Source organism: Phaseolus vulgaris, chromosome 8, assembly GCF_000499845.2.
Source record: "Phaseolus vulgaris cultivar G19833 chromosome 8, P. vulgaris v2.0, whole genome shotgun sequence".
Lineage (NCBI taxonomy): Eukaryota > Viridiplantae > Streptophyta > Magnoliopsida > Fabales > Fabaceae > Phaseolus > Phaseolus vulgaris.
Window position 1 is genome coordinate 57,381,136 of NC_023752.2, and position 70,254 is coordinate 57,451,389.

General features: G+C 31.9%; 9 protein-coding genes across 12 annotated transcripts; 3 read left to right on the forward strand and 6 right to left on the reverse strand.

Annotated features, from left to right (window-relative positions):
• Window positions 1–290: 290 nt before the first annotated feature.
• On the forward strand, window positions 291–4,734 carry LOC137827257 (uncharacterized). The gene is made up of 6 exons (XM_068633530.1): window positions 291–1,048; window positions 2,342–2,470; window positions 2,554–2,674; window positions 2,763–2,844; window positions 4,040–4,193; window positions 4,308–4,734. The coding sequence occupies exons 1-6, from the start codon at window positions 758–760 to the stop codon at window positions 4,440–4,442; spliced, it is 912 nt and encodes a 303-aa protein (XP_068489631.1). The 5' UTR covers window positions 291–757; the 3' UTR covers window positions 4,443–4,734.
• A 10,288-nt stretch (window positions 4,735–15,022) lies between these two features.
• LOC137826254 (putative serine/threonine-protein kinase-like protein CCR3) lies at window positions 15,023–17,890 on the forward strand. The gene has a single exon (XM_068632149.1). The coding sequence runs from the start codon at window positions 15,217–15,219 to the stop codon at window positions 17,605–17,607; it is 2,391 nt and encodes a 796-aa protein (XP_068488250.1). The 5' UTR covers window positions 15,023–15,216; the 3' UTR covers window positions 17,608–17,890.
• Window positions 17,891–19,827: 1,937 nt separating this feature from the next.
• LOC137827200 (phosphoinositide phospholipase C 2-like) lies at window positions 19,828–25,229 on the reverse strand. The gene is made up of 9 exons (XM_068633430.1): window positions 24,639–25,229; window positions 23,595–23,791; window positions 22,686–22,821; window positions 22,335–22,607; window positions 22,008–22,240; window positions 21,342–21,459; window positions 20,737–20,889; window positions 20,563–20,649; window positions 19,828–20,398 (listed from the first exon to the last, which is right to left on the reverse strand). The coding sequence occupies exons 1-9, from the start codon at window positions 24,942–24,944 to the stop codon at window positions 20,102–20,104; spliced, it is 1,800 nt and encodes a 599-aa protein (XP_068489531.1). The 5' UTR covers window positions 24,945–25,229; the 3' UTR covers window positions 19,828–20,101.
• Window positions 25,230–29,685: 4,456 nt separating this feature from the next.
• LOC137826601 (phosphoinositide phospholipase C 6-like) lies at window positions 29,686–35,142 on the reverse strand. 2 transcript variants are annotated; one of them, XM_068632624.1, is made up of 9 exons: window positions 34,632–35,142; window positions 32,327–32,474; window positions 32,109–32,244; window positions 31,781–32,008; window positions 31,471–31,691; window positions 31,255–31,372; window positions 30,713–30,865; window positions 30,553–30,639; window positions 29,686–30,161 (listed from the first exon to the last, which is right to left on the reverse strand). In XM_068632624.1, exons 1-9 carry the CDS (start codon window positions 35,032–35,034, stop codon window positions 29,868–29,870), a joined length of 1,788 nt encoding a protein of 595 aa, XP_068488725.1. In that variant the 5' UTR covers window positions 35,035–35,142; the 3' UTR covers window positions 29,686–29,867. The 2 variants fall into 2 exon arrangements, with proteins under 2 accessions (XP_068488725.1, XP_068488724.1); XM_068632623.1 differs by having other exon boundaries at window positions 32,327–32,523.
• A 4,768-nt stretch (window positions 35,143–39,910) lies between these two features.
• On the reverse strand, window positions 39,911–44,553 carry LOC137826198 (phosphoinositide phospholipase C 6-like). 2 transcript variants are annotated; one of them, XM_068632084.1, is made up of 9 exons: window positions 43,441–44,553; window positions 42,971–43,167; window positions 42,724–42,859; window positions 42,389–42,640; window positions 42,015–42,241; window positions 41,635–41,752; window positions 41,080–41,235; window positions 40,910–40,996; window positions 39,911–40,384 (listed from the first exon to the last, which is right to left on the reverse strand). In XM_068632084.1, exons 1-9 carry the CDS (start codon window positions 43,792–43,794, stop codon window positions 40,094–40,096), a joined length of 1,818 nt encoding a protein of 605 aa, XP_068488185.1. In that variant the 5' UTR covers window positions 43,795–44,553; the 3' UTR covers window positions 39,911–40,093. The 2 variants fall into 2 exon arrangements, with proteins under 2 accessions (XP_068488185.1, XP_068488186.1); XM_068632085.1 differs by having other exon boundaries at window positions 42,015–42,238; window positions 43,441–44,208.
• Window positions 44,554–47,614: 3,061 nt separating this feature from the next.
• On the reverse strand, window positions 47,615–47,941 carry LOC137825396 (protein EARLY FLOWERING 4-like). The gene has a single exon (XM_068631069.1). The coding sequence runs from the start codon at window positions 47,939–47,941 to the stop codon at window positions 47,615–47,617; it is 327 nt and encodes a 108-aa protein (XP_068487170.1).
• A 2,788-nt stretch (window positions 47,942–50,729) lies between these two features.
• LOC137824310 (uncharacterized) lies at window positions 50,730–51,896 on the forward strand. Its single transcript, XM_068629889.1, has 2 exons — window positions 50,730–51,216; window positions 51,474–51,896. The coding sequence occupies exons 1-2, from the start codon at window positions 50,955–50,957 to the stop codon at window positions 51,824–51,826; spliced, it is 615 nt and encodes a 204-aa protein (XP_068485990.1). The 5' UTR covers window positions 50,730–50,954; the 3' UTR covers window positions 51,827–51,896.
• A 1,017-nt stretch (window positions 51,897–52,913) lies between these two features.
• Window positions 52,914–56,666, reverse strand: LOC137824311 (large ribosomal subunit protein uL10-like). 2 transcript variants are annotated; one of them, XM_068629890.1, is made up of 4 exons: window positions 56,416–56,666; window positions 54,654–54,917; window positions 54,462–54,530; window positions 52,914–53,398 (listed from the first exon to the last, which is right to left on the reverse strand). In XM_068629890.1, exons 2-4 carry the CDS (start codon window positions 54,897–54,899, stop codon window positions 53,147–53,149), a joined length of 567 nt encoding a protein of 188 aa, XP_068485991.1. In that variant the 5' UTR covers window positions 54,900–54,917; window positions 56,416–56,666; the 3' UTR covers window positions 52,914–53,146. The 2 variants fall into 2 exon arrangements, with proteins under 2 accessions (XP_068485991.1, XP_068485992.1); XM_068629891.1 differs by having other exon boundaries at window positions 54,654–54,911; window positions 56,416–56,637.
• A 2,802-nt stretch (window positions 56,667–59,468) lies between these two features.
• LOC137825901 (3beta,22alpha-dihydroxysteroid 3-dehydrogenase) lies at window positions 59,469–64,328 on the reverse strand. The gene is made up of 8 exons (XM_068631705.1): window positions 63,496–64,328; window positions 62,500–62,649; window positions 62,160–62,405; window positions 60,774–60,863; window positions 60,577–60,655; window positions 60,386–60,492; window positions 60,160–60,290; window positions 59,469–59,919 (listed from the first exon to the last, which is right to left on the reverse strand). Exons 1-8 carry the CDS (start codon window positions 64,072–64,074, stop codon window positions 59,805–59,807), a joined length of 1,497 nt encoding a protein of 498 aa, XP_068487806.1. The 5' UTR covers window positions 64,075–64,328; the 3' UTR covers window positions 59,469–59,804.
• Between the last annotated feature and the right edge of the window lie 5,926 nt (window positions 64,329–70,254).

Consider the following 70,254-nt stretch of genomic DNA (forward strand, 5'->3'; position numbering starts at 1 on the left):
ATTACTACTCTTAATCGTTTATATATATGCACATTCTTTTATATCTATTGTATATTAGTTAAGTATTTATATATATTTAATATGTACTCGCGCATAATCTTATATCTACTTTTTTTAAATATATGAATGTCGCACAAATAATAGAAAACTATTTCAATTAAATAATGATGTTTTACTTAATTTTTTCTTATTATACTAAAATTAAAATATAAGAAAAAATAAAAAGTATAAAAAAAGGAATATATGCGATAATTTTAGATTGAAGAGATTAGAAAGACGCGGTTGAGAAAATGATAAAGACTAAAATGATTTTAAGTGGACTTAATATAAAGAAAGCGATTTTGGTTTTTGAGTGAGTCGTATTAACGTGAGCCAGTCAATTTCCAACGAGCGGAAAAAATGCAAAATATCCGAAAATCCAAAATTCTTAAATAATAGAGAAACCTAGAAGCCATTCGTGAGTAACGCGCCACCAGGGCTTCACGCGCAACCGCAGCGCGTGAGGTATTCTGCGTTGGCTTTTCCCCTCCTTTCTCTTTTGTATCGTTCCCCCTTCTCTCTCTCTCTCTAGACCTCGTCGAAGCACCACCGTGACCACATCTCTCTGAAAATCAGACGCATGAGAGAGAGAGAGAGAATCTGAATAAAACCCCGTACGAAGCACGGCACAAACGCAATTTAAAGCAGAAGAAGCGATTTATAAATTGTTTGGGTTGGGTTGGTTGGGTTAGGGTATTATCTGTCTATTGGATTGGATATGGGCGAGTTGACTCAGGCGGAGGTGTACTCGCCGAGGACTCAGCAAGTGTGGAGGGCACTGTTGAGTTGGTTGGCCTTCTTCTTTCAGATCTTCTTTCAGATTATAAGAGCCTTAGGTCACTATCCTCTACTCTCTTTCTCTTCTTCCTCTTCCTCCTCTCCATCTTCCTCTTCCTTCAAGCCTCTTCCCTCTGTTGAGCTTGCCGAACACGATTCACCTCCTCCGTCTGCTCTTGAAATCACAGCCCTTGATTATTCCCCCGCCGATCGTCCCATCCAGAAACTCACGGTATTTTACTATTCCGTTTTTTGTTTGTTTTATTACTCTTTTCGCTCTTTTTCTGTTTTATGATATTTAACGGAAGTGAAAACAAAGATGCTGGAGGACTAAGTGTTAATTCCTCTCGTGTTTAATATATATAATATCTGGAGTTGTTGTTTCTTGTTATGGATTTTTGAAAAACCTTGTTTCTGACTTTGGCTATGATCTGAGTAGGGTTTGAGGAGGATGCTAAAAGATGTGTATATGTAAGGAGGTGAATAGGAATACTTGTGGTATAGAAAGATAACTGAGCGTGTGAATCTGTGTTTTGCGGATGAAGATGTTTTGCTTTGTCTTTTGTTTATACTTGAAACTTCGTTTGTTCCTGCAGCTTCGTTTGCTTGTTGTCTTCTTGTTTTTGTACTTCTTTTTTGTTTTTTGTTTTAATTTTTTTAGAGTCCTGGTATCTAGTTTTTGTGTTTGGATTTTGTTCAAACATGGATAGATAGGTGTTCTGGTTTTAGTTTTACAAAGGCATGCATGCATATTGTGATGGTCTTGTTGACTTTCTCAAAGTGGAAAATGGTTGGCTTCTCTGCTCTTAAAGGGTTTTGGAAGCATCCAAAACAGAGGATAGAACATTAGAAGTGGCTTTCTTATATTTGGGGACATTTGGTACATGATTGTAGCAGCTAGTGCTCTGGGGTTTGGTTGTGTACTGATTTCTGTTGCTTGCTTCACAGAGTTGAGTCACCCTTGTTTGTCACAACATATGCAGTTCATCTTGATGTTTTTTTTTTAAATTTTGGTCTTATGTTGCTGTGTGCTGCATGTTCCTGAGTTTGCTTGTAAGAAATGGTGGTGTTTTTAAAATTCCTCATCGATGTTTAATGTGTAGCTTCTCTCACTGTGTTGTTTATAGTTTTAATTTCCTGGTCTTTTCATGCACGCTTTGCTAAAACTTGCAAATGCCAAATTTGGCATGCAACTCGTGCTACTATGTACTTCCTCAGTTTGTGGTTGAAGTCAGAGAGTGCCATGTCAAATATAAGGTGCATGATATTTTTTATTTTAAACATGTGAAGGAATCAAATTTCTGAACAGAAAGGAATAACATGCAGGATTGTAACATCTTTTACTAGTCAGAAAGAAGAAAAGGAAAAGTGGTATATGGGTGCATTCTTTTGATGAAGAATACTGATGATGTCATTTTCTATGTTGTTTTCTTCTGTTACTTCCTCTTCTCCTTGAATATTGTTACTATTTTTTTCTTAATTTCCTGTTTCTAATGTAGACTTGATCTTACATGCGTACTTGTAGGTGGTGCTGGACTTGGATGAAACACTGGTATGTGCATACGAGACATCAAGTTTGCCAGCTGCTCTACGGACTCAAGCAATCGAAGGTGGTTTGAACTGGTTTGAGCTGGAATGTGTATCGATAGACAAGGTAAGTTACTTTGTAATTTGCATCTGATTAGTTGGCAATACGTAGAATATTGTACACTCACTTGGGCATGTTGGGTTTTCAAGGAAGGAGAGGGAAAACCAAAAATCAATTATGTTACAGTATTTGAACGCCCTGGGTTGAAGGAATTCTTAAAGAAACTGAGTGAATTTGCCAACTTGGTGCTGTTTACTGCTGGTCTTGAAGGTTTGTCTCAAAATACTAAGCTGCTACATTTGTCCATATTCATCTTCTGGGAATTATGTTTAATGTATATGCCTATCAATTCTCACAGGCTATGCTAGACCCCTTGTTGACAGAATAGATGCGGAAAATCGATTCAGTCTACGGCTTTATCGGCCCTCAACAATTAGCACGTGAGTGCATCTGTCTTGTTTCCGATCCAGTATTCTGTTTTTTATGTAATTAATCTTTCTATTTTGATTGTTGGTAGGCAGCCAACTACATGTGAGTTAATATTATAATCTATTTAATCTTTAATTTGAGGGTCAGTCATTGAATCTTAACAAAACTGATTAAACAAACACAGGCACTGATATTTGATGCAATTTGTTGCCTTCATATTTTATTAATGCTCGACTCTATTGGACCAAATGTGCCTTTGCTAAATTTAACTGCAGTTTACTTTATAACAGTATGAAGGTTTTGTGCTGTTATAAAAGAACCGTGCTGCAATTATCTATTTACTTATTTTTAAATTTTTGTTTTTAACTAAATGTTTATGTTATTTTTCTATCATCTATATATGTGCTACAGACACACATATATGGATGTTTGGGATCTTCAAATTCAAAAATCATAGTGCTTACAGGTCTAGAAGAATTGGTTTATTCAGTAAGAGCCTTTTCCCCCCAAAAAAAATCTGGATGGCTTTTATATTATCTTCTAAGTTTTTAGGTATTATGTGCTTTGGACTTTCTTGCTAAATGTCTTGATTCTTTTGTCAGTTTTACAAAACTCATTAGAGATAAATATGGGTGAGATGCACAAAAGTGTCTAGAGCCAGTGTGGATTTTTTTTTGAATAAGCACGTAGTGAGAGTAGAATCAAATAAATCAAGCAGGTTAAATGATCAAGCTTCTCATATGTTAAAAATCAATTATGCACCTTGACATTTTTTTCATAAGCCATTTAATCAAATTTCTTCATAAATTGAAGTGCATACTTGATTTTTATGCAAAGACATGAAAATTGATTTTTTATTTTTTTTTCCAGCGAGTATGTGTTGGGATGTTTATCCAAATTGGCCTAGCTGGTTTGTATATGTTTTCATTTTTGGTATAGCGAGAGCTGTCACCCCAAGTTGAACTCTCTCCTCCTATCGTAATGCATGGGCTTAGTTTTCTCTGTTCTTCCATTTCTTAGTTCTAGACTCTGTCCTGCATACTCAAGGTCACAGTTGAATATTGGATTTGCATTTTTTATAATCAGAATCATTTCTGTAGTTTAAAACTTATTTGAGTTATTTTGGGGCTATGTCTTCAAGTCTTAAGTTCAGAGTCCACTGGATAAATTTGTATAAGCTTTCTTATAAATGCTGGTTGCTTGCAGGGAATATCGGGAACATGTCAAAGATCTCACCTGCATTTCAAAGGATCTTTGCCGCATTGTAATTGTAGACAATAATCCCTTCAGCTTTGTATTGCAACCAGTGAATGGAATTCCATGCATTCCTTTTTCCGCTGGGCAACCTCATGACACCCAGGTGAAAGATATTTTCTATTGAAAATTAAAGCCATCAGTACCAAAATAAATAAAAAAATCAGTCATAATTTTTTGATGAATTGCTGACCATTTACTGTTTTTTGACGTGTAACAGCTTCTAGATGTCATTCTCCCCCTTCTCAAGCAACTTTCTGAGCTGAATGATGTAAGACCTTTGCTCTATGAAAAGTTCCACATGCCTGATTGGTTCCAGAAACAAGGGATTCCGGCTTCTAGTTGGACTTTGTAGGATTAAACTAGTTTGCCATTAAGTTCTCTGTTTTTTTTGCTGAAAATTCTAGTTATTTTGCTGGAAGGGCAGTTGCTGATTGGTTGAAATAGAATTTTTGTATAGCATCAATTTGTTTTGGGATCACTCAAAAGGTTTCAAATGCTGCTTCTTGAAGTCAAATCAGTCACCACTTGTGAATGTAGATTGCCAGAATTCTGATTCTTGTTTATAGGCTTGCAGTCTGTTGGAAAGTATCTTGTTAGTCCGTTGTATAATTATTATCAATAATTATCAGCTTAAACATTCGTTACGTTGCAAGTTTGTTATGACCACTGTTGGTGAAGCATGTAAAATAAATCAAAGCTAACTAACTTCTTAAATGACGTGCTTTCTTATTTTCCTTATTTAGGGTCAATTGCTATAACGAGGGCAATAAGGCTTCAGGGAGGGGACAGTTGTTACTATTACTGTTAAACTTTTAGCACTGATGATACGGTGTTGGTCGTTAGCATAATTTATGTTATTTGAGAAATTCAACGGCTGGAGCTAGTAGTATGCTTGATAACTCAGCTTACATTTTTAGGTCGCTCTCAGTCATAATGTAATGGCACATTAACAAGCGTGGGATTTTTTCTCGGGTTGAATTGGGACAAACTTTTTGGTGTGAGGTAGGTATTATTGGCCTCTGAATGAAGAGAACAATTTTAATTCTGCCTCCACATTGCGTGCCAACTTGGAGTTGTTGTCTGTTTTTTCTTAACTGGTATGAAAAATTATAGTATTTTAACTTACGACTAGGTCGTTGGGAGCAATATAGTTTGAAGTTGCGTATAAGGATAACTATGAATGTTTTCTACAGTGAACTCACTATTCAGATAATTAGAACTTAGGATGGATTCAACCAGATGACTATGTTGGAAACTTTGAATATTTGACCGTTAGTGAAATTGATATATTGAATATTTAGCCATGATTGGAATAGATGTAATAAAATAAAATATATTGGAACAAAGTAAAATTTGTCATTTTACTTTTTAAATATACTACGGAACGAAAAATCTTTACCCGTATTTTCAAGAAGTAAAAAGAAAATGGCCTTTGGGACGGAACAAGGAAAGGTATTAAAATTAATTTTTAGTTCACATAATATTATTAATTCAAATTTATAAAAAACCTATAAAATGACAGGTGAAGTTTATTAAATAAAAATTGGAGTTTACAAACTAATAAATACGAGTTTTTCCAATAATGTGTTATGTTAAACTAATTTAAACCAAATAAATGTGTCATTTGATTTCATTTTCACTTTATTATCAATTTAAACATGACACGGATACCTTTTTTACTGATTAAAAAAAAAGTGTACTTGATGAAAAATAATCTAATAATTATTTTTTAAAGATATAGAATAACTATATTTCTAACCATGAATTGCATGAACCGATCAAGACAATATCTTCTTTGAAGTTAAATTTTACTTTTGTTTCGCTACTTCCTGAATTTTGAGCTTAATATGTCAGGTATATATATATATATATATATATATATATATATATATATATATATATATATATATATATATATATATATATATATATATATATGGTACATGTGTGTGTGAGAGTAGACAAGGCAGCCCAAGTGACTTGGAGTATGGCCACATGGCTTATGTTGTTTAAGAAATAGGAATTATGTGTGATTGATTAGAACCCCAACATGATCTTATGTATTTATGTTGTAAAAAATGAGATAAAATATAAAGCAATTATTTGCAATATGCCAGCTTTGCCTGTCCTTAAAAGCTCCATCTAGTATTCCTCAAAACCTTCACAAACAGGAATATCTTTTCATTCTCAACTTCACACTTTGTTTCTGCTTCTCTTCTCTTATCTTCTATTCTCTTCTATTCTCTTCTGCTTCTCTACTTCTGTACTCTTTATTTATTCTCTAACACTGTTCAGTTGAGTTGTCTAAATGTCTCCTTTTCATTTAATAAAAAAAACCTTCCACTTTATTACCCTATTCTTGTGGTTGGTATTTGTATATCATAGTTAGAAATTGGTGATATCAATGGGGCATGTTACATTTTTGCTGTATTTGTTTGATGCATAGAATTCAAACTGATATAAAAATATTGGCTTTTGATCAGAAGGATGAGTCACTACACGTGTAATAAAATATTTTATTTTTTCTTGTTGAATAATAAAATATCGTCTGGAACTTAAACAAACTGCTTTTTGTCTTAAGAAAATTATTAGTTTGCACTTTTACTTAAAGGGAATTTGTTTTACTTTTGGATTTATCGCAAGTATTTTTTAAATGAAATTTTATAACTAAGATGCTAAAAGTACTGGTTAAAAAAGGTTGATTGAAAATCGTGCAAAAAAAGCATTGAAAAAACCATAAAAAAACGTTTTTTTTATGCATTTCAATAAAAAAACTCAATTTCTTAATTGATATTTTTCGAGCACTAGTTAGTATTTTACCTTTGTAGATAATGCAAAAGTTTCATCAAAATAGCAGAGTCAGAGCTGAAAGGAGAAGACATGGTGTTATAAAATTGATTGAACCCCGTGGTTTGTGCATATGGATTGTAGAATGGAGACATGATTTACTAAAAAGAATAGACAAAGGTAAAATTTTATATTAATTTTATGATTTACAAATTAATAATATATTTGATTACTATGAGAATGTGATTGTAAAGTAATTAACTATGTTTTATTGGTGCAAAACATATGATTTATATTTAGTTAGCATTCCCCTTGTACGAAGCTTTTGCAGCAGCCATGATTATAGTTACAACACATAATGTCGTTTTTTCAGTGACTGCTTTTTTTCTGACCATAATCTTTGGTTTCCCAAGAATTGAGTATGATTCGTGCTATCATATTTTAGTTGTCGTAATAGTTGGCACTTTCTCTTTCTTTTATTGTTTTGTGCTGCAAAATAATGGTCAAAAGAAACCTACTTGGTTGTTTGCTATTGCCTTTTATATGTTATAAAGTTTGAAATCAAGGCCCCAACATTTTGTTCGTACATCTTCGAAGCTGGATACAATATTTCTAAAAAGGGATTAGGTGAGTTAATTATATTGATAAACTTCATTTGCTTAGAGTTTTGTACATACTCTCCATCTCTAATTTCATCAATGAATGACTTTATTTATTTATTTTCTAATGACGGTTTTAGTTGTCATTAAAATATTTCCATTAACTAATGATAGTGACAAAGTATGGTTATCTAGCCACGACTTTTAAAATAATAATTTAAAAAATGTTCATAATAAAATTTAAGCCAATTTACATTGAGAGAGAAAATTGAATCAGAAATAAATTAGTAATGTTGTTAGATTGAACTCAATCATTACTTCCAGATTTAGGTTAAAACAAATCAATAATCCAACTACTAAATTTAAATATAAAATAAAATAAAAAATAAACTTTAGTTAGAGAAAGTTAACTTAGATAGTACTTGAGACTAATTATACAATTGTTTATCTTATATGAGAGTCACTCATTGTAATTGTCACTGCTGTCATTGATTGAGTATCTATTACGAAGTGGACTTTAAACCTAACTCAACTTCATAAAACCGGCTTATAAGGTAAAGTTTGCACCAACTTATATATAATGAAATATTTTCATCTCTAGTTGATGTGTAATCTCTAACACACCCCATTCACGCTGAGAGTGAGAGCTTGTGTGTGGGACAACATATTATGGATGGTCCAATAATAGTCTGATAGCGGGTGACACGAGAAACCCAACAAACTCTCGTTAGGATAGACTTGAAAGTGACTATGATACCATATTAAAAAGTGAACTTTAAATCTAAATCAATCTCATAAAACTAACTTATAAGGTGAAGTTTACACCCTTTCATAAAAAAATGAAATGTCTCAATCTTTAATCGATATGAAATCTCCAACAATATCTTAAATGTATTTTGATACAATCGATCGATTATTGAAACCGAGTAACTCACTCAGCCGGTACGAACCAATACAAAAACCTTCATTTCAAAGATTACAACATGCATGTCGTTAATAACTTGAGATACGGAACAAAATCTTGAATTTCTTGTTATTACTTTTCAATAAACTTCTTAAAATTTCTTTTTCAACATTATTCGGAATATGTTTGATGCAACTTAATATATATAGTTGATATTTAAAATTTTTGTTTGTGTAACAGCTAAGAGTATGTCCAAATCACTGAAAGTTTGTTAAACACGAATAATTTTAAGAGAGTGTGTATAAATTAAATTATGATCTGAGATTTTAGATATATAAAATATATAAGTTGTTCGTTGAAGATAAGAAAATGAAGTGGTTTGGATCCTTACCTAATATATCCATATTTTGACCACCCCAAATTTATTGAATATCATTAAAATTATTACATTTAAGATATTTTTTGTTTTGAAATTCCAAATCAACTCATCACACCTATAATTATTTCTTGAAAAGACATGTCAATAGGTTTTGGCAGGAGACTTTTAGTTTTTTTTAGTTTCTTTAATACATCAGGTACGAGACAACAAGAATAAATGAAAATTTTCTTAAAGAATGTTTTTATCCATTTTAAACCTACGAATTTTAGTTTTTTTTTTTTAATTACAGTCACAAAACATTGGATTTGTTCAATATCGATCCAACTAAATTTTAGGTAAAGTGACAAAATTTGATCTCCTAAATTCAAAGTTAGATATTCAAAATAATTTTTTGGTTTCAACAATAATGTTTTGGTGTGTGTCTATATATATATATATATATATAATATTAGTTAATCAAGTAATTTAGAGTTTTATTTGTGGAAACATCAAATTGTTTAGTTTTATAATTTTTTTAGACATCAAATTGTTTTTAAGATAAATTATTAATCTAATTTGATTCTTAAATTATAAAATTTTGATGTAAGCTCATTAAAGAAGTATTTATTTGTATTTTGCTTTTACAAAAAAAGTTTTATTTATTTTTCTCTCATAACAATTAATACAATGTATGTTGTCAATTCTTGTGGCGAAAAAATTTAATGTATATCTGTTATCAACACTTCAAATTATTTTATACATAGTTTAGAATAGCAGAACTGACGCAGCTAAGAAAACTTAAAATAAATTATTTAATTTATTAGATACGTAAACTGAACAAATGTTTATTAAAAACTTAAAACAAATAATTTATCTTGAAAATATTAAACTTAATTAAATATTTCTTATATGATAGTTGTAGATTATATTTTTAAGGTAAAAACATTAAAATTAGTTTTGACACTGTTACTTAAAACTTTTATAGGTATATAACTATTTAAGAATCAAAACTTAATTAATATATTTAATAAAATGGTCTATTTATGAGAATTTTATTTACCAATATACTTAATCAATTTATAAGTTATGGATAAAGGCTAAATTTCTAGGAGCTCGATGCACTTTAAAAAATATTCCGAATGCATAGTGCCAACATTTTAAATACACACTTTTGTATATGTATCATAATATAGTTTTATTATAAATTAAAAATATTTATTTATTGTATAATACTTTTTTGTTTGTTTTATACAAAATTTGCTTGAAAATGAGTTATCATTCACACAATAATAAATTATTATTTATACTGAACATTGTTGTCTTAGTATCATATTAGTAGATTAACTATCACCATCGTAATTAATAATATCTTTATATTCTTTCATCTAATATTATAATATAGGTAAATTTTCAACATAAATATTTATATATATACATATATTATATGTATAGTAGTTCAAATTAAATATTTTTTCATAGGAAAAATAATATTTATAAACATTAATAAATTAATAAAACAAATATATATATATATATATATATATATATATATATATATATATATATATTATCTGTTCACAGTGGATCTCTCTCACTTGTAGCCTCATTTGTTTGCATGTAAAATACATGATCATCACATATAAAGAAAACAAACACAAAACAAAGTACAAGATAAGCTAACTATAACAAAAAAATTTATATACAATTTCAATTTCAATTAACAAATATAAAGTCATCAACTCTTATACATTTTCTCAAAATCCATCAGTGTCTATCATAAATCTTCCTTCACATCTCTCATGCAAGACTTCTACTCACAAACATACTCAGATACTTGATGGATTTTGAGACTCATAGATTTGCATTTGTCACTTGTCATACTATCTCAATGTGAGATCCACACAGTTATACACATAAATAATCTCAATATCATCTCTCTCATAGTATGACAAGATTAACTCATATAACAAGTCAAGTTAGTTATCTTTCAAACAATTTACTCATTCATATGAACCTCATTCGACTCTCACACTTGAATAACTTCATCTATATGTTTCTATTATCTCAGGAGAGTCAGGATATCTCTTTCTAAACAAATCCCTAGTTAATGGACATCCTAAACAATCTTAACACGGTATTTTCTTTCTTGAGAATACTATGTCTTGATTAAAAATTCATATTCCAAATCTCACAATATCCAAAATCACACAATTAAATCATACCAAAGTTTAGAATTTCAAAACACACAATAATTCATCCAATAATAACGTAAATATCTAATCAAAGAAATTTTCAATTAAATATGCATAAAATAAAAGTTTACATATTATAATTAAAACTATAAAATAGAAATAACCCAACCCTTTAAAAGCAAAGATAAAATTCCAGTTTAAAGTTTTTATTTTTACGATAGTCTAGCTTAAACGAAAATTCTCTTACTTAAGAGAGAATGAGTCTCGCCCAAGCGAAAATTTTCTTGTTTGAGCGAGATTGAATTCGAGAGCACCCAAAATTTCATCATATACCTCATCTAAGCAAGATTTATTCTCGCTTGGGCGAAAATGGACTCGAGAGCATCCATCTTTTTATTTTATTCTCGCTTGAGCAATAATTATCTCACCTAAGTGAGATATGCAGAAAAACATGCATAAACCTGTGATGTTTTTGAACTAAAATTTCATTCAACTTATAATTCTATAAATCTACATATTCAATTGACCGTTCTCACTCATATATACTCTCTAAATCAATCATCATATAAAATAAAACAACCAATTCTCATCAAACATCACATTTTATGTAATTCAACAATTCAAATACAATTAAACTCATTTATATTACCATTCTAACACTTTCAATAACTTATTCACTTTAAAACAATATATAATATTCAAAATTAACCATTTCAGAGAATATATTACTCTACTCTTAGAAAAGAAAATCTTGCAAGCAAAATTAGAATTGGTAACCATGTCACCCCTACATCCAAATCTTGTAACCTAGGATTCTATTGAAAAGAATAAGACTATCTTCCCTTACCTAAACTTGAGCATGTGCTCACTAAGAACTCCAAATCTACCAAAAACTTAAAGTTAGCTTAACCTGCACCATATAGTGATGATAAAAAATCTAACTATCACTAGGAACCTGAGCTAACATAGATTAACCTTGAAGCTAAAAGAGTCACATGCAAAGCCTAGACAGAGACAAACCTAACAAGTTCAAAATTTTAGTCAAGGAGAAGAACAAAAATGAACTTACTCTATCAGAGATTCTGATCGGACAGTCTTGTAGTATTCACTACTAGGAGTCTAATGGCGGACTCTAATCGTCAAACTGATGAGCGAGGGGGTTAGAATCATAGAGAGAAGACAAAGGAAAGGAAAAATGAGTTTTTAGAGGGATGACGATTCTTTTAAAATAGGACCTGAATAACTAAATTTCTATTTATATACTCTTATAATAAAATATTCAGGTGTCATTTTAATTGTACCACTTATACTCTAAGACTTTTTTTCTCGATCTTTACACTTAACACTCAGGTAAAAAAGTTGACCAAACAATTTTCTTTTATATAAGACTTGTTTGTTTATTGTAGACTAAGTTCCTTACAGAAAAAAAATCAATAATATAATTAGTTGCTCAAGTGACAAAATAAATACTTGAGAAAGTGAACCCGAACCAATTCTTTTTCTCGTGGAGCTAATACTGCTAAAATAATGGAGCTAATATTGCTAAAATAATATTAACTATATAACTTGTCTAAGCAATATGGAAGATCATTCAAATGATAATCTCAAGACTTTACAAGTGAGTTCTCTTATATTAAGAGAGATACTTCCGATCCAAACATATTACATATTGGTGAAATGAGTAGTGACATATTTATGATGTTATAATATAATATATTATTTATGTATGTGTTTCTATACATGTGAAATTACTTTGTTATACAATATAATTGAATTTATGTAAAAATAGACTATAAATAGATCACTATTATATACTATAAATTATGTATAAATAGAAAATTATGATCTTTAGTTGACTTAACATGTGATTACACTGCTAGAAGACCATTGAATATAAATCCATTTTAGAGATAAAAAATAATTAATTACTATAATAATTAAATTAGATAAATTAAAAAAATAATAAAATTTTAAATTAGTTTTTATTATTGATAAATAGTTTCTAAATTGATATTTAAAATGGATTATTTGGTAGTTAAAACCTTGGTAGCTAATTAAATACAAATTTAGAAACTATTTATCAATAATAGAAACTAATTTAAAAATTAATTATTTTTTTAATATCTAAAATAGTATCTAATTTAATCATTATAACAACTAATTATTTTTTGTTTCTAAAATTAATTTTTATTCAATGATTTTCTTGTAGTGTTATTTTTTTTATGATTATATATTTAAATAATTCATTAGTGCATCATTTGATTTTTAAAAGTGACAATGAGAACGTATTATGAAAACGTATTATGAAGTTTTGGAATTGGATGAAATATGCAGTTTTGTTGATTATTTTTGTATTTTATGTTATTTTATTTTGTTTTGACGATATAAACGTAATATGCACATAGATTGAATATAATCTCAGAGTATATAAATAATTAATATGTCAAACAGATTTTAAACCTGTATATAGTTTCACACTATCTATTAAAACTGCTTTCTAGTTTTTCCAATTTTTTATTTTATTTTTTAGTTTCCAAACATTAAATATAAGGTAAAATCGAATTTATATATGAGAAAAATAAGAGAAATCGAATTTAATTGTATGTTTTATATTTAATTCATTTTAAATTGTACATTTTCTAAATGGAATTTTATATATGATAAAACTAAGAGAAAAAAAATATTGCTTTCAATTTATACATGAAAATAAAATAAAATTTGTAAAGTCTCCGTAGCCAGCAAATTGACAGAGAACTCCTTTCAATTTTCTCATCTTCTGTCACTTTCGCGCTTTTTCTTCTTTTATAAATTCCATCTTATTTTATTTTAATATATCATTCTGAGTTTGCATTTCAGATTTTAAATTTAAACTTAAAAGTTGGCAAAAACTATCACATTTTTTAAATATTTAAAAAACGTTTAGTGTTATAAACAATTACTTACCAGAAGGGATAACATTAACGGAGTAAATTCTAATCTGTAACAGTACGAAACGGGAAACTCTTTTTTTTTTTTAACATAAAACGGAAAAACTCATCAATGTAGTAATTTATTATACCCACGGATTTAGCTATAAACTATGGTTTCAAATATAAGAAAAATTGCTTAACAATTATACTTTTGAAGTAAATGTAAGTGAATTGGTTAAAGGTAATGTAATGTTATTATGAAATTCAATAAATATATAATAAAATATTGGTTTTTAATCAAATAAAAATATAAAATTACCAAAACATATAAAATGTTGTATTTGTTTCTTAATAAATATATTATTTTTTCGTAAAAATATAAGAAATGTTACACAAACAGTATATAATTTTTACATATCCAATAAAAAATTACTATAAATAATATGCTTGTTTAGCTTCAAAATAAATATCTTTAAAATTTATATGATATATAAAAAAAAAAGCTTATATTCAATCATTAAGTAATAACAATATATATTATAATTTAGTATTAAATATTTTAAAATTTACATGATATTTTTAAAAAATATATTCAATAAGTAACTAATAACAACTATATTTATGATTTAGTATAAAGATTTAAGTTATCTTTAATTAAATTGCAATTATTTTGTTATGTTTTTATTCATTTTGGAGTTCTAAAAGTTTATAAATATATATTAAGCTTATAGTGAGAATTTATTTAGTTATTTCACTCAATAGTTATATATATTTGATATTTTTAATATTTCTTATTGTTATAAGTATCTCTTCTGTCTTCATCTATAATTGAGTATCAAATTCACATATACCTCATTCTTTCCAAACTCAAATCATTAAATTATTTATTTATTTTTATCTTAGAAGAATAACCATCCTCCTTTGGATTAAAAATAAAAAATTTGAGATAAATGATTTTTTACTAATTATCACACTAATATTTAAAATTTATATTTACGAGTTGAAAAAACAAGAAAAATGAAAAAAATATCCTTTTTCAAATATTCTACTTTGCAATATAAACTAAATAAAAAAAAAACCACTCCACGTGTGCGTGTTGTAACACATTTAGTTATCTAAATTAAAAAAAAATAATGTGAAAGAAAAATTTACGAACCAAACACGGCCTAAAGAAAAAGAAAGGCGATCTTCAAAACAGGTTCAAAATCCACGTTATGTGATGTCAACAACAAAGTCTGCAACAAACACCCTGAAAAGTTTCACCGTACCCTTCGAATTTTGAGAGTTGAGACCCTTCAACTCTCTCTCTCTCTTTCTCTTTGCCAACGATGCAGAAACAACCGCAACACCCAACCCCAAAACCCATTCTTTCCCTCAATGAAGAAGAATAATTCACTCTTCTCTGCCGTTACTTTCACCCTCTTCACTGTCACCCTCTTAATCCTCTCTTCACTGTCACCCTCCCATGCCCTCGGTTCCGCCTCCACCCTCGCCGTCACCTCCGCCGCCGTCTGCGGCGTGGTAGCATCGGAGCCGACGCGGCGCATTGCGTGTTACAGCAATGGCCACGTCGTCGCCGTCGCCCCCAACATCTCGTTCTCCGCGATCTCCGGCGGTCTGAGCTACTTCTGCGGCCTCCGGTCCGGCAACTACACTCTTCTCTGCTGGGACACCCTTTCCTACTTCCAAAGCAAGAGACTTTACAACAATGACACTGTTCTATTCGAGAATCTCGCCCTCGGGGACTTCCAGGTTTGCGCCACTGCGGTCGGCGACGGAACGGCGTCGTGTTGGAGAACCGATGTCGACTTCGAATTGCCTTCTGGGTCGGACCGGTTTTCTTCTATTTCATCTGGGTCGGGTTTTTCTTGCGGAATTTTGAAGGGTAGTAATTGGGTTCGGTGTTGGGGGGTTGAGGCTATGGCGAGAAAAATGGAGAATGAGTTTGGGAACGTGTCTATGGCGAGTCTTGTGGCTGGGGAGTCACATGTTTGTGGGTTGAATTCAAGTGGGTATTTGGTTTGTAGAGGAAGTAACGATTTTGGTCAGATTGATGCTCCTGAAGGAGGGGCTTTAGAGTTTTCTGGTATGGCGCTCGGAGCTGAGCATAGTTGTGCTATTCGGAGATCCAATGGTTCTGTCGTCTGTTGGGGTGGGAGGGGGTTGTTTGAGGTGAATGTTACAAAAGGTGTTTCTTTTGAGGTTCTTGTTTCTGGGTCCAATTTTACTTGTGGATTGACGACTAACAATTTTTCAGTTATTTGTTGGGGTCCTGGTTGGGCTAACGGTTCAGGTTATGAGATTCCTTTGCCTCCAATACTTCCAGGGCCTTGTGTTCAATCTTCCTGCAGTGAATGTGGGATATATCCTCAATCCGAGTCTCTGTGTTCTGGCTATGGTAACATCTGTAAGCCAATACCTTGTTGGCCTCCAATGCCAGGGTCAGAGCCACCACAAATGGCACCGCCGCCTGTGGTGGTGGTGCCACCTGCTTCTCAGCCAAGAGCCTTCACCAAAGGTTTATTGGCATTTGCCATTGTTGGTTCCGTGGGAGGTGTTGCTGGGATATGCAGTGTGATTTACTGCTTATGGACTGGGGTTTGTTTAGGGAAGAAGAAGATTCACAATTCTGTGCAGCCAACAATCACTAGAGGTGGCAGTGTAAATGGTGGGGGTGGTTTTAACAACAGTATTAGTCCTCCTTCGAGATCATCCACCATTAGGCGTCAAGGGTCGCGGATAATGAGACGCCAAAGGAGTGGAACCTCATCAACAAAGCATCCTGAAAGAGCTGAGGAATTCACCTTGGCCGAGCTTGTTGCAGCTACGGATAATTTCTCCCTTGAGAACAAGATTGGTGCTGGAAGCTATGGCGTTGTTTATAGAGGCAAACTTGCGGATGGCCGTGAGGTGGCAATCAAAAGGGGCGAAACGGGTAACAAGATGAAGAAGTTTCAAGAGAAAGAGAGTGCATTTGAGTCAGAATTGGCCTTCTTGTCCCGTTTACACCACAAGCACTTGGTAAGGCTGGTGGGGTTCTGCGAAGAGAAAGATGAGAGGCTTTTGGTGTATGAGTACATGAAGAATGGAGCATTGTATGATCATTTGCTTGACAAAAATAACGTGGACAAGAGTAGCAGTGTCTTGAATTCTTGGCGAATGAGGATCAAAATCGCTCTGGATGCTTCGCGAGGAATTGAGTATCTCCATAACTATGCAGTTCCATCTATAATTCACCGAGATATAAAGTCTTCCAACATTCTCATTGACGCGACTTGGACAGCGAGAGTATCTGATTTTGGACTGTCATTGATGAGTCCAGAATCTGACCTTGATTACCGGCCAACGAAGGCAGCAGGAACTGTTGGATATATTGATCCGGAATATTATGGTCTAAATGTATTGACAGCAAAGAGTGATGTCTACGGGCTTGGAGTGGTACTTCTAGAGCTATTAACAGGAAAGAGAGCAATATTCAAGAATGATGAAAATGGAGGCACCCCAGTGAGTTTGGTGGACTTTGCAGTGCCAGTTATTATGGCAGAAGAATTGGCAAAAATTTTGGACCCAAGAGTTGAACCACCAGAGTTAAATGAGACAGAAGCAGTGGAGCTAGTGGCATATACAGCTATGCATTGTGTAAATTTGGAGGGGAAGGACAGACCAACAATGGCTGATATTGTGGCAAATTTGGAGCGTGCTTTGGCTCTTTGTGATACTAGTCATGGCAGCATTTCCAGTGGTACAGTCTCCATTGTATCAGACTGACACTCAAATCCTGATAAAGGGAATCAAAGTAGAACAATGTTTCCTCATTCCTATTGATTTTTTTTTTTTGAAAATTGTATGGGTATACTCTTGAGGGTGTAAAGACTAGGAATGTCACCTAACATCAAGCTGTAGCGTAGAATTTTGTGAAACACTAACGGCCAGTAAAATTCATCACTCTTAAATTTTCTTCTGCTATTCTCTTTATCAGACTAGATTTTGCAAACTGTAATCCTTGTATCCCTCGCACAAGGCATAATTTCAAACGATTCATTTGTGCTAATGCGTGTGACATTGTGTGCAAGTACTCTCAATTTTTTGTAACCACTCTTTTTGTCCTTTAAGCTACACGTTAAAGCAATGTACTGGATGCAACCTCTATGTTAAGGTTTAGGCTATAAGTTTAAGGCATTGTACTTGATGTAACGTGGAATTTCATAGCACTAATATTTGGTCGGAGGAGAAGGCACCGTCATGAACTACTTATTTGGCCACGCGTTGACAGGGAAGCTACTTGTAGTTTACCAGGTCTAATTGCAAATTTGACAAGCGTGTGAGAGAATAGGTGGGAAAGAGTGTGAACAACAAAGATTGGCTTCAGAAACATAATGTTAGTGTACTCTGATTCTACAGGTTACTATTTGTGAGAGTGAGTGGTTGAGCCATTGGGCCCTGAAGTGCTATAATTAACCCTTTTTCTTCTTTATCACCTTTCCAAACATGGACCCCATGAAAAATAGATTAGTCTACACATTTTTTAATTACTTAGAAGAAAGATATTGCTGACTTCTATGATGGGTGCAAGGGTCTGACTAGAGAAAAGGAACCAAATTCAGAAGTGGATTGGTTGATGACTTAATGGCTATTGGAGAATTGCTACTTTCTAATCACACGTCAGATAGGTGATGGAGTCATAACACAGGCTTTAGAGTAGACACATTGAGTCTGAAACAATTTGCCCTTCCTCTTGAAAATAAGTACTCAAGTCAAATTTTCTATAGGCTGGTCAAATATGGAAGAGTGGCTCAATGGCTGAAAGTTGATGACACATGATGCAAATTCTGCACATGCTGCTGGGCTAAGGATTCTGGGCCATAGGCCTAATGGGTTACTGAAGTGGGAATGAGTCGGGGCCCTGATGTTGATGATGAGTATGTCCTTTGTAATTAATGTGTGGTACTGATCCAACTCCCTTTTGTCCATTTATGTTTGCTATGAATGCTTATAGGTCAAGGCAAAATATCCCCCCAACACTGTGTATGGGTTCTTTGGTGCAATGTCAGCAGGGATAACTTTACAGGCATGCATCTAAACTGTGAACCCCAACTCAGAAAGGCTACATCTATATTTGGGATGACTGCTAAAACCGCTTGTTTTTGGCGTCTAGAAACTCAAAAGTAGATATTAAGATAAAATATTTTTGTTTTGAATGGTTCATTAACATGATTTTCGAATGCTATCTTATTAATGTTTACCACATGGCAACCAAAATTTGAAATTGTTCATACTTATTTATGTGGTTACTTCCAAGACTTACATGTCAATATAAAAAGCAAATAAGTTATGACAGCAATTATACTTAGAAACAAATAAACAACTAAGAGGTTCATTTCCTATCTGTGTAAGTCAATTAATAAAAAACTATCTTAAGTATGACCTTAATAGGGATAGTTATATACAGAGAGATAGATCATCCATATATTTCAGTTTTAATTAAAAAATTTATGACTAAACTGAATGGGAAACAAAAAGAAGGGTCATCACGTTTAGGTCTTTTCTGTTAGCCTCTCATGAACATCAATAATTTGTTAAACCTATTTCTTCCAAGACTATTGTCTACTTAGAAGCGATTACGTATTTCTTTTGCCCTTAACCAAGATACCTTAACACGTATTGCTGTTATAGTATTAAACAAACATGCTCATTATGTATTCATGCTCGTTGTCAAACTTAATAATTGTTGTTTTAAACAATTTAAAATCAAACTAAACGCTTCTATGCTTTAAAAATAAGGCTTGTGGTGTCAGTGGAAAAAGAAAACTTAGATCCAACTACAAACAAAATTTCATATTCTATTCTTATAAATAAAAAATATATAATTATTATTATTTTCATTAGAATAGAACTAACTAACCAAATTCTTAAGTATAATCATCAACAAAACGGATAGAGACTTCGTATTCACAACATAATTAAAAAACTGTGAAATGATAGAGCATCAAAGACCAAAGCCAACATTTGATAACAGATGACTTAGAAGTATCCTCATACAAAACACGAATAATTTCCATGTTCATATTATGTAGTTTTATATTGACAAGCCTTACAAGATAAATAAGTCTCCTCAAGAAAACGAAACACACCACATTTTATTTCTTACATCATTAAATGGGGGCATTGTTGAAGATATCATCCAGCTACTACATACAAACTCATACTACTAACACGTCTTAATGACTGTACACAATGATGTAGAGTAGAAGGATGCACATAATCAATCAATGAACTCAAAGCGCATGAGAAGCTTTACAGAGGCGTATTTCTCTCCCTTTTGGCTATACAGTGGAATTGCTCGAATGCCACTTCGTAGCTCCCGGATAGGTATGCATGTTTGTCCACCAAAGTCATCTTTCTCAGACATGTCATACTCGTGAACTTCTATGCGAAGCAAGGCCAACTCTGGAACAGTAAGAGGGAACTCAAATGTCTCATTCCATGTAGGTAACCAATTATCCTCTATTGCCCTAGTTTTCTTCATTACAGTGTCACTAGAGACTCCAGCAATCCCCACCTGCATTAAAAGTTTATCAAATCACACAGTTGAGCCATCAAACAAGGTGAAAACAAAAGGGAAGGTATCATATGCAATGCATAGCAATGAACAACAATCCTTATGAATAAAAAACGCACTGCTGTGACAAGGTTCATATGCATTAAGAGATAATCAAAACTTACTCTTGTATAGAAGTCTGGAGGTGAGTATTGATCAAAGTGCGTATGCTTGAAATCATAATACCATCCTTCCCCCATATATACAGTCACCTAAGGATAGGAAGAGTATGGACTTTGTTAGTATTAAACTATACATGGATACTTGAATAAGGCAGCTGATTAATGTGAAACCCTGACCTTCAAAATAGTCTTCACAGGTAACTTGGCTTTAGGGTCGAAGACCTCATTGTCTGGACCAGTCTCTAACAGAAACTCTGGTTTTTTAACATAACCACACCCTCCATTGGCTCTGAACATTCCTTGCATCAACCAAAGAGATCTACCATGCCCCTGGTCATGAAACCAACCACAATGAAAACTGAATCCTAAAAAACAATATGGTAATCAATGATATAGTTCTTGACATAATGAGCGTGATAGTAAGCTATAGGTGGAAGAAATGTAAATTGGATCTCACACCCTAACTTTTGGAATCTTGCAGGCAATAAATTATAAAAAGGACCGCCCTATATTTTACTAATCACATTGATAGACATCAAATATTCATTGTACACTTTATATCACTAGATGTCAAATGTTTATTGAATTTTGTTGGCTACTTTAAGGTTAACAATTTCATCTCCCCCTGCCACCTCAGAAGAAATGAAACAACAAAAATGAAGATACAAAAACAATAGTAAAAATTTCCACACAAGAAAATATTAAATAAGGAAAACACAAAAAAGGAGGAGCGGAGACCAGGAAGAATGAAGAAGAAATATACACAAGACAGAGGAAGATACCTGCATGTTAAATGCAACCATCTGAGCTCCATGCATCCACCCAATTAATGGGTTATAATTTGACGAGTCAATGCGAGTACCCTTGGGATACACCCTCAAAATATTGCGCTGAGTAAATCTAGAGAAGGCCAACAGGAAATAAAAATTAATTCAAATTCGCATACACATCACACACCTCTTATAATTTGTGCACACACCCCCTCCCCCAAGCACATGATCCTATGTAGGGTCACAGCCTTGTCAACATTGATCAAAACACCACAAAAATTGCTACAATGGGCAAATATTCAACAAAAGTAGTAGAAATTCATCAAGCCAAACAGCATATAAAAAGTTTGAGTTTGTTTCAAAGCATAAGTTAACCATTGGACATGCTGCCAAGATCGTATTTTTGTTAATGTACTCAGAAAGTTCTAATATGAGCACAAACTGTCAGACAAGATCATAAGTCAACCAGCTATTAACATTAGTAAGTTTTAATGTCAGATACTTATTCAATGCACCGGAACAGGAGTACAATATTATGTGACAGTTGATTTTTACAACATTTTCCATGACAATAGAGCTAGAGGATGTTTATTCAATCATTCATTCAGACAAGGGGGTTTCAACCACATACAAATTAATTCTGCCTTGAAAAGACTTGCTCGTATCAATTTACAATACCTTACAATTTGTTTTCCATGATTTATAGCAGCCTTTTCAAGCTGTTGCTCACTTAAACTTAGACGTCTCACTTTATCAGGGTCCACTTTGAGGCATTCCTCTAATCCACCTTTAGGCTTCCCAGCATGAATGGCAATTAGGCGTCTATATTCTGGAGCTTCATTATTATTAGGTAACTTATCTGATTCATCAAATTCTTCCTCGTCATTAAGATCTTCATCCTCGTTGTTGTCCTAAAGATGTCAAAGCATAAAGTCATTTAACAAATTTACCTTAAAATATTAAATGCAGTGGCAATTAATATACAGGATCGATTTAGTCTCCAACCTTGTAATCCTCTATCGTACCACCTTTCAAGCTAGGGACTTCCTTTCCCCAAGCTTCATCCTCACTTGAACCCTTTCGGCGTAGTGAAACATCCCCCTTTTCCTTTAACTGCTGTGAATCATCCCCTTTATCCTTTTCTTTTGCTTCAAGATACTCCTTAGGTGGTTTTGTTGATATAATAATCCTCCTCTTAAGTGATTCAGGAGAAGGGAACTCCTTCACACTTTCGGTGTTAGGAGTAAATAGTATGTCTCCAAAAGTGTTTGTAACCATCTAATAATTTGGATAGGGTTGTCAACTATAGAGTGTAAGTACTATGAATCCCAATAAAATGCCAAGTATGTAACTAACCTCAGCCACTTTAGCCTGAAGATCCGGTGTAAGGTGGTCTTCTAGGGTTATTACAACTGGATATTCTGATGCCACAAAGGCATGTTCCTTAATAGATCTCAAACATCTGATGAGCTCTACAGGAGCAGTCAACGTCCTGTGTTAAAAAAAATAGACATGTAAACAAGTATATATCAAATTTTCAATTAAATAATTTCTGGATTCTGTTGGAAATGACAAACAATATATTTGATATAATATTATTTGCATATAATCTGTTCAACTACCATGATTTCAAGTTTAATTTTAAAAGGAAAAAGTTTCAAACTTATTCTTGAATTATGCCAGATTGCAGATGTCAAACTGCAATTGACCACCCTTTTACTTGATGGACTCTAGCAACATCAAAACTAATGCACCCCAATGCCAAAGGCTCTTAGCTTTGCAAAGGTATGAGAGAGGTTAATTGTATGCAACCTTCCCCTTGCATATGCAAAGAAACTCCCTTTCATATATGCAAATAAGCTGTCGTGATTCAAACTCATGACCAATTGGTCACCAAGGGGCAGTCTTACTATTGTGCCATGGCTCACCCTCACTCTGGCATCATCATTCTCAAAAAGATAAAAAAAAATAAAAATAGAAGGATAAGCCTTTATCGAGTTGTTGGAGGACCATCATTGTTTGCATAAGTTTATTCATCCTTTAAAACATTTTGTCTTGGAGGCTACTCATTCTTACACTCGGCATAAGACAGATAAATAATATTTTTCAAAACTGTTAAGAGAGTTAAATTACATTTTGAACTAAAATTTATTTATTTCAATTCTGCCTGATCACTACAGAAAAATGAGGGGAATGTATATAGGAGCTGGAATGAGTTCATGTATGAGAGTAAGTACCATTCTACCTGTAAACTACTAAACTTACCTTCCATGAAGAACATCTATATTATCCTTTGTTGCATTAGGCCATATGTCCAATTCAATCACCCTCACCCCTCTCTTTAGTGCATTTATAATGGGCACGTCACTGCAGTCGCTGCTCAACTGATTCCCAGTTAAATAGGAATTATGGCCAGTATATATGAAATAATGTGACAAGGGTAAAGTCATATCATGGTGCACCTGGAATGAAAACAATATTTGCACAGCACACAATGATCAGGATAAGAGAATGCATGCAAATAAGCATGATATAATATCAACATTTATCTAACAATTAGTTGTGGAAAATTTAGATCGAAATCAATATGTTAATCAAAGGTTTGACCCTAAACCCCTTGTGTAATGCCTCGGAGCCAGATTTTACCAAATTAAGGTACTAGAGGCACTAGAAACGAAGATCCTGAACTAAAATGACTGATTTCGAAAAACACAATTAAAACCAGCGCAAGAACTAAAAGGTAATGCATATCCGGAAGACAGTGTGGCACCACATAGCATATCCAACAACAAAGGGTATTCCCAAATGGACATAAAGCGAAAGCCTTCATATTCCCTGCAATGCCCGTCTTTCCATGAGAAGGAACCCTTAAGAGAAAGGCTCAATTGCATAAAAGATAAATTCATTCTGGAACCTGATCCTCAATCCTTTTATCATTTTCTACCACGTAACTTAACTTACAAATCTCACGGTCAACGAGTCAACCAAAGTTCAATAAAACACCAAAGTTCAGATATTTTTTGGGATAAGACCAAAAGTACAAGTTTAGCACTAGTAGACCAAGATTTTCCAAGGATGATGGCAAAAAAATAACACAATTGGAAAAGTACACCAAAAAACATGGTAGAAAGTAAAACCAAAGGGATAAATCAAGGTAACGAATCTAGAAAAGTCTAATCTAGGAAGAAGAAGGGCACCCGAGTAGATAGTAAACAATGCCAAATCCAGATCTCGCTGACCCAACAGACTCTGTCAAAAACCAAAACAGGAAAACACAAAAACCCAGTTCTTTTCTGTTTTTTTGCTTACCCCACGAGAAGGAATAAGAGGGGGGTTATCATCACTGAAGAGGTACTTGAAGAAAGATTCGAGATTGAGGCCAACGCTTCTGCGATGGAAATGCCTGAAGCTGTCGATGATGACTTGCGCCTCTTCTTCAGTGGCCTTCTCTTGCTTTTGCACTTCAACAAGGAACCTTTTCAGATGCGAAGGTGTCATGATCTCATTCTCAGCGTAGTCCTCGAAGAGGGTCTTGATCTCCGACGGCGCCTCCGCCAGGGCCAGCTTGAACCGCCGGCGCCAGCAGAAGCACACGCTGTATGTCTGCTTCGACATCACTAGCTTCTTTTCTGTTGTCTGTTCTCTTTCAGTGACTAACCACGCAATTATATGAGAGTAAGTGTGAGTTTTTGCGTGTGGATTCCGAGTTTACTTCAACCTTCTTGTTGTGTTGTGACAATTATAGAAGGAGAATACGAAAGATGTTGTGTAGTGAATGTGAATTGTTACACAATCCAAAGGGTGAGGTGGATCCACCCTTCAACCCGTTACCCACTGTTAAACACCTGTGTGTATTCTACAATTAAAGATGAGTGAAAATATTATCTTTATATTTATCATGTCAACGATGAAAAGGAGAACATTTAATTTTATATGAAAGGTAAGAGGTGTATTAATGACAATGGTAATGAAATTGAAATTAAAGTATAAATTTTATTTTTTTAATTTTTTTTTAAGTAAAACATTAAATGTCAAAGTGGTCCCACTCAATTTTATTAATGTTTACTACTTCGATAAAAAAATACTTTTTAACAAAATTAAATTTGACTACTATAGTCTATTAATTTATTTTTATAAAAATGTCAAATAATTGGGTCAGAAGGAATAATTTTTAAAAGACAAATGATGCTTTGAAAATTTTAATTTTAATTGTTATATATAATTAATGTGTTTAGATAATAAAAAATAAATTTATAATTAAATAATATAAAAAAATACTAAAATAATAGTATTGGGATGGTAATATAATTGTATAAAAAATCTGAATTCTCAATATACTATTATCCTTTTAAAAAATCATTTGCCAATAAAATAACAAGACAAGAAAAATTATAGTATAATTTGTCTTTACATATATATAAAAAATAAGGAGGAAGAAGTTAGTGTAAGAAATTTTCTAAATTGTTATTTTTAGAAATTTTTAAATATAATTAGAATTGTTAGATACTTACGTTAACCCAATATAATAACATACTCCAAAATTTAGATATAATTATATAATCTCATAATATTATTACATGAATAAAATGATTGAAAATTTATGATTAAAAGAATTGATTTTATGTTTGGATTGCATTTTGGAGATCATTACTTCAATATAATTGGATATTTGAATTGAATTTATTTAATAAATATCAAATAGTTTTACAATTTTGGCAAAATTTATATAGTTAATGTAAACACGAATTTTTAATTTAATATTTGAAATAATAAAATTAATGTGTCCATCCATATTTCACCTACTTTTGACTTTCTTTTTCACAAATAATATAATTCTATTTAATATTTATTGAAATGAGAAAAAAAAAATACTAAAATTGGACTGAGTTGTATATATCATATATAATTTTAATTTAAAACAGTTAAACTGAAGTCATTATTGGTGATAATAACTTCAATTAAACTTAAGTCGTAAGCCGTATTTGATGATAATGACTTCAACTATATTAAATTTTATTGAACTTGTAATTATTTATCTAATTTTAAAATATTTGTTTCTAAAAAATAATAAATAGAATTATACCATTTGAATAAAAAAAACCCTACTTTTGACATGCTTATTTTTATCTGTACATAGTATTTCAACAAAATTATGTATACAAGTAAAGTGGAAATAAATTTACACAAGACACATTATAAGTAAAAATATCAGAATCTTGCAAAAAACATGGACAGATTGTACAAAAAATTTATTCTGAAGATAGAACTAAACCAACAACATCAGCATTTCCGAAATAAACTCAATCTGACAAAAAAAACGTCATCAACATAAAAACTAAATTTTATCAGTAACATACTATTTTAGAAAATTAAATATTTTTTTTGTAAAAATAAACATGGATAAATATTTTTTTTAGCATATAGGAAATGTTGATTTTTTTAAGTATGTTATTTTGGTATTGCATCGAAGATGTTAACTATAAATTCCATAATCATATCTAATATGAAAATTTTTATTTAAAAATATTAAAAAAAATTATCTAAGATGATGAGATAATTTTTATTCATGAGTTTTAATTAGTGTCACACATTATTTTTAAGATTTCTTAGTAATTTTTATTTTAATTTAAAGTGTTTTCACATAATTTTTCTCTCAATAATAATCATTCATCAACACCAATCATCCTTTCAATTTCATGTAAACCCAAACCATTCCTCTGTCTTTAAATAATTGTGAACGTGCCAACATTATCTATCCATTTGCACCATAAAGTAGACAAAAAAAAAATGTTGGTGTAGTATATATTCACATGTTTTGAATGGATATTTTTAAATGGTACTCAGAATTCAGAAATAGTGTTAATTTTGTTTTGGTCCCACATCATGCAATTGTTCCAAATGTTGACCCACGCTTTAATAATTTTGAAAGCTGTAATGTAACGAACCTTTTGTCATGTATCTTCCTACTTTAGTTAGTGTTTTTAGTGGAATAGTTAACGTTTAATCATCTCTTTTGTTAATTAATTATACAAGATTACACTTCTTAAAATCTCATTGCATGACAATAACTTTTTCAACTTTGCTACTTCCCATTTCATTTGTAACCCATGCTTCATTAATTTTATCTTCGTGGTAAATTTATTGGGTAAATTACCTTGTCTTCCAAGCAAATTAATTACATGTCATAATAATTTCTGTTGATGTTTGTTGAAAGAATAGGAACTTGTTTAGCTTTGTTGGGTCCGAAATATAACATGAGAATACTATGTAGTTCCCATATCTTCTAGAATGTTTAAGCATTATTTGGATCCATGAGAACAACAAATATGGCTTCTTGTTTTGTTTGCTTCGATAGATCAAATTCCCGAGTATAATAAATGTTTAATCATGCATTGTATGAGATTACGATATTTTATATACAAGTACAATGTGTATTTTATTCTATTGTTTAGTTCTATTTTATTCTATTGTTTATTTCTATTTGATAGAAGACATTTAGGTTATACTCTTTTGATAGTTTCAAAGTGTTTTGATGGTTAAGAAAGATATTTTGACAATTATGAGATATGCACATAACTATATATATAAGAAAACAAGAAGTGAATGTTATGTTAATCCATATTTAATATTGGATTTCAAATCCTATTTATTTATGAAACTTCTTTAACGAGAACTAGACTTGATAACATCTCATTTGTAACGGGTAGATTAATTTGAAGAAAATCATAAAATTATTATTGTTTCTGAATAATGAAAATACTATTTTTTCCCATATAGATTGATTTAGACTTCCTATTATATTCATCGTGATTTAATAAGAATTATTCTTATTCATAATGGATCATTTTGATGTACGAAAGTTATAATGAAAAATTATTTTCATATAATAATTTGTTCCTATATATATATATAAATGATTCAATAAAAAATTTAATAAAAAAAAAATAACAGACCGAGACAAAAACCAATGAAATAAAATCAAAGATGAAATAATATGTTAAGATATATTGTTTATTAGTATTTTTTTTAATATGTTATGATTTACCGATATATTGCATATATATTGTTATATATATATATTTTGCGAGAAATTAAGATAATTTTATCTTTATTTTTTTCTGTTTCTTGTTTTGTGTTTTTTTTGGATTTTCTTTGTTATGGTACATTTGTTACATATGGGTAGAATATTTAATATGGTATTAGATTAAGTTAAAGTCTACTCTTTTTAAGCTTTTTAAGCTTTTGTCTTTTTTTTTTCCTTTCGTGTACCATTCTTGTTTCTTCATGTTTTTCTTATATATATTGTTTTTTTCTTTCTTCCTTCATTCATGGAGTCATCAATCACTAAAACATAATCCTGAATCACTGTTTGAACCATTTCAATCTTTATTATTTCCATCCTAGAGAGAATCTAGGTGTGATTTACACCTCTTAATGAGACCAACTATTACTCTTGGATCAGAAATATGAGACATGCTCTCTTATTAAAAAACAAGCTAAAACTCATTGATGGGAGTATTATTGTTTCGCAACATAATGATCCTACTTTTGAAGCATGGAAAAGCTTGAATAATTGAGACCTATACAAGTTTACATACCTAGCATGCATACAGAGAATCATGCATTTGTGATAAACAATTGTCACATGTTATATTTTCTTATTTTTGATAAATATATTTTTTGTATAATTTTTTTATAGAAGTTATAGTTACGTTGTGTTTATATATATATATTATTAAATTATGTTTTGGTATGTCCAATAATCTTACATAATTTAGGAATTGAGATTAAGAACAATTTATATACTTCTTGCTTTTAGAAATTGAGATTAAGAATAATTTATATACTTTTTCTTTCTTAACTTGATCTTTTAAGTCACCGAAATATCTTATAAGTAAAAAACGTGATAGAGTTTCAAAATTCAAATCAAACAATGTCTTGTTTATTTTCGGATTCGTATGTAACGATATATGAATCTACTAGAATATCCAAATACAAAGGGCAAAGCAAGGGTCTCCTCCAAAAGAGTTGCAGGCTGAATGAATGGATGAATTGTGATGAGACATGTCCACTAACATGGAGAGAGATTCACCATCCACAATCTCCCTCGTCATATTGCATATACTTGACTGTGTCAGTAGAAAGGTGGCATATGCCACCTTGTGTGACTGTGTTGACAAACATCTGTCAACTGATTTATTTATCAACATCATTGTGAGGGTATGACATCAAATTCTCATATCTATATTATGTCTTTCTGGTCTCGGGTTCAATCAGCATACACCTTAAAACTTACATGACTCTCACCACATGATGTAAAAACTAAGGTGCTAATATGTTTATGTTGTGCTGAAGGTGAAGAAAATAAGTTAGATGACCTCTTAAGCTCATAATATTGTTTAAAACAGTTAGAGATGAAGATAATCTATAGTTACAACAATCTTTCTCGATGAAACCTAGTCACTAATAAAAAGAAAAACCACCTAGGAATATGAAACCATGTTACATGCCTACTAAGTAATTGGCTAATCTTGTAGTTCATTTGAACTGAAACCGCATTAAAAGCTTTACAGTTTTCAATTGCTCGCCCTTCTCATCAAATAGTGGGACTACCCGGAAACCAGATCTTAGCTCAGGGACTGGGAAACATGCTTGCCCGCCAAAGTCATCCTTTTCATGCTTATCATACTCTCGAACCTCTATCCAGAGCAAAGCTAGTTCTGGAACACACAAAGGAAATTCAAACTCTTCATCCCAAACGGGAAACCAATCATCATAAATTATCTTGGTCTTCCTATTCACTCGATCAGCGGGTATTCCAACAATGCAAACCTGGTACATAGAGTAATTAAATAATAAGTATAACATATTTTTGTTTCTGTCATTTTTGCCATTGACAACTTCATTACAGACAAAAAGGGGTTTCTAATGATCATTTTTACACAATCTTGAAACTGTACAGTCTTCTCTTCAAGGTATATAAACCCATGCATATGGTGAAATGCACTTGTATAGAGATACTATAAAAGTTGAAGGGTTTATAACAATTATATTAACAAAGTTCATCCCAGTCACTAGTTGGAAGGGTATCAATCAATATCGAAACACGATGACTACGACCAATTTTTCAAGTTTAATCGCAAAAACCATCTCATCACACATGTCCATCTACTGACTGATTACTAATCCTAATCTGCAATACTAGCAAACTTATCGAACTCACCTTTGTGTAAAAGTCTGGCGGAGAGAATGTATCGAAGTGTGTTTTACTGAAATCTGTGCTCCACCCGTTTCCCAAAAACACTTTTACCTATAGGTTGACAGGGGAGAAGTTTAAAGTATGTCACAAAATCAATTGGTTTCCTTTTCAAATAGTATCTTACCATCAATGTCTTTTTCACTGGCATTGGTTTTTTAGGATCAAAAACCTCATCATCTGGGCCTTGTTCTATCAGAAATGAAGGTTTTTTCACATAACCACACCCGCCATTCGCTCTAAACATCCCCTGCATATACCAGAGTGATTTTCCGTGCCCCTGATATAGAAAATGACATGCTAAAATGTTAGCATCAAAGGATGCATAAAAACAAAATAAAAATTAGATCATACTAGTTACTGGCATATCACTATTAACAAAATACCTTACTAAGAAAATTTTCACAAAATCTATATAGCATTGAAATAGTGTACACTGTACAGCAACGAATTAAATGTAAAAAATATAAATCAATATGCATCAACCTTGCTCCACAACAGAAATTGGCCCGAAGATGCAGCCAAGATTCACCAGTTTCCTAAACATCCAAGTATTCAAATAGATAAACTGTATAACAACAATTTGCACATGGACCATATGCTGTAGAGTGCATAAAGACTAGGGGATAAGCCTTTTATTTGAAACGACCTTGGTCATAAATCCCTCACCTGCATGTTAAATGCCACCATCTGAGCTCCGTAGATCCATCCTATATGTGGCCTGTAATTTGAGGAGGTAACACGTGTTCCCTTTGGATACACCCTGATAATATTCTTCTGTGTATACCTTGAAGCATAAAATGCAACCACCTTATTTAACAAGCTTTCAACTATAAAGAGTAGTATGTATTTGCAGTTAGCAGTACTATGTACTACGTAGGATACCTAACAATATCTGATCCATGAGCGATAGAAGCCCTTTCAAGTTCCTGCTCGCTCAAGCTCAAGCGCTTTACACCCCCAACAACATTTAAGTGGTCCTTTACATTACCCTTTGGCTTCCCAGCATGGATTGTAATTAAACGTTTGTACTCTGATATACTCTGTTGGTCTGGTTTTTTATCACGGGCATTCAAGCTTTCCTCATCAAGATCATTTCCATCGGACTATCCGGTTAGGGGGGGAAAAGATGACATGAGCATGCAGAGCTTATAAATGTAAATCCAACAAGAAACTAATCCGTCTTTATGCTCACCTTTTCATCAGCAACTTCCAATTCAGTGATAATGCCTGGCGATGATGTTCCTTCATCAATTGATTCCCTCTCACTGTCACTATCCTTGAATGGCTTGGATTCAAGATATTCTTTTGGTGGTTTGGTTGATATAAGAATTCGACCTTTCACCGACTCTGGTGTGGGAAATTCTGTGAGAAGATCCGTCTCAGGATAATATAGCAGATCTCCAAATACTTGAGCTACCATCTGCAAATAAGATTAAATTTGCGTTCAATGCCTACACAAATAGGAACTTGGAAGTAAGATTCTTTCTGTGTGTTGGGAAGGGGTTAACAATAGACCTTACCTCTGCAACTTTAGCTTGAAGAAATGGTGTAAGGTGGTCCTCTAAAGTTATAATTAGTGGGTACTCAGATTTAACAAAAGCATACTCTTTTATGGACTTCAAACATTGGATAAGTGAGACAGGAGCAGTAAGTGTCCTGAAATATTTCAGAAAATGTTGAAAGCAGATGATTATATAAATTGCACCATGAATGTCTGAAATGTATAAAAGATCAGCACCTTCCATGAACTACGTCGATATCATCTTTAGTTGAATTTGGCCATAAATCTAGTTCAATTACTCGCACACCTTTTTGCAAAGCCTTTATGATTGGCACATCACTGCAATCGCTGCTCAGCTGATTCCCAGTCAGATAGGAATTGTGCCCTGTATATATGAAATAATGTGACAACGGAGCATTCATATCATGATGTACCTGGCATGACATATCATTCATATAGTCAAGAAGATATAAAAAAAACTTACATTCAAATAACAACACTACAGAATAGGTATATACTCGTTTTTCTAGTGTCATTATAAATTGGCTTTAATACATGAGGATAGGATAGATGATTTTTATCCTTATAAGTTAAATTGTATTTTAATAACAAAATGAAGATATCAAATTTAATAATAATATGTACATGAAATAAGAAAAGAACTACAGAAGATAAAAGTTATTTGTAGAGTATTTATTTTAATTATTTAAATATTATGACTACAGTGAAACAAAATTACACTTTAATTGACTAAATTAAGTATTCAAGACAAGTTTTTTTAAAGTGTTGTGTATAATAAGTTAGTCTTTGCTAGGTTAAATAATGTGATGTAACACTTCACACCTATTCCAACCTGTGTGTCCCTTTGAAATAAAAAGACTAAAAATACGGATGGCAACTTAAGCAGGCTAATGCGGGTGCAATCACTTGGGTTGGTCTATGTGGACTCAAAACGCATAAAATAAATGTGCTTAAAAAAAGTGTGGAGGGTTAATGATGGGACGGGTTTATTCATGTAATTAATAATAAAAAAATTACTATATTTTAATGCTATTGATTTGAAATAATAATAAAAATGTTTTTGAGGTCAAGATACTCTGAGAATTAATTATTATAATTTTATAGTAATTTAGATATAATTTTTTTTATAAAAAATAAATTTTATTATCAATTATAAATTCATAAGATACAACTATATAAAACATTAAAATAAATCATTAATACAATATTTATATTTTATTTTTTAAAATTTTTTTGCTTAAACAGTCAAATCCACAAGATAATAGGCCAAACATTATACAAAGTGAGTTGACAAAATTAATCCACAAATCTTACATAAAATTACCCAACCTACTTTTTACAGAATGGATACTACAGGCCAACCCTTATTGTGATATAACTCAAAGGAATGGTTTGAAAGCTAAATTCTATGTGTTTTAAAAAGTTATTAAAACGGCTCTCCCATTTTTTGTATGTTGTATTAACTTTTCCATTTGTCCTTTTCTTTCTCATCTTTGTCCAGTAAAAAGAAGTTAAATAATTACAAATGTAAATTAGTATAACATTCAATAATCCAACAGAATATACAAATATCCTCGTGATAATCACTATCCTTTTAAAAGCTTTTTCCTAACTCTAATCCCTTGAACAGAGATAATAGAAATATGTTTTTTTCTGTGTATTTTTCTCTCAAAAATAATTTCGAAAGTATGTATCTTCCGAATCGATAGTTCTATTTCATATACCTGTTCTGAAATCGGTAAATTTATTCTAATAGGTGAAACTTTTCTTCAATTTTATTCAAATGTGTAACTTTAAAAAAAAAAAATCAATATGTTATCAACCTTTTAAGTATATGTAAAGAATGTTTTAGATATAATCTTTCATATCTATTTTCTTATCACTCTTTCCTCACTTAACCTTGTCTAACTACTTAAACTAGCTTAGTTAAAATGAAAAGCAGAGATTTTTAATGGTTTAAGAACACTAAAAAATTATAAGTAATTTCATTCTTGTAGGAGTTTAACTTCAATAACCATTGAACTGAAATTGTGATAAAAATAGAGCTATATTATGTTAATTAAAATTATGTGTGATCTAAAACACATAGAAACCCTGAGACATGTTCAAATTTTTTTGAAAGATGCAATTGAAGAAAAATTGCACCAATTGGATAAATTTAACTTAAAAATAAAATAAATCCCTGTTAAAGCATTTTTAGATTACATTGGTTAATGATTTGGTTTAACTAATCCCTTCCTCCTAATACAAGCAATCTCTTTTCATGTTCTAGCCTTTCTTGTTAGTTTTTTTTTTTAATATTAGTTTCCTCACGTTCTAATTGATGTGAGAGTTGAGAAAGTCACGGGCATTAAAATATTAATTAAATCTAACTATTTTAATCAAACCCTGTTCATGAAAATCTCAACAGAACATTAACAATAAGCTAACAAACAACGTGACAAAATGATAATATGAAAAGGTAAAGAAAGAAGGTAAGAGAAACGTTTTTGTTATAGTTGCACGTGTTTGAGAGAGGGACCTGGGATTTGAGAGCATCGTTGAAATCGACGAGGAACAAGAAGCGGAAGAACTCGTCGAGCGTGAGACCGGTGTTCTCGGAGTCGCATTCGGTGTTTTGTGCGCGCGATTGCAGGACGGTTTCCACGATGCGGTTGGAATCCTCTTCTGTGTAGTCCGATTCGAGTTGGTGATCGTGCAGAAAGTGGAGGAGCTGGTCGGCGGACATGGAGTCGGCGCCGTCGGCGAAGAGGGAGAATGCGTCCTTGACGTCCGGGGGAGGGGCCTGCTCGGAGATGGCATAGGTCCGGTTGAAGTACTTGAACATTTTGTAGCTGTAGGTGACGGAGGCCATTGTTACATTCAGTGAATGATTTGACGGAGAGAAGGAAGAAGAAGATGAAAAAGCGATGGGTATGAAACATTAATGGATTAATGGATGAAAGTTTGGAGTTGGGGATTTTGAGAGACAGAGAGAAGTCCCATAAATGGCATGCGATTTAACAGGGATCCACTGTTTACACTTTAGCCACACTTTTTTAATTCATTAATTAAAACTCAATTCTTAATTCATTAATTAATATTTAAACTAATTAAATAAATACTTACAAAAATTATGTTGTTTCGTATTATTTAACTTGCCACTACTAAATTCCTAAGCAACTATTAATTTCGTTGAATGAATGTTAAATTTGCTTTTAAGTTTTGTTTCTTTAGCAAAATTAAACTAATCATTGCTGAAATTGTGAAAAAGAAAACCAGAAAGTCTAAGAATCTAGGAGAATTATTTAACCATTCAATCATCCAATTTTACATATTCTAAACAGTCAAATAAGTTTAAAGTGTACTAATTAACACATACAAAACATAAATTTCATGCAATAGTTGATATTACTCTAGTAGAACATAACAACCTAAATTCAACTAAAAAATTAACATTATTTCAAAATCAAACATTTAAAATGTCAACTTAAAACCTAACATTCAAGTTTAAAGAAATAACAATGCATTTGTTATGATTTATTTAGTTATCTCTAAATATCAAATCATTAATTCTCAAATCAACAAAATTACATAATCAAGATTGAAATTAAAATAACATATTAATTTATATATCAATTGATACAAACTATTTTAATAACTTTTCACTAAACTAAATGTTTTAAATTTAACTTGTAAGTAAATAATTGTATTAAACATTTAAAATATAGATTTTTATTTGTTAAAATCATCTTATACCACTCAAATAAATTTTGTGTGTGTATGGATGACAAATAACTCGTTTTGTGGACATTATCTGAATACGAGTATGAGTTTGGATATGACTGATACCTCATATGGAGATGAGAATGTGTACGTACATATTTGTCCCATCCTCATACACATCCCAATACATATCACCATTCTCATCTTTGTCCTTGTTTTAAATTATTAAAACACCTTTAATTTATTAGGCAACATAAAAACTTATATTAACTTTTGTTTGGTACTTAGTTTTGTAACTTATTAATAGGTTATACATTTGATTATTTTTACTTCAATTTATAATTATTTGACCTTTATCCAATTATTATTTGATACTCTCATTTGAGAATTATACAATTATATTTTTTTCTTGATATTTAACATTTGAGAAAAGAAAATGTATATTCTTTTGACATTGAATACATGATAATATCATGTCATTTGGTGTGATTTTTATATTTTTTATAAAAAAATATTTAAATGATATTTGTAACAACGAGAATGAGACAAAAAAATTCATAATATCGAGATAAGAATGTGGATGAATTTTTATTTTGAGAATGATATGAGTTAATCAAACCTATACACTTTTTAACTCGTTCTTATCGTAACTATATGTGTATTTATATATATGGATTTTTTTTAAGAGAATAAAATGAATATTTAAAAATAAATTTATATATTAATAATTTATTTAGATTAAGAGTAAAAAACAAGAAAATGAAAGAAATAAATGAAAAAAAGAAAATAGAATAAAAATTATTTGTGGTTTGATTGGCCTGAATAAACATAATGATCTCTCTAAGCTTATTTGTACGAGTATAAATAAATAAATAATATAAAAATAATTTTACTAATTAAAAGTTTATATTATACTCTATTTTTTTTCTTCGTATAAAAATAGTTACTATTTAAAAAAACGTCTTAAGAATTATTAAACCACTAAAAAACTTGAAATTAAAAATAAAATATATTTTTTTTACTTTCATGACATTTACGTCCTGTTTGTTTCAGAATGGAAAGAAGAAATTGTGAAAATCAATACACATACAACAAAAACACACGAAAATTGATTTTTTTTTTCAATCAAAACTTTCTTTGCTAGATTGCGAAGAAAGTCACAATTTACTAAATAAATATATATTTATTTAATTAATTAATTACAATTTATTTTCTTATCCTTATTCTTTTCATTTTACATTTAAATTATTATTATTATTATTTATAATTTAAATATAAAATTATAAAAAATAATTATTATAAAATAACATAATTAATCATATTATATATAATAAATTATAAATATAAATAATAATAATAATAATAATAAATACTTTTTAATAATATAGAAATAAATTTATATAATAATTATATTAATTACAAAAAATAAAGATAAAAATAATAATATATTTAATGTAAAAATAATTTTTTATCAAATATTTATAATTATAAATATTTAAATAATATTTTAATTAAAATAATTATAATTTATAAATAAATAAATAAAATTAATTTTTTAACAAATTTTAGATATAAAGATAAATTTGTAAACTTACATTCTTATCGATTTAAAAAAATATAATTTCAATTATACCTATCACATCACTCACAAACTTTCACAAATTTTCGTTACACTTTCCACTTTATTTACCTTAATTAATTCAAATACCTTAACTTTCTTTACACTTTCTCTTCAAATCATCTCAAATTCACTCCTCATTTCCACTATCTCATCCAAACAAAGCATTAAAGAGTAAGTTAAACGATGAAATAATTATAATTCTCATAAATACACTAAAGCATTTTCTTATAAATTATAAATTTGGTGGTTCAAGTCACCAAATCCAAACAACACCTTAATAAAAAAGTGGTGTGAACTGTAACAGTTGCAATAGTAAAAGTAATTCCAAACATTTGATTTTGAAATGCTATTCATGCCCCTTCGTTCACCTTTTTTTTTAAAAAAAATCTTTAATAGAAAATATAATTTTCATAGAAGATTAAAATATATAACTATATTACTATGTCATAAAATCCTATACATCTTATTAATATAATATAATTAATGACCAGTCAGTTCCTTTTCTATTTTTTAAAAAAATTTTATATTTAGGTATTATTATGGTTGTGTTTCTCCATTTTTATAAGAAAAAGCTTATTTAATTGCTTTCGCTATTATTTTCCAAGTACAATTTCGCTTCCTAGAAAGAGATCATATGAAAAAACACATTCCCAAGGATGAGGAAGATGATTACCCATTACGCATTTGACCAATTTTTTGGTCCAACACAATATTTGGTGGAAGGTTTTTTTCCCTTCATAATTTTTGTTTTAAATATATGGTTAGAAAATGGATATATTTGTTTGTTTGAAAATAAATAATCATTGATAATTAGATTTATTTGTTTCAAAATAATAGAATTATATATAAATTTAAATAACCTAATAAGATATTTGTCGTATATTAAAATAAATATTAACTGCATATAAAAAAAGCATTGATTTTTCTTTTACATTGATTTTTCCTTAATGTCTTAAATAATTTTTTATTGCAATGTATTTTCGTAATTCTCTTTAATCTTCTATAAGGAATTCCTTATAGAAGATATATATTCTTTTTCGGTAGCCCTACTTAAACCACTAAAAAGGGTAAAAATATTAGTGTGAAGTAAAGGAGGTGGTTTGGGTTTTTTACAAAAATCATGCAATTCCCTCTCAATATTATTAGAATAGTCAAAATAATAAATTATAAATATGAATAAGTTGTGTAAACCAACATCGTTTTATGTTGAGTAAATCGTTATATTTATGTAAGATTTTATTTTGAGTAAATCGCTATGCATGATTTTATTGTGAGTAGAAGAAAAATAAATAAATTATATCAAATTAAAATGACTTTAATATGAAAAGAATATTTTAATTGATATATAATTGAAATTATATGAATGTCAAAAAATAATTGAAACGGAATATAAATGTAATAATTTTGGTTTTTTTTATATTAAAATTGTATCACATCTATTAACTTCATTGTTGTCTGTGACTTTGTTTTCTGACCACTAAAATAACTATGTAATTTGAAAAAAAAAACTACAAGTGGACAGAATCTTATTAAAGCCAACAAAAATTCAAAAGCAGTGTCTGCAAGCATTAATCATTTAGGAAAACAATAAAGAAAAATAGGAAAAGTGGAGCCGAATTACCCACCCTTGTTTTCCATCCTTTTTATGGTACTCTTCTTCTTTCATTGAAACTCTCATCAAAACAAGTGTAATAATGGAAATAATAATAGGAAAATAATGAAACCACTAAAATAAATTATTACCACTCTACTAAGCTATTATTAAACTATGTAGCACACGAATACTCATATAAGACAGACACCAATATAAAAATATGTGTATAATTTTTAAAATATAAGATAAAAAAAATAGATCTATATATCATATAATTATAAATTATATAAATTAATAATAAATATTTATGTTATTAAGTATGTTTCAGTTTTTTTTTACAGAAAAATACTTTTTATGACTGGTTCAAAATATTTGTTTTTTATTTTTATAATCATAATAAAATTTTATACAATAAATTTAAATTTTTAAAAAATTAATGTATTTTTTATTTTTAAAATTATGTCTTTAGAAAATTAATGTATCTTACGAGTATCATACTAATATTTGTATATGTGTGACATCATTTCTTGTCGGTGTGACATCATTTCTTGTCGGTGTGACATCACTCCAGCGTATAAATGAAGTCAGATACAAATTTAGTTGTAGTTGTAGCTGGTTTGTATGGAAAACGACTAATCCAGTGTAAGAGAAATACAAATGAAGTCATTATACTACGGACGAGTTTATTTGTTTTTGTTTTGTATTGAATTCGTACAACTTAAATTTAGCACCCTCCATGTCCAAATATGATTTTCTCCAATTTTATTTTATATTCAAATCGTTCTATCATGACAAGACCTTTTTATTTTCCTTCTAGCACAACTTATCCATAGTGATATTTTTTTTCCCATTCCAATGATACTGAAAGCAAATTGCACCATTTTGGTGAAATAACCTTAGTTTGCTTTTTGCTTTGCTTTGAGGAAGTCCAAAATATGCAAATATGCAGTATAAACTGTTCAACTGTTCAGTGATTAATCATGAGAAGCAATTATGTGTTGAAAGCATGCAATGTTAGAGGTGAAGGGTATATCCAAGATGAGTGATCTCTATTTTGTACAATTCATTCAAACTGAAATCGCATCAAGAGCTTTACAGATTTAAATTTCTCTCCCTTTCTGTTGTATAAAGGCACAGAGCGAAATCCATGTTTTAACTCTGACACTGGTAAACATGTCTGCCCAGCAAAGTCATCCCTTCCCTGATCTTTGTCCTTTACTTGTATCAGCAGCAGTGCAAGCTCTGGAACACTTAAAGAGAATTCAAATTCTTCATTCCAAACAGGAAACCAGTTGTCCATCATGACCTTTGTTTTCTTCTTTGCAACATCACCAGGCATTCCAATAACACGGATCTGTCATACAACAACAATAAGATACACACAATTTTTTGTTTCTTCCTTTTATCTGGTGAAAATAGCCTCTCAAAGTTTCTGGTTGAGAGGAGTAAATAGGATCGAATCAAAAGTTCAGAACATAAGAGTATGTGCATCTTTAGGCTTTTCTGGTAGTGAATGTTGGACATTAAAAGGATAATCAGAGAAAAGAGAGAGCAGTGAAAATGAAAATGTTGAGATGAATGTATAACCACGTAAGAAAAGCCAGAATAAAGAAATGATTATATAGTAAAAGATACTGATGTACATGTGCTACTAATTGAGGAAAATATAAGAGATTAGTTACACAAACAAACAAGGTCATTGGAGGCACTAACAAGGAAAGTTAATTGCATGGTTTTTAATTCTGTCAAAAGGAGAGACAAAGAAGAACATTGAGAGAACTTATTAAGAGGATCCAACATTGAGTTTACAACATTCATGATCAACGATGAAGCATCCAACATCAAGTTCTAAGGGAAACACATTAGACCTTCAACTGACCTTAGTGAAGAAGTCTGGCGGAGAGAACTTATCAAAGTATGTAGGGGTGAAATCTGAGCTCCATCCATGTCCCATGTATACTTTAACCTGTTATTGGACATGACAACATAGCATATAAATATCACCTAACAAAAGAATGTGCATTGCATAATTGAATGATGAATGGTTACCTTTAATGTCTTCTTCTTCACTGACTGTATCCTTGCAGGATCAAACTCATTGCCACATTGATGCTTCTGCATTAGAATTTGAGGTTTCTTTACATAACCACATCCTCCATTTGCCCTGAACATTCCCTGCATCAACCACAGCGATTTGCCATGGCCCTATTGGGGAGGAAAAATGGTAGAACTGTAGAAGGTTAGAATTCTTGGCAAAGGCAACAAGCAAATGAACTTAATGTACATGTCTTCGAAAAAATGTTCAAGGCACAATACTTCTAATTGCACAAAGTATCATCTATTTCTAGGAGAAGGATTCAAGATGTGATTCATTTGAATTTTGATACAGTTGTATTAGACATATATTTACTTATAAACCCATTCAATTTTCAAAGTGCATATTGGATTGGTGCACAACAGAAAACAGCTGAAAGATGTGATTCAGGTTTCACTAGGTTACCCACTACTACTCCATGAAAACACAAGAAGCAACACTCTAAAAATTCCAAAATCCAAAAACCTTTATTTATTTGAAAAAGTTAGCCTTGGTCATAGTTCCCTAACCTGCATATTGAATGCAACCATCTGAGCCCCATACATCCACCCAATATGTGGCTTGAAATTTGTGGATTTGACACGCATTGCACTCGGGTAAACCCTGAGGATATTTTTCTGTGTGAACCTGGAAAAGTAAGAGCTTGAATCAGACAAGTCACAGATAACTACCTAGCCTACTATAAGTGTTAACTGTTGAAGAAAATAACAAGAAAAGATGTATAATGAAAGTCATCCTTGTAGCTGAAACTATAAATTACGGGCATGTTTGGATAATTTTCACAGTAAATGCTTAAAAGAGAAAATAAATTTCTCTGCAAGATAATAAATAGCTTATACACAAGTTAAAGTCGGTTTGGATTACTTTTTTCTGTTAGAATGACAAGTACCTAAGAATATCTGCTCCATGCGATTCTGAAGCCTTTTCAAGAGTATTCTCACTCCAACTTAGGCGTCTAACTTCACCTTCAGTTCTCAATTTCTCCTTCAGGCAACCCTTCAGTTTCCTATTATGGATAGTAATTATGCGTTTGTAATCAGGTGAACACTCCAGATATGGTTTCTGGTCATATTCGCTTGCACTTATGCTTCCCTCATCACGATCACTGCCATTCTGCTACACACAGAAAAGCTCAATAATTTTAGAGCTTAAATTTGATACACTGTAGAAGATTTTGCACTTGTAAATAATTAGAAATTATCTCCAATAACATTCAAAGTAACATTACAAAATTTAACAATTTAACAAATATCTTAGTCTCACTGTGTCCTCAGTCTCTACTTCGTTCCTACTGGAGTTTGGAGATGCATCTCCGAATGATTCCTCTTCAGGTGATTCACTTTCATTCAGTAAAGGACTGATGCTATTGTCCTTGATTTGGTTGGACTCAAAACGTTCTCTTGGGGGTTTGGTGGATATAATGACTCGATTTTTCAGTGATTCTGGTGAAGGGAATTCTATTAAGCATTCTTCCCCAGGGTAATAAAGCACTTCCCCAAATATTCGAGTTACCATCTGCAAGCCATGGAAGCATGATAACAAAAGGAAAAAGTAAAACAGAATAGTATCAACATTCATAAATGAAATTGGATGCTTACTTCTGTAAATTTAGCTCGAAGATCTGTTGTAAGATGGTCTTCTATGGTTATGATCACTGGGTACTGAGATGCAACAAAACCATATTCATTTATGCACTCTAGACATTTCTCCACTGAGGCAGGACTGGTAAAAGTCCTGCATTGATTCCATTGAATAAAGAAAAAATCAAATAAGTATGCTCTGTCCTACATCAGTCAAGAAAGTAAACTTTTTTAGGGGTCCCTATTGATAATTAACTTCATGTACCATCCATGATCTACTTTAATATCATCCTTATAGCAAGTTGGCCATAAATCAAGTTCGATAACACGCACGCCTCGTTTCAAAGCCTTTATGATTGGCTCTTCACTGCAGTCACTGCTGAGCTGATTCCCTGTCAAATAGGAGTTATGGCCTGTATATATGAAGTAATGTGACAATGGAGCACCCATATCATGATGTACCTGGAATCACATCAAGTGTATGATTTTAGCAAAATAAGGCTAAAACCAAAACACAAGAAAGAAGAGCAGGAAGCAAAGATGAAGCTCTTGATGGTGAAGCTACATAAATTAAAGACTAATATAGAAATGAAATAAGTTTCTTCAGTAAACTTACATTAACTAATGAATAAGTTAAAATAAGTCCTTTGGGTATAAGATTGGGTTTGAAATATAATTCAAGTACCCAAAAACTTCTCTTCCCCATGATGACCAAACATGCATGGAAGAGCTCACCTGGGCTTTCAAGGGAGCATTGAAATCATTATGAAGCAAAAATCGGAAGAGTTCATCCAGGGTGATCTCATGTTCTCGGTTGTGATCAGCCTGAACAGTTTCTTGACACGTCTTTCTCTCCTGCAAAACCTTCTCAAAAACTTTTTCCGAATCCGACAAGGTGTAGTGCTCTTCACCCTGGTGCTCCACCATGAAACGGTGGAGCTGCTCCACGGACATGTGGGACTCTCCTCCTGTGAACTTTGAAAACGCCTCCTCAAGGTCTTGAGGTGGATCTGGCTCGATGACCTTGAACTTTCTGATAAAGAACAATAAACTTTTGTATTCGTTGTGGGTTGCCATGTTGTTTCCCATTCTTCGTGCCTCTCAGTGTGTTCCTCTAAAGCGTTTCAGACTAGGAGATTATGGAACAAAAGCATGCATTTATAATTTGTGGACTCAGAGTCAGACTCAGAGAAAAAAGCAATCCTCTCTCCTTCTCCGCTAACGGCTCATTTTCTGCCTTCAAAGTACGTACCTGATAGAATATAAATGCTCATACTGTTTAAGAGTGTAAGACCATTGTTTTTCCTTTGGAAAAACTGTTCCTCCAAATATTTAACATAGCTAAATAGTTAAAACGTGAACACGAAACCACATGTTCATCCCACAATCAGTGGTTCCAAAAGGGTCATTTAGTAAAGCATTTCAAATTCGTAAGACCACAAATTGCAAAGTGACAATCTAAGTTGCTTTGTTCTGTGTTCAGCCAAACTCAGGACACATATATTCCGCATGAAATAGTTATGCATTATTAGATTTCTTTTATTGACCAATAGAAACTCACGTCAGCATAGGCCAAATCAAACTGATTTAGAATTTAACTGTCTGCTAGATTTACATCAATCAATGTTTTTTTTCACATATTCTATAAAATTTAACGACTCTACTTAATTTTTTCCACTTTATTAAGAGTCACATACAGAAAGCACGCGTAGTGCGTGTAGCATCTGGTTCTATGACTAGTTTTCACATTGAATTAACAATATATTATGCAGAAAACAAGAAGACTACATTGACTTGAGAAAAGAAAGAGACTCGGAGGTTCAGTCAAGAAGGTTTCAAAAATTAGGCACATGTTTCTCTTTTCAGGCAATATATATACATATATATTTGTACACACGACCACATGGGCATATATCATCGTACAAATGTATTCAATTGTTGCAGTGTATTCATTTTTGTTTAAAGTTTAGATGACTTTTCTCTTTATCTCTTTGCTTTGTTTTCATTATCAGTTTTTATATTTTAGAATTAACTGAGGTTTTGTGCTGAGCATCTTCCTAATGAGGCTTTTCAGTATTTTGTTCTGTATTTTGTGCCAATAGTTTAGCAACTTTGGCATTGATATGAATAAATATTTTGTAGTTTATACGCTATAGTCGGACTCCACTAACATTATTCACATTCCACTGCCTTTTTTGGATTCTCATCTTTAACGTGATAATGGATGACTTTATGTTATTTTATTTTGTCTTCATCTCCTACACTTAATTTCCTTGCATCACTTAATCAGATTAATTGGTATGACCTCACTAATCATAAATTTTTTAACTTACACAATTTATATTAATTAATCTGCATACTCCATAATCTATGCACAAAACTTCTGTGTGGATAACTCCAACTTGGATAAAATCAAATTTGATAAAAAAATCCCCTTTCAAACCATCAACAACTTTTAAAGTTTATAAAACTAAGTAAGAACGGGAGATCCACACAGATCTCCACTTATATCCAATTGAAAAAAAGAAAATTTCAAATATCACAGAAAAATAGAATTAAATAAATAAAATCTAACACTAAAAAAGGACTACACCTTTGTTCCATAAAGAAATAAAAGAAATTGTTAAAATAAAAGAACAGTATTTGAAATATATATTTTTATATATATATATATAGGTGACTGACAACTGACAACTGACAACATTAAAGACACTGCTTCCTGTGCTATATGTATAACCAAACAAAAACAAAAGACATGAATTAGGTATAGATAATATACGTAAAATTAATACTATGTACCTATATTTTACAATTATTTACAAACCAAAGTTAAGTATTATTAAACCATGATTACAATCCCCTTCTAAAAGGTGGGCAAAGAACCATTAATGATACTGGTGATAGTAACATTCTTTCTGCTCAAGTTGTCAGTGAGGTGAGTCCACTTGGAACAAGTTAATAACAACCGGACAACTTGCATTATGCTTAAGGATTCATGTCAATGATTCTAAACTTTGTTAGATTGATGTTTTACAGTGTCAATTCTCTTCTTCTTCTTCCCCTCCTGAACCCTTTCAGGAAAAACCACAGGGAGAGGATTTTGGAGGGAGTGTTTAGTGTATTTAAGATAGAGGTAGATGGAGAAATTTCAGATTTGCTTTCATTATTCATCAAATCACTGAATCCTGAACTTGGCTTGATTAGGTGATTACCATTTCATCCACTGCTGATTAAAAACAAAAAAAAACCATTTCTTCCACAATTTGATTTGCTGCTGCTAAATCATAGTCCTCAATATGGACGTTGATTTGGAATGGAATTTCATATCAAGTGTTTGAAGGAATTTCAGATGGTTTTTAATTTTATGCATTGATAGTAACCTGTTTTAGTACGTTGCGATAGCCATTGGATCAAGAGGCATATGCTTGATTTCTTTGAAGTAAAGTCTTACATTGGAATGTTTTATGTTGAAAAATTCTCTGTAGAAAAAGTTAATCTGGTACTATTAGTCCTAAGTCAAAAAACTAATTCTAAAAGACAATTATACGACCTTATTCGTTTCTTTTTCTGTGATGTGAAAGGCAATGATGGTGAAAAAAAAGGTAATTGATGAAATCGAATAAATATAGTGATAGCTTCGCAGTTTTAACTGAGGGATTTCGGATTTATGTCATTCTGCTGAGACAATTTTTGTGTTGAAACTAGGGCGTTCTTTAACATGCCACAGGGCTTCAAAGATGCCATGTTGGCTACTTAAAATGTATAATGACCATTTAATGCATGAATGAATTATCCACCACAAATTTGTAACATATATCTCTAAAATTCTATACGCACTACAAAGAACTTGCGTATGTAATTGAATTGCCATCTTAATTGCATATGCTTAGCACAATCCACTTCATGTACAGAATGCAGAGCAGGGTTTAACTTTCACTTTATCAGTGCTTAGTTAATAGTGTTAATAATTACGATTATCATGCTTCCCATGTAGACCAATCAAAACATCACAAGTTGTTGTATCGTGTTTCGTTCATCGATCTCTTCATGGGGCTACAGTTATAAAAACTGCAGATATGCCACAGAAAAATTGAATTTCTCTCTGGAACTGTTCATTTAACAATTGCAAATTGTCCAAGGGATTTATTTGCAGCTTCATATTTCTATGTTCACTCTTTTCTCATTCTTTCATCAATTTCTTTCTCTTTTTTCCTTCTATCTGGACACTTTATATTTGTGAAAAATCATTTAGTCCCAAAACATTATTATCTATGTTAATTCTAACATGGCATACAATCAAGTATAATAAATTCTTTCTTGTTAATATAAACGTTTATTGAGATCATAAAGAGCTGGTAATTTTACAATACCTAATAAATTTTCCATATTTGGAGTGTACCATTTGTTCTTTCGTTTATTTTTCACCTCAAAATCTCTTTTTTGTGCAGAAAGCATAGGAACACTGTGATCTTGCAGAATAGCAATTTGTGTTCCCTTCCTTATGTAGTACCATTCCATAATAGACGTAGTTATGGTGAAAGTTTAACTCTCCTTTTTCAATATAAGTTAGATTAACTTTATAACTTTATATCCCAAAGTGGATGTAAGGGGTAAAGTATGAGTCTTTGGAGCTAGATTTGGTGATGAGAACTTATTAGTTTAAGGAAAGTGGACCAGGTGAACTCATGCACTTTATTAAACTAGGTGTTCATGATTCAGTTCATGTGACAATTCATTACAAAAATTAATAAATCCATATAATGTTATTCTCTGATATTATAGCTCAATTATACTCCTAAAAAGGGAACAAAAATTGCACAGTAGAAAATTACAAGAACGGACACAGAGCAGAGTAGATCGAAATTCGAATCTGAATCGAATCACGGAGCGAGTGAAGTCGCGTGTTGTGTCACGATTTGTCACGCGCGACGTTGGCGGCGGAGTGGTGGTGGTGATTCTGGAAGGAGGCGGAGAAATTGGAGTTGAGATCGGAGTAGAGAGAGAGGACCTTGGCGATGTTGCCGTTGAGCTCCTGAATGAGAGACACGTTCTTGACCATGTTGTGGCGGAGCCTCGACTGTTGATTCTCGTTCACCTCCTCGATCAGGCGGCGGTTGCGGTCCAACATCGACTGCACCTCGCGGAGGCTCTCGTCGACCGCTGCCCACACCAACGGGTCGGCGTCCACGCCGTCGTGTTCGGTAGCGGGGCAGCGGCGGGAGGAATCGCTGTTCATTGGGATTGACTCGGCGGTGGATCGAAAGGAAGCAAAAATATATAATTATTTTTCTGTCCCTTTAGATATACATTATATGATTGGTGTTGTATGATAAAAAAATTTAAAATAGTTTTTTTGAAAAATATTTTTAGAAAGGTTATTATTACATGAAAAATAATGTAAAATTAAAAAAATAGGAAAACTAGACTAAACTTATACAGAATAAAATAAAATAGCCTAAGCATCCAGTTTAAATAAAAACAAAAACACAAACAATTTTTTTTAAACTATTGAATCCAATTACATTAATCATGGTCTTCATCAACAACACTAATAATAAAATTCAGTCTATTCCAATGTTTCTATATTAGATAGTATGATTTTATATAAATTGTTAAAATAACTTCATGATATATGTGTATATGTAAGTATGCATTTTAGATTAATATAGAAAACAACTAGACTTCATTATTAGTGTGGTGAAGATTGATATTACAAACTTTCAAACTTTCTTTCTTTGTACAGTTTAAAACTGGTGAAGGTCTAAAACTAATATTTATGTTGTGAAATAAATGTTTTCCACCTTCACACCTAACTACTGTGTGAAAGAAACACCATTACATAATCAATTAATTAAGACTAGTGTACAAAACTTAACTCATAGACTAAAATCATACATTCTTTTATATAATAAATTTTTTATTTATTCGTCTAGCCAATAGTTGATTATTTATTTGACTTATTATAACATAATCATAACTAAAGATAAAGATATTACAATTCAATTTATATATCAGATTACGTTCTACATAAAAGATCACTAGTCTAATCAAATAAACAACAGAGGAAATTTTATATTATACTCATTATATTTATGTTCTTACTACATCAGAGTGTCATCACAGAAAAAGTTCCCTCATTCTCAAAAAGTGCTTAAAGGGAGACCACCAGAAACTCATCCAAATGTCGACTGATCTCAAATTGATTAGAACAAAATCAATGAATAAAACTTAAAATTAGAATTATTAGAAGGATACAAATAACAATTAAATCTTCCTTAATTAACTAATTTTTCTTACAAAATGCATGCATATTTTAATTAATAAAATTATTGGATCATTTGACTAGGTGAACATTTGGTGTGGAAGGAAAAGTCTTAGCAAATAGATGGTTCCTTCTCTCTCACAATCATCCAGTGCCATACAATACAAGTTTTGAATTTCGATATCCTTAATATATTATATTTACTTCTTACCAATCTTTGGCCTTTGGTCAACACGCATTTAGTATAATATGACTATGTTTATCTTATTCTTTCATTTTCTAGAAACTAATTCACATATTTTCAAAATAATACAATACTTGTTTGAATCAACAATTTTATAGTGTAAGGAATTTAGTTTTGAAAATAAAATAAAATATGGAGTTCTGATTACTGATGAAATTTGAAAAATATGATTTGAACAAATTCGTAGGGTCTAGTGTATTTTGTTTTATATATATCATACTTTGCATTATATATTTTCATTAAAAAATGGAAGAGGAGTTGGAAATTTCTGAAAGTCTTAACTTTTTTTGTTTTTCTTTCAGTTTTTAAAACTGCTCCATAAAAAATAAAAATAAAAATAGATAGTGAGAATTGAGAAAGATGTGAAAGAAGAACATGAGTAGTAGAAAAAAAATCCAAAATAACTTAGTCTTTTATTTAGAAATGGAAAATGATATATATATATATATATATATATATATATATATATTTTAAAGGGACTTATTTCTTGTTAACAATTTTTATAGGACAAAGTGTTAACAAATATTCAACCTACATTTAAAAAACGTATGTTTCTTTCATAGCTTTTCAACTGTTTTTTTTTTTTAAAAAAAAAACTATTTGATAATGATAAATATTCATTAAAAAAACAATAATTGAAATTATAATTAATTTATATATTTCTAATTATTGGTTTCCTAACTAACCATTGTAAGTATATTTTATTTTCTAAACTAATCTCCTTATACTTTACAAAAGTTAATTCGATCCTTTACATAAATATAAATTTACTTTTACCAAAATGAAAGCAATTCAACAACCTATTAAGAAGCAAGTGGTATATTTGGCTTGAGTATATATACTCTAGTGTTAACATGCTTATCATTTTAAGAGCATGCTAAATTTTAAAAGAATGAAGATTGCAACATAATTAATATACAATAAACTAATTTTAGTTTTTTGTTTGTTTTAATTTTATAAATACTTATTGAAAAACCTATAAAAAATGTTTAAACTGTGTTGAAGAAAAAACCAAAGCTGCGATTACATGCGTTCAATCATGGTGGAAGGCTCATAATTAATAAATTTTTTTCTTAGATGAACACATAAGGACATTTGTGAAACACTATTAGAATGTGAATTTAAATCTAATTTTACTTCATAAAACTTGTTCATGTGTAAGGTTTGCACCACTTATATACCATGAATTGTTCTCATATTTAGTTGACGTGAGATCTTCAATACACCTTCTCACACGAGAGTGATATTTTGTAAGTGAGATAACTTATTATGGATGGTCCGATAACGGTCCGATAACGAGTGGCCTGATAATCCCATCAAACATTCGCTATGATAAACTTGAAATGACTCTGATGTCATATTATAAAGTGAACTTTAAACTTAATTCAACCTCATAAAACCAACTTTATATATCATGAATTGTCCTAATTGTTTTCCACGCGATTCATGGCTCATAGAGAATCACCCTCTCAACGTCCCATATAAAAGGCATTGAAACGAAGGAAATAGTTTGGGTGTGATGCTTGCCGCGTTAGGGAGAGAAAACGATAGATACTTTAACTTTGTGCGTTTAAAGTTCTCATCATTCTAATTGTGTCTCTCTTTTAAGGCTTTTCCTTCATTTTTCTTGTGAACTACTTCCTATCTGCTTCGTGCTTCTACCCTTCGTAAAAAATAAACACAATAGTTTTGAAGCACAGAAGAAAGTGTTGGAATCAGAAAGAAAGTTAAGTTATCAAGAACATGGGTTTTTCAAAGGAAGAGAAATCCAAAAGGGTGTTGAGGGGTGTGAAGATTGTGTTCTTCTTCATCACAATGGTTTTCTCACTTCTTATTTTCTATGCCCCAGTTCTTCTGGCCATTGCCGATGCACTTGTTCCATCAGCTCTATTCTCAGCTTTTTCCCCTTCTTCTTCTCTCTTCTCCCATTTTCAGAACTACCATTTTGGATACTCTCTCATTGACATACCCCTTCTATCTATTGCACGATCACTTCTCATTTTATGTAAGTACATACTCAAATCTTCCATTTCTAAACACCCTTTTGAATTTTAAGCTTCATCAAACTTTTTTAAAGTGGTTTTAGAATTATTTTCTAATTAAAAATTGAATTTTTCTTTCATTATGGTTTAATGTAAAAGAACCTTTTTTAGATAAAGTTTCTTATTATAATCAGAGAAAGATACCAAAGCTGTTTAATTTTGTAGCCAAAGGCAATATTCTGATTGATTCCTCTGTTTGGGATTGGTGGGTTTTGTGCAGGTGTTTATAGTTTTTGTGACGGGCCAAAGCTTTCACGTGGGCCTTATCTGGGAGTGACCATGTTATGCTCAGTGATGTCTCTGATATTTGTTTGCTTGAAGGTTATTTACGTGTTAAGCTACGACACAATTGTTCAAGAAAGAGGATCCCAAATAACTCTCTTCGTGTGGTCGTGTTCTTTGGCTGTGGGACATGTCGTTGTTGCCTACAGAACAAGTTGCAGAGAAAGAAGGAAGCTTCTGGTTTACAAAATTGACATTGAAGGTGTAAGAGCTTGTTCTTCTTACTTTATTTCATTACAAGATAAAACAGAAAAAGAAGAAAATGATATTTGTTTGTTTTCTTGTAAATGACTGACCTCCTTTGTACATCACATTATTTTATTGATGAAAATTTCAAAATGATTTTCCCTTTCTTAATTAATTAATTGAGTTCAGTTATTTTTTTAAAAGGTGGAGTTTAATTTTGATCCATGAAAATGTTATGTGATTATTTACTCTTCAATCTATTTTAATTAAATACATTTACATATCTTATGGATATTCTCAATCACTATCATTTCATATCTCAACTCTCTAGTCTTCTTTCTCAAATTTAATGAACATTTTTTTTTCTTGTTTTAATGGTACATGGGTGATGGTAGGTCAAAATCACCATCCTTCTTTATATGTATTCATTGTTTCTTTATATATGTTTACAAATTTTTTTAGAGGTCACCTATATCAATAAAAATATTAGGGGTGGACATGCATGGAATCCAATTCAAATTTATCTAAATTTTAGATTTAAATAATAGATTAAAATTAAATTTAAATTTATTCGTAAAAATATAGTTAGATATTGTTTTAAAATTCATATTTTTTTCAAAAATCAGTTTTAAATTATTATACATTTTCTACAAATAAATTTTACAATAAAATTTGTTGAAATATTCAATATTTCTAAAATGGAAAATTTAATTAATAATCTAAAAAGTAAACAAGTTTTCAATATTCTGTAAAATTAGTTAAATAGATTTTTATAAATCTAATCCAAAATCCAAATTCAATCGAAATCGAAATCTAAGTCTTAATTATAATAGTAAATAGATATATAAAGTGAACGTATCTCATTTTGTAAACACACCCGTAACAGTTAGAGATGTTAAAGTAAATGAATTTTGGTTACACGGACTAGTTCAACACTAATTAAATTAAAAAGGATCAGCTTAATTTATGATTATTTTTTTTTTCAATCGACTGTGAATTAGTGGAATGATATACTAAATTTAAAAAATATACAAAAAAAATAATTACATTTTTATTAATGCCTTCAAGGATGAAATCGCACTGAGAAATCAGCATCATAATCAAGTTAAAGGTTCTGAAATTGTGAAAATAGTGAGGCTTATAGACCATCACAAAAAGCTGTAATTATGAGATAAATTAATTAACATGAAGATAACAAAAATGTTGTCATATTCTTATTCAAAAAGAAGATAAAATTCCTGGGTAAACTAAAAATCCTCGACCCAGAAATCCCAGTTATCAAATTGAAACCTGGTCAAAATCATTTCATTTTCCATCATCCCTTGAAATGGGAGAATACAATTATATAGTTTGAAAGCTCAACAGAGCACACAAAAAAGGGAGTAATGCAAACCATGGGATCCAAATCAGAATACTTCGTCCATGTCACAAGTTGCCAGCCAAAAGAAGAAGAGGAGACCATATACTGGTCATCAAGAACTGCCTTGATCTCATCATGAAACAATGTTGGTGTGGCTGGAATTTTGAGCTTACAAGAAAAGGCTCAGATACCTGCGAAGACTGCTGCTGATTACAACATGTGAGGCCCAAAGGTAACTGCCCAGATTGCATATAGGAACAATTGTGGTATGTGTCATGCGACATATACTTGGGGCACATTAGAATAGGTTGAACAACCTGCAGAAATAGATAGTGAAAACATAAGTCTTTTGATAAGGAAGCCTTCTAATAGGTTCCTTGATAAAGAAGCAAATCTTCCAAATGTATACATGACTAATATTAATGTGATTGTGTCAGAAGGTTGGTCGAAACAAAGAGAGAAAATTCCTGAGATCTCCATCATGCTACTACGTACCAAATAAAAGATTATTTACCGTAATGTTTAGTCCTAATGCAAAGCATGGCATACTCACATCAAAATTTTGGGCATCTTAGTAAAAAGTTTATTTACTGCAACTTGAAGCAAACTCATCCAACTTGAAAACAATAGAAGTGGTTAGCAAACGATGTAGCTAAATCTTAAAGAGTAGAATATACTGTAGAATCAACAAACAATAACAGAAGATCAATGCTTTTTTAGCCGTTTCACCCTCGGTTTCCCATATAACGAGAAATTGAACGTGACTGAAGAAAACTAAAAACTTATGTGTATACATTCAAGAACGAACAGTTTTATATATACACCATCGGTGATGCAATGTATGAAGGACTCTTTATGGTGGACCAGCTAGCAGAATTCTAGTATGTGAACTTAGCAACATACAAAACTAAGCTATAATAACATGGCTTCTCTCCTAAGCAAATAACCTAAATTGTGATTTATAATCTCACTTAGACAATCAACTCAGGAAAGTGGCAAAAAGAATTGCAAGTGTGCCATATAAGGATAGGGGTCTCAGTTTTTGTTTTTCCACAGCTATTTTCCTGCATGGACTGCAATACAAGACTAAAGGGTAACTCCCAAGAGATGTATATACGTAGTAGTAGTTACACTTAACACACATTTTTTTCTCTTTTAATATGTATGTGTAAGTTATTTACATAAGCTTAACTATCAGCTGTGTGGTAAATTTTTTGCCATTACTTAAACATAGATATTGTGGAAAAATTGCAAAAGAAGGATTAAACTACTATAACAAACATTCCTTCTCAGCGTATTGCACAAAGAGATACCTCACACTTACATAGCAGTAATTTAGAATATTATTGAACATAAAATAAACAAAACATGTTACTTGACCTTGTACTTGGCAATCTGTTCGCTGACCTCCCTTATGTCACCTTTGGTGAAAATTAATGCCACATTTCCCTGATTAAAGAAACAAACTTAATCATTAAAACTGTCTTAAAAACTTAATGGAATTGCTTCACTTTTACTATTATCAAAAATATTTTCTGGTTCAAGACGCCAAAACAAGGAAGTAAAAGTTACCACAAGAAGGGGAACAAGGTTAAGGAAGGCCTTGTTGCCAGTCTTCTGAGCATCCAAGATGATAGAGCGTTTCATCAGGGAGTTCTTTCCCATCACCACAACGGAATCAGCATGGAGTCCCCTCCGTATGCCCTGAAGCTGGTTTGAACCCACATTGTCCGATGAAATCACCAGCACCTGACTGTACTCTCTCAGAAGCTTCAACATCTTTGCATCATAAGCTGCCTTTGCCAATTTCCCCGCCATTGTTGTTGATCACTATAGCTACAAAAAATTTCATTACATAAGGGTTGGTTATCAGTAGCGTCACTATTTAGCTAAGGACAACAAGGTATTTACGTTTAAAAATCATAGTTAGGGTGATTATTAATAGGTTGGCAGTGTAAAGATTTTATATCATAATAAAATTGTACTCGTAAAAAATCACTGTTGGGAATTGCTAGCATTCTTCTAAATAGAAAACATGACTAAAGAAGTACAGTAAATGGAAGATATGATGAGACATACAAAACCCGAGTCCAGATTCTGTACTGGTTTTTCTGTATTGTCCCTCTACTGTGCCTTCTTAAAATATCAAAATCAGTGTAACTTGGAAGCACAGTAGAGAGTACAAAAAAAAAACAGTAGAGAATCCAAATTCTACAAAGCCTACTTGATGGTTTACAAATCACTGAAAAACTATGTCTGGCAAGTAAGAATAAAGATCAAATTCATTCTAAAGTGTGTTCTATAACAGCCAGGACCATAGTATGAAATCATGCATCAGCTACTATGAAACCAGTAGTTCCCTCCATTGACTTATCTTAATTACCTCAAAAAGGCAATGGTCGTTGATGTAGCTGATAATTTTTGGAGAAAAAATGAATCATTAACCATAAGCGAGAAAGCAGCTAGCAACACTAAGTAAGTGTGTTATATAACCAAATACCAATCTTAATATTGCCTCATATCTGGTAATCTATCGCAATCATGAGCGCTCATGGAAAAGTAATTATAACCATTAAATTGAAGTGCAGCATGGTATTCCAGAACCTGATTCGGTAGATAATACTCTTTGTTGCGGAGAGTAAAGCAATGTGATGCTTCCATTGTCAAAAAATAGACAAACTTACAACAGGATTAACCCATTTCCCTTCGCAGAAGGCTAGAAAATTCTAAACTCCACTCACAATCAAATAGAGGAGCTAAAATCATCCCATAAAATTGAAGCAATTTAATAAACTCTTAATCTCAATTGAGGAATTTCTAATTCAATTTGAAGTATAAAATACCAATAGATCGATGGCAGTTATCTTTTCCGGTTCTACCCCATTTTTTTTATCTGGGTGTGAATAATTGTTGAGCAAAGTACACACTTCAAACACATTGAACAATTGGAAGGACCGATTGATTTTAAGACATAGATTGGAATTCGCAGTGATAATGGAACTCGGATCAAATAACAGACACACAATCCTAAGCTTAACAAAGAACCCTTCCAAAAATTAGTGATAAATGCAGGAACAATTTACTTACTTATCTGTAGTTTCAGCAAAGCCAAACCCACTAAATTGTGATAAAAGAGTTTGATCCAAATACAAAATATGGTGTGTTTGAAACTTTTAATTAATTAGACAGGTTTTGCATAGACAACAAAAACCGGTGCACTGGTTTGATAGGAAAATAAGGCCAAATTATGTGTATGTTGGTTTGAAAGTTTATTTCGATTCAGTATTTTCGGCCACCCGTAGTCGTCGCAGCTAAATCAACAGTGGCGACAAACCTGTTGAAGAGCGAAGTCCAGCAACCGCGGCAGAAGAGGGAAGTTGAGGTGGCAACGAAGATTCAGCGGCGGAGCCAGCACCAGCACGTCAATGGGAGGCTATCTCCACGCGACGACACAGGCCGCGCGACAACTCTACGGCGGTTGTATCGTTCCGCACAATGCAATTGCTTTGCTAGGGTTCTCTCCGGGCATTGCCTTTTTTTTTCAGATGGTTTTTTTTCTTGGGTTGGCCCAATCCGAAGAGTAATAATATTATGATAATTTTTTGTATTAATAATATTTTGAATTTTATTTTTTGAATTGATAATTTAATTATACTAGTATGGTAATGTAATATTTACAAAATTTCTTAGCTCAAACATTTATGTTATTAAATTATTATAACAAATTCTTAAATTGTTTATGTAAAATAAAGAGTGTCAAACTGAAAATTGCTAATATACATAATAGATGAAAGATCCATCTACAATGAAGTTAATATTTTCCTATTCTCATGTATTATCAAATTGTCATTGCAAAAATTCTTTTAATATAATTTTATATATGATGTAAACCGACACTCGCGATGTGTACTATAAAATTATGGAAGATATTTGTCATTCCTTTCACAGTGAATAACTTGTACAAATACTATAATTTTAGAAGAAAAACAACATTTGAAAGTTAACTATTGGTACAATGGCAATCGATTCACACAATGATTTTTTATCACACCTAATCAACTTTTGAATTTCCAAATTTTTCTTTTAATTTGAAATTGAAATTCTAAAATTAAAAAAATATATTTCAAAAAAGGAAATTCATCATAACTTTTTGTGTTTTGGAAAAGAAAATCTGGAATATATTTTTGTATTTTAGAAATAAAATTTCGAAATTGAACTGGAAAACCAAAATATCATTTTAAAAAATTGCATTTCAAAAAACAAAATTCAGAAATGTATTTTGGAAAAGAGATTCTGAAAACTTACTTAAAAAAAAGATTATAGAAGAAAGATTCTGGAAACATATTCTAAAAAAGAATTCTAAAATTGAGAGAAGTGATCCAAAAGTCCAAATTTGGAAATATATTCCACAATATCAAATTTATAATGTATTTTGATTTGGATCCTTCTCTTATATAAAACTAAAAAAATGCATTTTTTTCATTTCACTTAAGGTATTGGTGCAGGTTATAAGGCATTGGGTGCACGAAGTAATTTCCTGTTATAATTCCTTAATCGGGTCTAAAATATTGTAGGGTTGGAATGAGGCTTCTTCTTCCTGCACCTATACGTTTTTCTTCTTGCACGCCCACAAACTTTTCGTTCCAATTATTAAAAAAAAGTGCAACAATGAATGGATTATACACGGTGAGATGTGATAAACGGTTTACCTAATGATACAGTTAGATGAGTGAAAGATAGTTTAATCCCTTTAAACAATTTTCTGAATATTTTTAATATTCTTTTTATGAGTAAAATACACTTGTATATTAATCCCTTTAAATAAGAATAAGTGAAAGCTTGTCTAATCTCTTTGAACAAGAATGAGTGAATGATTGTCTAATCTCTTTAAATGTGATTCACTTGTCTTTAATCTTCTTTTTATCAGTAAAGTACAGTTATATATACCATAATGAGTTGAAAGTAGTGATACGGTAGACGTTGTAGTGTTAGTGAGAAGGTTTTCCTTCCAAATCTGAAAAAACTTACAACAATGAAGTCATTATACACTATGATATATGATAAATATATGATAAACAATTTAATTGATGATATATTGGGATGAATGAAAAATGGTCTAATCCCTTTAAACAAAAATGAGTGAAAGAGGAATAAACGAAAAACTATATAATTCACTTGCCTTTAATATTATTGAGTAAAATATAGTAGTATATACCATAATAAATTAAAAGTGGTAAAAGGGTACACATTGTAGTGTTAGTGAGAAGATTTTCCTTCCAAACCTTAAAAACTTACTTCAATGAAGTTATTATACATGGTGATATATGATGAACAATCTAATTGATGATATATTGGGATGTAAAAATTACAACAATATAGTCATTACCAAAAATTTGGAGATGCAAAAATTACAACAATACAGTATTAACAAAAATTTGAAAATTTTTGTATTTCACATTGCAGTATGTTCATATCTTTATGGTGATAGATGCTGAAAAAAGAAGACATGGATTTGTAGTGTTGTAAATTCCTTTGCTTTAAACCCGTTTAAGAAAGTAATTTGCACTATGGATTAGTGTTCACAAATTACAAAGCAAAATATATTTAGAGAATCTGTTTGCGAAACAAAAACAGGGACAAACAAAGTAATATGATGCCAACTTCTGGAAGCTTATTTTGCAAAATCATATGACAACTCCTGTAAAACAAATGAACATAGATATATGAGTAAGTAAAGAAATATACACTGAAATATGATTGAAAATTTGGTTCAAAACAAGAAATTTCAAATTTCAAACTTTAAAATCACAATAAATGTATGTTGCAGATGGTAAAATTGCACACATTGATAAAAAGAAAGAAAGTGTTTAACGTTTTGAGAAAGAGAAACCACGTGTTGTTGTGTCTATTTAGGTAAAAAAATTGTGAGAATTTTGTGTCCAAAATTTTGTGGTAGTGACACGTGTTAAAAACTTTCATTTACGCTCCTTGATTGTTATAGTCTATAGATTTATCCTTTTAGTATTTAAACCTCACTAATGTTGTAGACGATTATTCAGAAAAATTAAGTGATTTTATGGCTGTCTCACTCGATATAACTTTGAAATTAACAAGATAAAGTTCTGTTATGCGCCTATAAGAATTTAGAGTACAGCAATAGTAGCAGAAAAGTTTGACTCTCATGGCCTATTTGCATTCACTGTTAATTACATCTTAATTCCATCATATGTTATTAAGCTTATGTTTCCCGCCAATATTTTATTTGCCATATTTTATCTTTTAGTCCCCTTACATTCATTTAAAATTTTGGCACTTTCACATATATTTTTAATGCAGAACTAAGAACACTTACTTGAATATCAACATAAAAGGACACTTACTGCATGATTTTCTTTTTAATAGCAATTTACTATGCTATAAGTAAAAGGATTTTTTTTTTGTAGGAATTAATGAAGATTTAAGATCGATCATATACAGAGGTGGATTTAGGTGATCTGTTATATTAGGGTGATGAGGGTTTTGATCTTACACATCCTCATTTCCCATCCCTCCCTAAGGTCTACAAAGACATTCCTTCCTTCCTATAACCCCTAAAACAATTTATATATAAACTGGTAACTAGTGGATATAACATTATTACTTAATACAGGGACATTAAACTAATCTACAATCTCAGCTTCTTCTTCTTTTTCTTCTTTGCCCTTCTTTGTTTGATGCTTGCCCTCATGGCGATTTACTTGGTCTGAACTCCTCTCTACGCTTCACTATGATAGGATACCTCTTCTGCGTCCTAGTGGTTGGGAAAAACACCAACTTGTCTTCTTCTGCAGGAAACCAACTGCCATAAAAGGGAAATAACATTATTCATAGACTTGCCTAACTCTCAAGTGGGGAGATGTTTAAAGTAAGAAAAAAAAAAACCCAAAAACAATGTCTGGTTTGGACATTAAAATCTTCTCTTTATCTTGGTTTACAAGCATAAAAAAAGGACATTTGACATTGTAATAGGTGACAGTGTAACAGTACAAAAAACCACTTTAAAGTCTACTAACAGTGATACTTTGGTTTGGTGTAGTACCTATAACGGGTGACAATGCGGTGAAGGAAGACAGAGAGCACCACTCGGGCAAGCTCATAACCAGGGCAAAGACGTGGCCCTCCTCCAAAGGGGGTGTATACATTCCCAGGGCTAGTTGCTTCTGAGTTACTCTGCATTTTTACACATAAGTAAGCAACTGATAGATACAAATCTAAGGGTGATTCAACATAGAGCAATGAATTATGAGAGAGAGAGAGAGAGAGACCTGCCATCTCCATGGATTGAAGGTGCGAGCATCTTTGTAATGATCAGGGTTTAGATGTACAGCACGAAATGAAGCAAAGACTCTCCATCCCTTTGGAATAGTGTAACCTATTTTTATTACAAGGGAAGAATAAAAGTGAGATCTAATTTGCCTATATATATAATTGGTAATTTGTAGTCAGTAGTTGATACCTTTTATGTTTATGTCTGTCATTGCTCTTCTAAATATCCCACCAATTATGTTTGCCACCCTCAAAGTCTCATTCACAACCTATATTGTGCACAGGGTCAATGATAATAATAATGAAAAACTTGATAGAACCTGTTGGTGGCTTTTGTATCTGTAATTGGTTTTTTATGCAGCTGAATTAGAGTTCATATATTCTTACGCATTGAGTAAATGCCATTGACTTGTAATCTGTCCACTCCAGCGGTTCTTCTGGATGACTCTTCTTGGCTCTGATTTGATCATGCTCTTCCTGCCAAAACGACACAAAAACTCCCCCATCAAACTCTCTAGTTTAGTTCTACTTGTACTTCATAATAATTGAAGACGCAATGCAACAATAAGTTAAATAATTAGTCACATCATCGTACTTTAGTTTTGTGCTATTAATTGAAGTTGTGCAGAACCAAAAGAAAGTTATGGTGCGGTAACAGTGGGACCAAATCAGTGATAATCATCATCTTTCACTTAATATGGACCATATGATCATCATTATCCTCGAAATCAGCATAACGCGATTTAATTTATCGTGGCATGGGAGGGGACCAGAGACATAACTCTGCAACAAAATAGAACCAGTTTTCGACATACCAAGCACATGTAATGGCGCATATGCCCCTTAGGTGACAGTCTGGTCAAAATGAAAAGTGTTATCACTGGTGAGATTATTTTTCTCTGAAGTTTTGATCACAAATTGACAATTGGCAGCAAAACTACGAAGCGTGCAGTTCGGGTCTAATAATTTTGTCCGAACATTTTTTTTAATGTTGTCACCATATCGACAATAACAATTTAAAGATGTTCTACTTACTCATATATATAAACTTTGAGTGAAGAGAAAGTTTACGAATCATTTTTTGTGTTTGAGTTTAAAAAGATTACTACATATGTGATTAGTTTGAAATTTTGATTAATGGTGAAATTATGAAACACACCTACCCACCAACTTGGTTGATGATTGTTCCATGGAAGCCAATGCATGAGTTACAAGTTTCAACTGTATTAACCGCGTTGGACAACCTTTGACCACAAGCAAGTTTCGATTTCAACCGAAAACTATTAGACGTGCACAAAACAACAAAACCACCCATCAAATCTTTTTTTTGCCCACTCACCGTCAAAACAAACCTCTCTCTACAACTTTTTTCGAATCGAAAAAATAAATAGTAAGTTTGATTAGCTATTTACGTATCAAGACATTAAATTAATTATTTCTTTTCACTTTAACTATACATTCATAAATAAATAAATAAATAAATGTAAATGCAGGCAAAAATATAGGTCAATCTAGAGTGGGGAAATGGTGAGTGTAGAGATAACGAAAATGAGATTTGAAAGCAGACCACACCACATGAAGGGTGGTCATGGACATGGACATGCACACGATGGTGGGGTAATCCTAAGGAAGGAGCTACATCTATATATGGTCCACCACCACCCTAGCTATGCATATTTTTACAAATCCTTTAGAAATATCGAAATATATATATATATATATGTAAGACGCATAAAAAAAATGGTTAATAGTTGATGTTTATGTCTGACGTACCTTGAGTTGTGCCAGTGCTAGAGGAGTCTCCGTGAGGAACTTGACGGCAAGAGTCATTATGGTGGAGGTGGTTTCATAACCGGCGACGAGCAAAGCCAACATAAAATCCACTATTTCCTCGTCGGAGAAGTGGTTGCCGGAGGCCAACAATGCCCCTAGCATGTCATTTTTTTTCTCCTCCTTTACGCTTTCTTTTCTTCTCTCCCTCACTATCAACGTTAATGCCTCTGCCACCTTCGTCCTAGCCTACACCGTTATACATTTCATCAGAAAAATCTTTATAATTTATTACTATATCTTATCTTATTTAAATATATGAGACAAATTAAAGAGCATGCACCTTGATGGCTCTGCGGTAGGTGGTTGAAAAGAGAGGCAATGGTAGAGTGAAAAATCCTTCGATCACAAGAACATACTCTTTCCTTAGAGTCTCACTCCATTCACCTGGATCAAAGCTCATCAACTGCTTCACTGTCAACTCAAACGTTATCTGCAAGTAATCCAACACAGCTAATCAATTTATTTATTTTTTAATATTTTTAAAAATAATTATCCACATACATGTGCCCCCATACATAATAAAACCATTAAATATAATATTCAATAATAACATGTCACATGAACAACAAAATCATACATGTGCATGCTAACCTATAGTTTATACAGGGAATGATTAATATTCTTCTGCATCCGTAAACCCATTGTAGTTAAAGTGGGGCCTTGTACGCACGGAATAGGACACATTATACCAAACCATGGAATCTGAGTCACCAACTCCAGTTCCATTTCCATCACGTAAATCACACTCACATGCTAAACATCCACCCACGAACTATTAACTAATCAAACTTTTCAGAACCAATCAACCAAAAAAATAAACAATGGAATAAAATACAAGTTAGAACCAAAAGGGAAAAGTAGACAGACAACAACGCCCCTGATGAACTTTGAACTGAATAAACAAAACAAAGAAAATCCAGATAAACATTATGCGGTGCAAACACCTGGTCCACCACTTCCCCGATATCATTCACGATCATATGATGGTGGCAAGTGAGCTCCACTCCAACGATTCGCAGCCTGCTTGACTCGGTTACTCGGTTTTGGGAAAGCTAAATCTAATTCATTTCCTCTTACATGTGAAAATATTTTAGTTATCGACACCGTCGTATCGATATCAGCATTTGGAAACAAATAGAATTCTTATTTGAACTATAAAACTCTTACAATCGATAACATTTTCCCAGCTCAAACTCTACTGTTTGAACCGAAACAATCTCGTACCAGTTGATTGAAGTCACTGAGAAAAAAATGAAAACAGCGATAACAAGCTAACCTTTTTGGCTTCTTCCATGAGAAAAACCCGGTCGGACCAGGAATCGAGATTGAGCCGGATGAGGCGGTCTATGTCAACGAGCAAATGATCCTTGATGATGGAAGAGTTGGCGAAACTCATGGTGAGGGAGTGCATTCTCTTGTGGAGAGAGCCCTTCATGAGAAGGAGAGAGTGTTTTCCGAGGAGGTTGGATATGGAACCGGGGTAGCTACATTCGAAGAGTTTCCCTTCGTTGAGCAGAATGAAGCGGTTGGTCTCCGGGTCTGCGGAGAAGACGGTGGGTTCGCCGAAGACGTGGGTGGTGAAGATTGGACCGTAGCGGTGGACACGGTGGTCGATGAATGGTTCAGGGTTGTCGGTCTTGTAGGCTGATATGAGCTGCAGGGTCTCACCGGCGAAGGGGAGACCGAGGGTTCCCGGAGGGAGGCGGAGGCGGAGGCGGCGGTAGCGGGATCGACGGTGGAGGAAGAGGAAGAGGGCGGAGATGAAGAGAAGGATGAGTAGTGTGATGAAAGATGCCATTGGAGTAATAATATGAGAGTGATGGTACTGTGTGTATATATATATATACACACACATATACACAGAGAGAGAGAGAGAAAGAGAGAGATGGTATGGTGTATGGTGAGTGTAGGAGTATTATATTGCGAGTGGTGAAGGTTTGAAGAAAGAAATTGATGGAGGGAGAAGAGGGAGCACACGGGGGTGTCTATGTAATATGTGATATGAGAATCTGAAATGAGTGATCTTTTGGTATCTCAGCAACTTTCTTCTTTCCTCTTCTAATTTTCTACTCATTTTCTGTCAGGATAAGACTTTGCTTTGGGTGGGTACTTTCCCTAACCTTTCTTTCTTTCTTCACCAAAAATTAGCCATATTAAAAATATTTTCTAGTGTATCATATCTTTTTATTGTCTTGTTGTGTCGTGAGACCTAGAAAACGATTATTTTGTTTCTTTTTATAGTTACGTGTTTTGTCTTTTTTTTTGTCGTCTGGTCTCACAAGTTAGGATGGTACCTGCAGAAGGTATTCCGATGATTAAGTCAATCAGGGTGTCGGCACTCGGTTGTCAGAGTATCGTAGATAATGACATACTTGGTTCTTGAAATCTGTGTTATTTATATTAATTTAATGACCTTCGTTGGTGGGTCAGATTAGGAGGTTGATTCATATTTAGGATTGTGCTAAACAACTCTTAATTATAGATTAACTCTGCTGACTTGGTCAATCCATGACTCGTCATCATGGATCGGTCGACACGTGATCTCTTTATCGTGATCAAGTGGTTAGATGATTCGAGTGCTTACCGACTCACTGGATCATCCGGTCGTACCAGTAGAATTGTAATTTTATAATATCTCAAATTCAAGAAAATAAAAACATCACATTGAACTCTATTTATCCTAATTAAATATGTTTGAATCAGAAAAGGAATGGATTGGTGTGCATTCCACTTCGAAGATTTGGAGAATACTTTGAAGTTGTTTTTTAAAACATACATGAAGTCAAGTTGGCAATCAAAGGGAATGACACGGTTACTTAGAGAATATTGTGCAATATTTTGTAGAAAAAAGCAACATTTTTTAATAGCTCACCACTTTGCAACACGTTAGATCTATGATGTATATGGTGAGAGTCAAAATTTATGGGCATTTTCTTGGAGACTATGATGCAAGCTGCAAAGTGCAAGCTTCACACGTGCTCCCAAACTATGGAAGGCCTAAAGAGGAGTGTAGCATCTTTTGTTTATGATGCTATAAACCAGTAGCATACTACAGAAAGAGGGAAAAGTATGCACCCACGTAGTGACTTTTCTACTCCTTCCATGGTTTCAAGTGATGTGCATGTGTATGGTTTTGCCCCACAATATAAACAACTAAAAATGGCAAAAAATTCGATGCCCTACATCTAACACATAATCACCATAGTATGTGACGTCTATGCTTATCTAACATGCTGAATTAACGTATTAGCTAGATCCTTTTTCCTTTTTACTTTTACAATTTGTGTGAATTGTATAAAATTTGTCTTTTATATAATTTTTTGAGTAAATAATTGGTTGAGATACAACAACTATTGATATGTGTCTAGTACAATAATAAAAATGATAAAGTCTTAACGCAAAAAAATGTATTGTTTTTCAATTTTGTTTGAATTCCCTTGATTAAGGTAATTTGAACACATTTTTTGCCTTTAATAATAATTAGTATATGTATTTATTAGGAAAAAAATTAACCTTAATATATAATTAGCCTTTAGAAAATCATTAAAGATTTAAGCAGCAAAAGGTTTCTTTAATTACATATTAATATTATTTTTGCTAATTTTTCCTTTAATAAACATATATTACAATTACTAAACACCAATTCTATTTATTTTAATTTTTTTAAAAGATACGTAGTTTTGCTGGAAACTTATGAGATGCTAGTTTGATTTTATTTTTCATTTTTAAAACGTTTATCGTTTTTGTCGAGTAATCACTAACTGTGTTAGATTAGTACATGTCTTAAGAAAACCAAACATACATGTGTTTCATATTTAGAATGTTTCCTAAAAAGATCTCAAAGTCATTATACAGCAATTTAATATTGCTAGAGTCAACAAAATGACTATTTAGACGAAAAAGGGAACTGGAAAAAAATTAAAAAATATCATTAATCCTATATTTCATATATGCTCGAGTAAAGGTTTCACTGGTCTGATCAAACAGAATAAAAAAAGGAGTTCATTTACATTAGTCTAACCTGAGAGATTAAAATGATGAAAATATCATATTCGTTAAGTCTTCGGGGGTACTAATATTGGTGATTTATTAATCAGTTTTAGTAATTATCAATAATTTTACTATTGTATAGCGTATAACTTGATTGGATGCAACTAGTTGAAAAAAAAATGTTTTGTTAGAAATGTGCATATTTTTACTGATCTTCTCTAACTAAGTTTGTTTTTTTTTTTTCTTTTCCAGCAGCTATTTAATGATGCTTTTTTTTCAATATATTTTTCTTTAATTCGAGCTCATATTATAATAATACACATAAGTTGTTTTTTTTTTTATGTGAGAAACTTGTGTGTTAAGGTGAAAATGGAGGTTTTCTCCATGAGAAGGTTTATCTTTAACCTATTTTTGCTTAAGTAAAAGTGTGATGATGTTGAAATGTTCCAAGCGGTGCAATTTTTGCTTAAGCGAAAGTGTGACGATCATAATGCATTACAAGAAAATTTGGTATTACATACAACACAATTCATATGTAAGACAATAAATTCGTATGTAAAACATAGTTACATACAGATAAGAATCCGTATATAAAATTGTCGTAGGTAACTGTTACATACGAATTTGGGATTCATATGTAACTGTGTGCAAATTTACATACAAATATATTTGTATGTAACTATAATTCATTTTTTATATATATTTGAAAGCACTGGAAATGAGTTCCACACCTCCTGCATATACCGAAAGTCATTCAAATTTTCAATAGAATTCATTCAAAGACAAATATTCATTAACATTTAAACCTACCCATAAATTGAAAAGCATGATAGAATACAATACTATTTCCAAATATTCAAAATTTCCAAATGTATTTCATTCAAACAAACAAAAAATCTAATAAAAGGAAATTCAAGTCATTACAAAGTTTTTAAGAAGCTAATAATTATTATAATCTTGAGCAGGTGAATTTTGTTGCCCATCATGATTACTGTCATGTTGCACTACATCATTACCTTGCATATGATTTTGTTGAGTATTTGGTTGTGGGGTATTTGACTGCTGAAAAATATGTTGTGCACCCGCTACTACTTCATGTGGTAGGTATTGAATCATAAAATCTTGAAATGATTGAAACTGAGAATTCATGTGTCAAATTTGCTCCTCACTTGTTGATAGTCGTTGTCTAAGTTCAACAATTTTTTCTGAATCAACTTTCTTATTAGAAGATGCTTGTGTTTCTTGTAGGTAGCAATAAACACAATCGTCTTGATGATCGACGCGTCCAACCCCGTACACTCGTCCCTTCTACTTTCCACCTACAGCTTGTAATCAACAATTGTTTCTTAATCTGAGAATTTTGGGGAAACTTAGTTTAGGGAAGAATTTTTTCGGGTTCACAGAGGAGGGAATGCACTGAGAATTTTGGCGCATATACAAAACCACACATTACCATTTCAAATTTTTATTTTTTTAAAACTTTACAAAATCTCTATGTAATACATGTAGTTCTTTACAAATAGATTCACTTATCGTTACATACATATTTATCTCAAAAAATTTCCCACCTAAGCATGCTACCCTTGCATACAGATTTTTGATACGGAATTTTTTTACAAAAGTTATATATTGTTATATACGAAAAAATCTGTTCCTGCTAGGGAGATGGGACCTAGGGAACTATTGAAGTCTTCTTCGTCTTCCTTCGGTCAGGCAGGTGACTGGGTGATGACCTGGGATTCTTCTCGTCCTCCTGCTTATCCTTCGGCGCTCGGGACTCGGTCGTCGGGGAACACCGGATGGTGGGGGTACCTGCGAAGGCACTCCGACGCTCAAGTCAGCAAAGCGGGTGGTTAGCTCTCAGGTAGGTGAACAGTAATAATGACATACCTTACTCCTTGGAATGCGTGCTATTTATATTATTCTAATGGGCCTACCTTGTTGGGCCCGTTTATCGAGGTGGATACCGCTTAGGGTTGCATTACCTAATTCTTGATGATGGATTAGCTTTACTGATCTCTGTTTGAGCGTTAATTGTAATAGGGTTCGGCCATCGGCCAAATTCTCACGGTGAGGGTAGGCCATCGGCCAAATAAATGTGGTCTTCGACAGTCTCAGTTAAGTCTCCGAAGGTCTTGGCCACTCGTCTGTCGGCCAAGTATGCAAAGGTCTCGGCCACTCGTTTGTCGGCCAAGTATGCAAAGGTCTCAGCCACTCGTCTGTCGGCCAAGTAGGCAAAGGTCTCGGCCACTCGTCTGTCGGCCAAGTATGCAAAGGTCTCGGCCACTCGTCTGTCGGCCAAGTATACAAAGATCTTGACTTCTCAGTCTCACGGTCAGGTTTGACTGGGCGTCGGGCAGGCAGGTGGGTCCCGGCCTCGCCCAGTACCGGTACAAAATCCGTATGTAATAGAAATTTACATACGAATATAATTTTGTATGTAAGTTCGTATGTATTTCATGTATTACATACGAATTTATATCCGTATGTAATTATCAACAAGTAATGACCAAATTTCTTGTAGTGGTGTAACTTAAGACAGTGTAATTTTCGCTCAAGCGAGAAATTTTTCACTTAAGCAAAAAATATTGCAAAAAAAATTAACTCAAGTGAAAATGACATTTTTCCTCAAGGAAAATAACCAGTAGAAATAGAATCAATTCAGACCAATTTTCACTCAAGTAACCAGATTATCACTCAAGCAAAATTCAATCAAAATTGTTGGTTGTTTTTGGACTTACCAAGGAAAAATTAGAATAGTATTATATAGTTATACGTTTGTACTTTGAGGTATGATGTGTGGTCAAGTAGAGTCGAGGATTGGTACCCATAATCTGTTGATTGTGTGTGAGGTTGAGTAGAATCAAAAGTTGGTGCCCTTAATTTACTAAGATGTGCGATGAATTGCTTGGTACCCGGGGAGGTACAACTTGTATTTAGTATGGTGAGCTATGCTAGAACGAATTCAATGATATCTCAAGTTTCGCTAGTAATCCGATCATGTAGATTAAGGTACTAGGTTGTGAGGAGTCGATAAAAGTATATTTGAGACATACCTTGAGGCTATAGTGAAATTGAACAAATTGAAGTAGTGTTAATCCTACCATGTGGATAGGTAGTCAAGTTGATAAGGGGTAGCAGCAAAGTGACTCACTACAAAATGAATCATTAATTTATCCTATATTTATTAATTGTTTAACTTTATATTACACGTATATATTTTGATGGGTGGAAGAGATGGTTTTGAATCCAAAAATAAGTTAGTTAGAAGATAGAATATTATTATATTACATATACATATATACTTTTGTAATAATAATAATTTCTAGAATTTGTTACACATATTAATAGTAGTCTTCATTATCGTGGTTAAATTATTTTCTAAGATTTTAGAAAATAATGATGAGTAATTTTATTTTCTATCTAGTATATTCATTATATATATATATATATATTATTTTCGTTATATATATCCATCTACCTAGCTTGACAAACGGTTTAATGCACCTATCATAAACATTCTATAATGTCTAATTTAAACTTTTGTAAACACTTTTTCATCCAATGTTTCAGATAATGTTGTTGACTTGTCCTAATTGATACTTGATTTCATGACACTAACGTTTCGTTTGGTACTCTTGACGATACAAGAACAGAAATAGGATAATGACAACTATGTCCCTGATAAAATCACACAGAATAGTAAAATTCTGGCCTGAATTCAATTATTTGCTATTTGTAGTGGTGACCTGTAAATAAATTAATAAAAACGCTTTCTATGTCGGCACACATATAGTTGCATTTATTTAAGAGTTTTTTTAAGAAGTTTACAAAAAGAAAAAAAAAATACAAAGTTGTTTAGAATATTTTTGTTTCAAAGACTTATATACAGTGTTGTGTTATGAGCTTTTAAAGTGATTAGTATAAATCACACAATTTTTTTCATCACCAACTAATCTACCCACTTATATTCTTCTTATATCTCAAAATATCAAACCTTCTTCTATCTAGTAGTTTAAATAACCAAAATATTTAAAAATTATTA

What these genes read in the sequence shown, in the direction of transcription:
- LOC137827257 (XM_068633530.1), top strand. Translation starts at nt 758, where the DNA reads ATGGGCGAGTTGACTCAGGCGGAGGTGTACTCGCCGAGGACTCAGCAA. An exon ending in GTCCCATCCAGAAACTCACG is followed by an intron (nt 1,049 to 2,341) that starts GTATTTTACTAT and finishes GCGTACTTGTAG; the next exon opens with GTGGTGCTGGACTTGGATGA. An exon ending in AATGTGTATCGATAGACAAG is followed by an intron (nt 2,471 to 2,553) that starts GTAAGTTACTTT and finishes TGGGTTTTCAAG; the next exon opens with GAAGGAGAGGGAAAACCAAA.
- LOC137826254 (XM_068632149.1), top strand. Translation starts at nt 15,217, where the DNA reads ATGAAGAAGAATAATTCACTCTTCTCTGCCGTTACTTTCACCCTCTTC.
- LOC137827200 (XM_068633430.1), bottom strand. Translation starts at nt 24,944, where the DNA reads ATGTCGAAGCAGACATACAGCGTGTGCTTCTGCTGGCGCCGGCGGTTC. An exon ending in CTCTTATTCCTTCTCGTGGG is followed by an intron (nt 23,792 to 24,638) that starts GTAAGCAAAAAA and finishes TTTTCATTCCAG; the next exon opens with GTGCACCATGATATGACTTT. An exon ending in TTCAGGCTAAAGTGGCTGAG is followed by an intron (nt 22,608 to 22,685) that starts GTTAGTTACATA and finishes CCAAATTATTAG; the next exon opens with ATGGTTACAAACACTTTTGG.
- LOC137826601 (XM_068632624.1), bottom strand. Translation starts at nt 35,034, where the DNA reads ATGTTTCATACCCATCGCTTTTTCATCTTCTTCTTCCTTCTCTCCGTC. An exon ending in ATCGACGTAGTTCATGGAAG is followed by an intron (nt 32,245 to 32,326) that starts GTGCTGATCTTT and finishes GAAATATTTCAG; the next exon opens with GACACTTACTGCTCCTGTCT. An exon ending in TGGAAGTTGCTGATGAAAAG is followed by an intron (nt 31,692 to 31,780) that starts GTGAGCATAAAG and finishes CTAACCGGATAG; the next exon opens with TCCGATGGAAATGATCTTGA.
- LOC137826198 (XM_068632084.1), bottom strand. Translation starts at nt 43,794, where the DNA reads ATGGGAAACAACATGGCAACCCACAACGAATACAAAAGTTTATTGTTC. An exon ending in ATGCTCCCTTGAAAGCCCAG is followed by an intron (nt 43,168 to 43,440) that starts GTGAGCTCTTCC and finishes ATGTGATTCCAG; the next exon opens with GTACATCATGATATGGGTGC. An exon ending in AAGTAGAGACTGAGGACACA is followed by an intron (nt 42,242 to 42,388) that starts GTGAGACTAAGA and finishes TTCTGTGTGTAG; the next exon opens with CAGAATGGCAGTGATCGTGA.
- LOC137825396 (XM_068631069.1), bottom strand. Translation starts at nt 47,941, where the DNA reads ATGAACAGCGATTCCTCCCGCCGCTGCCCCGCTACCGAACACGACGGC.
- LOC137824310 (XM_068629889.1), top strand. Translation starts at nt 50,955, where the DNA reads ATGGGTTTTTCAAAGGAAGAGAAATCCAAAAGGGTGTTGAGGGGTGTG. An exon ending in ACGATCACTTCTCATTTTAT is followed by an intron (nt 51,217 to 51,473) that starts GTAAGTACATAC and finishes GGTTTTGTGCAG; the next exon opens with GTGTTTATAGTTTTTGTGAC.
- LOC137824311 (XM_068629890.1), bottom strand. Translation starts at nt 54,899, where the DNA reads ATGGCGGGGAAATTGGCAAAGGCAGCTTATGATGCAAAGATGTTGAAG. An exon ending in ACCTTGTTCCCCTTCTTGTG is followed by an intron (nt 54,531 to 54,653) that starts GTAACTTTTACT and finishes TTCTTTAATCAG; the next exon opens with GGAAATGTGGCATTAATTTT. An exon ending in AACAGATTGCCAAGTACAAG is followed by an intron (nt 53,399 to 54,461) that starts GTCAAGTAACAT and finishes CTATTTCTGCAG; the next exon opens with GTTGTTCAACCTATTCTAAT.
- LOC137825901 (XM_068631705.1), bottom strand. Translation starts at nt 64,074, where the DNA reads ATGTGTGTGTATATATATATATACACACAGTACCATCACTCTCATATT. An exon ending in TCATGGAAGAAGCCAAAAAG is followed by an intron (nt 62,650 to 63,495) that starts GTTAGCTTGTTA and finishes GATTACTTGCAG; the next exon opens with ATAACGTTTGAGTTGACAGT. An exon ending in CCTACCGCAGAGCCATCAAG is followed by an intron (nt 62,406 to 62,499) that starts GTGCATGCTCTT and finishes ATAACGGTGTAG; the next exon opens with GCTAGGACGAAGGTGGCAGA.